We start from the raw sequence: 72089 nt of genomic DNA, 5'->3' as shown, positions 1-72089 counted from the left end.
TATATCCCTCAAGGATTAATGTACACGGGAATAAAATCATTGACCTCCAAAAGATTTTACATATTAAAAGTGAGATATAATTGGTTTTCATTTTTAAAAAATGCTTCTTATAATAGTTCAAATCTGGGGCCAGACAGACACTTCGGTGGACAGGGTGATTCTTTTCCAGGCAGCTGTCCTATGTTCTGTCCCCAGAACCTCATATAGTCCTGAGCCCTGCCAGGATTGACCCGTACGCACAGAGATAGGAGTAAGTCATGAGTAAATCCTGGTGGGACCCAACATACACACACAAACATACACACACACAAGAACACACCATTTCATGTGCAATTCTACCAAGCAACTCAATCGGCTGCAGTCTTAGTGATGCCTGTAATCTCTGGAATTGGGAGATCCCCAGTTCCGGGAGTGCCAGGATTTGATACCTGTGGGATATACCATTGCTCCTACTCCTACTCTTAGGACCATGCCATTTAGAATGCTCCTTGTGCCTGCCAGCCAATGTGGGTATCTGACCTTTGATCTCTGTCGCTATCCCTGTTCTTTTCTTCCCTTTCCTCCCTCCTACTTAAGGACCTGTGTTCCTGTTTGGGCTTCTTCTTCTTTGGCTCCCTGTCTCTGCTCCGGCCTCTGTTCAGGAGTGGTAGGCTGTCCTGACCTCAAGGGAGGTGTGGTACTGCTTCAGCCCCTCCCTGAATTCTGACTTCTGAACCTTTTTTGAGTTCTTGTTGTTGAACTTTTTACAGTCGGGGGAATTGTTTTCCTGTAGCATCTTGCTTCTGGGTGATGAAGAGGAGACTGGTGCATCGTGCTGTACCTCCCGCTTTTCTTCATTTACTTTTTTTCCTTTTTGTCTGGAGATAAAAAAATGGATGAAAGCAACAAATAGGAAATGAAAAAATATACAACTCTCCCACAAAAGTTCCTATTTTCTAAATACACTAGATCAAATGCAGAACCAGGAGTAAGCCAAAGCACCATCAGGTGTGACTCCCACCCCCCAAAACTAACTTGAAGTTGGGGTGGTGATGCTTGGAGGACCATACAGTATGCAAGAGTTCAAACCCGGGTTGGCTGTGTATAAATCAAACATGCTACCCACTCGCTGTACTATTATCATCCAGTTTAATTATTTGAATTTTAATAGTATATTAATATTCATGGCAAGACTGCAAAAAAAGCAAAGTTTATAAGATGAAGAGTCAAAGTATCGTAATTGTCATCCTCTAATATAAAAATCATGAGCTTTGAAAATGTCTTAGAAGATTTTCTAGAAAGTGTGTATGCCCATCAGATATTCCTTAAATTTACTTTTCTCTAGGGAAGTCGGATGAAATAAAGAGTATTGGGGTGGAGCAATAACGAAGCAGGTAGGGCATTTGCCTTGCACACTCCCGGGTCGGGTTCGATACCCAGCATCCCATATGGTCCCCTGAGTACCACCATGTGTAATTCCTGAGTGCAGAGCGAGGAGTAACCCCTGTGTATCGCCAGGTAGGAGAAAAAAGAAAAATAATCAGTATCTATATTTGTATCTTGATATAAACTTAAGTTTACTAAGTCACTATTTCTTAAGAGTTTTGGTTATATGAACATTTTCTTTCTATTAGAAAATAAACTTACCTTTCTACCGTTAAATAAACAGCTTTATCCATCAAAAAAGTTAAGACCACCTGGAATCAGTTTTGGTCATAACACTTTACCTTTTTTGCGTTTTTTGTGGGCTTGTCATCCTCAGAGTCCTCATCTGAAAATTTTGGAGGCTTGTGTGCCCCACAACCCTTCTCCTGAAGTAATATGGTCACATCATCCAATTCATCTGAGTCCTTAGGAGCCCTATAGTTAGACACATGATCCATTCGAATAGTCCGTCCTTTGATCTCAGACAGAAAGACAACGCATCAGCAAAGATAGCCCTTCTATGAAACGAAGTGACCCACACAAACTTCGTGCTAATTCTATATCTGGGGAAATCTCCAAAACTGTTTGCCCAACAGGTGTGTTTGAGCACATTTCCCAGCCAGCAATTTTCTCTGCTCTCAGGGCAACCACAGGACTGAGGGCTACTGCGCCCCTGAGGCAAGTGCACTAGCATCTTCGGTCAGTTTACCCCTGTGTGCCATACAAATAGTTTTGTGCTCTATTGATGGCATGATATAAAAAAAACTCTGGGAATTTTTGTAACTAGCTCACACTGATACTTTTGCTGTGAAACACAAACTCTGGGCAAACAACAGAATATTAAAAACTCACATCAAACAAAGCCATTTCTTTTTTCAAGCATATACTTAAAAATTCTTTTTTGATGGTGGGGGATGTTGAACCACTACTGAATGTGCTCAGATCATATGGGCTGTCCAGGTCATAACCCTGGTCAGCCTGGTAAGGTCTGAGCCCTATCCACGGTAGGATCACTTCACTCTCTAATACATACTCAATTCTATATTCATTAGGCACTCAACATTCCCAAAGTCTAGCTTTTATTGTTCCAATACAAGGTCTGATTTTAGTTTTACTTTCAGTCTAATCTACCTTTTATCATCTATCACATTTCCCATTGAAAAACATTTTTGAGGACCTGGAGAGATAGCACAGAGGATAGGGCATTTGCCTTGCACACGGCGAATCACGGTTCAATTCCCAGCATCCCATATTGTCCCTCCAGCAAGGCAAGTAGTAATTCCTGACTGCAGAAGCAGGAGTCATTGTGCATCCCCAGGTGTCACCCAAAACACAAATTAAATAAATAAATAAATAAATGAAGACATTTTTGAGGGTCCAGAGTGATAGCACAGAGGGTAAGGCATTTGCCTTGCACGTGGCCGACACAGGTTCGATCCACAGCATCCCATATGGTTCCCCCAGCAAGGCCAGGAGTATTCCCTGAGTGCAGAGCCAGGAGTAACCCTGAGCATCGCTGTGTATGACCCAAAGAGGGAAAACATGTTTTGAAAACCATCCCTTCTTTGACTGACTTTGAATATAGGATCCATAAAATGAAAACCTATAACCCCATTCCATGCTGTCCTCGTAACTACTTATTACTGGTGCAATCAGTGACAAATTCTCTAAGAGTCACTCTCCTGGGCTGGAGAAATACAGTGGTGAGGAGAGAAAGGTAAGAAACAAAGGCTTCCCTGGGTGGGTGGGGGAATAGCTAATACTGAGGAAGAAAGAAATGCTGACTGGGGCACAGGCCCATGTAATTGCTTCCTAGAACAATTTACCCACACCCCTGAAACTCTTATAGTCTCATCCTGGTGGCCCCTGGGCCTCTCTGAATCAGGGGAAAAATAAAACCAAACCATTCCATCAGAAACATTCCGCCAAATCCTGCTTCATACTTTTACTCACCTTGATGCCATTAAAATTGTCAACAGCCAGAATTGTGCTCCGGTGGTCTTCATAGCAAAGGAAACAGAATCCCTTGGATTTCCCAGTCTTCTTATTGTGTACCAGACTTATGTTAACAATCTCACCATATCTATTTAACATAAAAAGACACTATTTGAAGAAAAATGTTCAGAATGGACGACAAACAAAACTTAAATATTGACTATAAAGACAAAGCTAGAACCAGATGACAAATGAAGGTTAACTATAAAAACTTATAGGGAGGGAGCTAAAGCACGACAGTGGGTAGAGCTCTTGCCTTGCATGCAGTCAACCGGGTTCAATCCCTAGCACCCCATATCATTCCTTGAGCCCCACCAGGAGTGATCCCTGAGCACCACTGGTGTAGCATCCCTAAATAAGACAAAAAAGTTCATGAGAAATGTCCCATTTAAACAGTGAGTGAAGACAAGAAAAGTGCCTGCCATAGATGAAGGCTGGGGAGTGGGGGGTGAAGGGTGATGGGAGGGGAAACTGGGGACACCGGTGCTGGGAAATATACACTGGTAGAGAGATGGGTGTTGGAACACCAACTGAAACTTAATCTCAAACAGCTTTTTAAGGGTCTATCTCACAGTGATTCAATTAAAAAGGTAAAAGGTTTAAATATACAGATAATAATTAAGATTCAAAATCCATGCCTCCCACCTAAATTAACATACTCAATCACTCCCAGGAGAGATCCCAGAGCACAAAGCCAGGAGTAATCCCTGAGCAGAGCTCGGTGTCACTGGGACAACGGTATAGCTAGTAAGGTACTTTCCTTGCACACGGCCGGCCCAGGGTCAATCCCCGGCATCTCATACATTCTTCACGCACCACAAAGTATGATTCCTGAGCCCAAACCCATGAGTATTGCCAGGTGAGGCACAAAAACAAAAACCTAATATTTTTAATAGAGTCAGAAAAAGAAAACAGCAAGCAGAAAACTAAGTGGTGTGTTCAGTATATGCTTTGCAGGTGGGACACCTAGGCTCAATTCCTGGTACCAAATGCTTCCCCAGGTACCACCAGAAGTACTCCCCCTGCACCAAGCTGGAAAAAGTTCCCAAGCATCAGTGGCTAGGGCCAAATACAAAAAAAAATTGATGAATACATTATAAACATAATCATAGACACATATTTCTGCCAAAACCTAGAATCTTTAATAAAAAGTACAAAAAATAGCTCAAGTGTTGCCAAGAACATTTACCTACTTAATTGATGAAGCTATAGCACAGCGGGTAGAGCATCTGCCTTGCATATAGCCGACCCGGGTTTGATTCCTCGATCTCTCTTGGAGAGCCTGGCAAGCTACCAAGAGTATCCCGTCCGCAAAGCAGATCCTGGCAAGCTCCTCGTGGCTTATTTGTTATGGCAAAAACAGTCACAATAAGTCCCACGATGGAGACGTTACTGGTGCCCGCTGGAGCAAAACGATGCACAACGGGAGGACAGTGTTACAGTGTACTGTTATCTGCCAATGCAATTAGGAGAAAACATATAAATCAGAAATAAAAGGTGAAACCGTATCCGTTTGAAGACTAGATGTGATTGTACTATAGAAAACCCAAAATACTCCTAATTAAGAGTCCAAAATTTACTTAAAATCACAATGCCTAATTAAATTTTTTTCTTAAAACTGGGATATAGTTACAAATAAACCACTTTCTTTTTTTATATTTTTTTTATTAGTGAAACACCATGAGGTACAGTTATAGACTTATAAATTTTTGTGCTTGGGATAAACAACTTTCTTGAATTCAAACAGTGATTGGTTAGAAATATATAATGGAGAAGGAACCACATTTATAATTAGCAAGAAAAATAAAATTTAAAAAAATCTTCAGGGGCCAGAACAATAGTACAGTGGGGAAGGTACTTGCCTTACAAGTGTCAGACACAAATTCGATCCACGATATCCCAAATGGTCCCCTAAGCACCGCCAGGAAAAATTTCTGAGGGCAGAGCCAGGAGTAACACCTGAGCACTGCCGTGTATGGACCAAAAACAAAAATAAATAAATACATAAACTTGAGGGATTGGAGAAAGAGTACAGTGGGTAGGGCACATGCCTTACACATATCCCACCTGGGTTCTATTCTCTCTATGAGGTCCCCCAAGCACTGTCAGGTCTAATTCCTGAATGCAGAGTCAGGAATAAACCCGGAGTACGCAGAATATGGCCAAAACAAAAAAATATAAATAAATAAATAATGAAAATGGACTTGAACAGGGCTGGAGATACAGAACAGGGTCAAAGCGCTTGCCTTAAATGTGACAGACTTGGCCTAATCCTTGGTATGACATATGGGCCCTGGGCCCTGACACTAGGGGACACTGATAACAGAGCCAGGAATAAGCCATGAGCAACATCAGGTATCATACCAAAAGAAAAATAAAGTATAAATGGTACTTTCAGTAATACTTTTTATAACTCCTCAAAGAAACATAGATTTAAGTAAATATAAAAATATAAAAATATCCCTTGTTGGGCTTAATGGCTCTAAGGTGAGATACAAAAATCTTCACACATATACAAGTAAGAAAACATTTTTGGATCATTTTAATGCATTATTCATAACAAGCAATACAAAATGTATTATCTAGTACTTGGTTTGAGGGCAGGCTTAAGTTGTGGTCAGACAATCCGAAATAATGGGGGTGAGAAGGTGTAATGGTGGTGGAATTGGTGATGGAATACTGAATGTAATAAATTCTTCTGAACAATTTTATAAAAATAAAATTGGCAGAAAAATATCCTTTGTTGTTGGTTAGGATATGCAAACATAATCAAAACACTAAAAATCCTTCTCAAAATTAATATATAAACTTCATTCCAGTTTTAAAATGCACACCTTTTTTCCCTGAAGTAGAGTAAGTTGTTTCCAACATTCTTGTGGGAAAATGAACATAAGAATAACTAGGAATGGGGTTGGAGTGATAGCACAGCAGATAGGGCATTAGCCTTGCATGTGGCCAACCTGGGTTCAATTCCCAGCATTCCACATGGTCCCCTGAGCACCACCAGGTGTAACTCCTGAATGCAAATCCAGGAGAAACCCCTGTGCATTGCCGGGTGTGACCCAAAAAGGAAGAAAAAAGAAATACCCAGTGGTGCTCAGGTGTTACTCCTAGCTCTATGCTCAGGGGTCATTCTAGACACTCTAGGGGACCATCTGTGATGCTGGGGATTAGCACAGAGGTAGGGTGGGATAGGGGGGTGGGGGTGGTAGGGATACTGGGACTGTTGGTGGTGGATAATGTGAACTGGTGGAGGGATGGGTATTCAATCATTGTATAACTGAAACCCTAACACAAAAATTTGTAAGTCTACAACTGTACCTCATGGTGTTTCACTAATAAAAATTTAAGAAAAAAAAAAAACAGAATCAACCACATGCAAGACAAGCACTTAACCCTGAAATTTCTGGCAAGATAAAAAAGAATAAGAGATTTTTATAATTTACATGACAGATCAAGGACTACAAAGCAATTTTTCTGCTACACTAAAGAGATTATCAGCAAGCTGGGGAGACGACTCAAAGGGCTGTTACCACTGCACTGCATTCTAGAAACACAGGGTTGATCACCAGCACCATATGGTCCCTTGAGCACCAGTGAGAACGACCCAGAGCAATGGACTGGGAGTAGCCCCTAAGCACCACTGGGTGTAAGGCCCAGAAACAACAAAGGGTTTTTTGAGACAGAAGGTGAAACTGAATAAAACAGAAAGTTTCGATAATACTTCTGTATGACAGTTGATTTCCTGATGGCATTATTCTTTTGAAAAAACAAGTTGAAGAATTTTGGTACTGGGCTGGAGGGCAGCACAAGGCACTTGCCTCGTGACTAGGGTTCACATAGCATCCCATGTGCTACCCCAAGCACCGCCACGAGTAATTCCTGAGTGCACAGCCAGGAGTAATCCCTGAGCATCGCCAGGTATGGTCCAAACACACAAATCATGCCTTGCAACGGACTCTAAGATAATTTAGTAAAATCAGAAAATGTGAAACAGGTAAAAATAGTAATAACAATTAGATACTATAGTAATAGACAGGGACTTGGCTAAGGGGATAGAGTGGCATTCCTTACATTTTATAATTTTTCTGTATTAGTTTTAAAATGAAAGTTTAAAATACATGAACATGAAATATAAGCAGTATTTCAAGATAAAAATCAAAGAAACAGTAGAGGAACTGGTTTTAAAAGGCCTCTCTAGACCTCAAACTAAATACTTCTCAACATGAAAGAATAATGGCACAGTACTAGCACACATCAAATTGGAGAGTAAGACTGAGCACCACTGTGCCCAAAATACAAAAAAAATTGTTAAGTTATCTGCTCATTATCCACCATAGCTACCTTCAAAATCAAATGTTTTCAAGGCGGCCTTACAAACAGAACCCAGGGACCATTCTGTGGATATTGGGTCAGACAACTCAGTGGAAGGGCTCAAGGATGTGGTGCTGCACTGACACTGCAGATTGGGGAACCTCCAGTGCCACCTGGCAGTGCTCTGGGCCCACCAAGGATATACCTCTTGAAGCATTGAGCAGTGCTTTTAGTGCTGTGGGACATCAGACCTAGTTTAATAATCTAAGGTCCTAACCCGCTATCTCCTTGCCCCGCAAAATCAGTTTGAATATATAAATATTAACCCTACCTCACACAGATTAAGGATTATAAAGAAAACTTTTAAGCATTTCACAAATGTAAATCCTCATTCAAACATGTCCTACCTCCATAAATGCGTTTATTAGTATGACTTATGAGATTTTTCAAAGCAGCTAGGAATGTGTCCCAGAGAAAGCAATGAGAGGATGGGGAAAGTGAAAAGGGGCAGGGGGAAGAAGAGAGGAGTGAGGGGTAGAGGAGGAGAAAGGAAAGAGCAAGAAGTGGTGGAAGAGAGAAGGGGAAAGGGAGAAGTGGAAAGGGAAGAGGAAGGTAAGAAAAAAGAAAAGAGGGAGGGCATGGGGAAGTGAAAGTGGGAGAGGTGGGAGGGGCGGAGGAAGGCAAAAAAGAGGAAGAGGGAAGGGTAAAGGGAGAGGGAATAAGTCAGAAGTGAAGAGAGGCATGGGGAAGGCTAGGGAGAGAGTAAATCAGTGAAGGGAAGGGGAAGAGGAGGGGAGAGAAGGGGTAGAGGATAGGGAAAGAGGATGATAGGGACAAGGGAAAAGGAAGAAGGAACAAGGGAGAGGATTATAAGAGGATGAGAAGGGTAAGGGGAGGACAGGGACTGGAGCATAGCACAGCGAGTACGGTGTTTGCTTTGCACGTGGCCAACCCGGGTTCGATTCCCAGCATCGTATATGGCCCCAGGAGTAATTCCCGAGTGCATAAGCCAGGAGTAACCCTGTGCAAGGCCGGGTGTGACCCAAAAAGAAGCACTGAAGTGTACTTTCCCACCGTTGTTCATAGATATATGCTCTAGTGTGCCCAGTAACGTCTCCATCGTGAGACTTGTTGTTACTGTGTTTGGCATATTGAAAATGTCAAGGGGAGCGTGCCAGGCTTTGCCGAGCCAGCGAGATACTCTGGGTAGCTTGCTGGGCTCTCTGACAGGTGTGGAGGAATCTAACTCGTGTCGGCCATATTGGCCACTTGCAAGGCAAACAACCTACCCGTTGTGCTATCGAAATTAAAAATTAAAAATAAATAAAACTGTACAACATTAAAAAATAGAGGAGGAAAGGGAATGGCGAGAGCAGGGGCCGTGAGAAGAAGAGGGGGAGAGCACGGGGGAGGGGGAAGGAGAGGACAAGGGGAGGGGGAGAGGAAAATAAGGAGATAAGGAGAGGCGTAGAGGAGGACAGGGGAAAGGAAAATGGACATGAAGGGTCGGGGAGAAGAGGGGAGAGGGGGTGACAAAGGAAATGGAGAGGGGGAAGAGAAAGAGGTAATTGTGGGGGGGAGGAAATGAGGGAAAAATAAAAACCTGGAAAAAGAACAGAAATAAGGGTGCTGGAGAAATAGTACCGTGGGTACGGCGCTTGCCCTGCCCGTGGCCAATGTCGGGGGTCCCATCTCTGGCATACCATATATTCCCCAGACACCGCCAGTTGTGATCCTGGTGCATTGAGCCAGGAGAAACCCAGGAGAACTGCCAGGTGTGGCCCCCAAGAAAAGAAGCAGAAATACATGCCGGCAGGGCTGGAGCGCTCGTGTAGTACGTAGCGCAGTCGTCTTGCATGAGGCTGACCCAGGTTCAATCCCTGGCACCATCCCTGGACCATCCCATAGGTTCGGTGAGCATCGTCTGAAGTAACTGCTGAATTCAGAGCCCCGAGTGACGTCTGAACATCGCTGGGTGTCACCTAAACTGTGTGTGTGGGGGGGGGGAGGGCGGGGGCAGCGCGAGAGCCAGGGAGAGGAGTGAAATAACGGCAGAAGAGAGGCGGAAGGCTGAAACACTCCCTCGAAAGCCAGGCGGCGGGGAACCCGAGGCGCACGGCGGCACAACTCACCCAGGAAGATCCAGGAGCTGCTGTCCTTGTACTCGGTGTGCCAGGACACCTTCTCCGCCACCCCCAGCTGGTCCCCTCGCTCCTTGAGGTCGTTGATTAACTTCAATTTCGTCAACGGGCTGCGGAAGTTGCCAGCGAGTAAAGAAACGGCCCGGCGACCGAGAGCGCCCAACTAGGGGTCCCCTGGAAGAGTGAGTCTCGGCGCCGTCCGGACTTCGCGACCCCCGCCCCCTCGGACGCTTCGCCCCCCGCCCCGCCACTACCCTCAGCTCCTCCCGCCCCGCATCCCAATCCCCCAGCCCCGACCTCCCACACTCTAAGTAGGACAACTGGAGCCTTACTTCATCTTCCACAGGTTTCCGCTCCAAGATGCGGATGTAACGACCTCTGGAAAAAGCCGTTTAACGGTCGCCCGGCTTCAGCGCGCAATCCCATTGGACTAGAGCTGCCCCGGAAGAGATCATTCAAACCGGAAGAGATTAGGCACGTCGGGACATAAGGCGAGGAATGCATGCGCACTAGAACCGGGACGTGTCTCACGGCAACTTTGACTTTGCCACACTTTTTTCCCTCCTAGTCCCTACCTTCTGCCTGTGAACCTGAAGTGCGAAATGCGTCTGTTGCCGTCGACCATATTCTTTACGCCTGGGATGCTGATTACGTGCGCCACTAGTATTTGCTGATTGAAAGCTGGGACAAGATGACTGATTCGGCACTTTTGATCCCATCCTTTACTTCCAGTACTAAAAACCCTGTTTAGGTGACACTCAGATACATATTGAGATGGACTCGTATCTAAAACATCCCTTGTCAGGGTTGGAGCGATAGCACAAGGGCTAGAGGGTTTGCTTTGCAGGCGACCGCCCGGGGTTCGATTCCCAGCATCACATATGGTCCCCCTGGGTGCTGCCTGGAGTAATTTCTGAGTATATGAGTCTAGAGTGACTCCTGTGCATCGCAGGGTGTGACCCAAAAAGCAAAAAACAGTTAAAAAAACAATAAAAAATAAATAAAACATCCCTTGTCACTTGGACCTTTTATTGATGGCTGCCTTTGATTCTATTCTCTTAAGAAGGCCCTCGAGGCCATCCCGTTGTTCATCGATTTGCTCGAGCGGGCCCAGTAACATCTGCATTGGAGATTTTGTTGTTACTGTGTTTGGCATATCGAATACATCACGGGTGGCTTGTCAGGCTCTGCCGTACGGGCGAGATACTCTCGGTAGCTTGCCGGGCTCTCCCAGAGGTGCAGAGGAATCGAACTCGGGTCGGCCATGTTGGCCGCTTGTAAGGCAAATGCCCTACCGCTGTGCTATCGCTCCAGCCAAAAAAGTTGTTAAACTATACTCCCTGAAATTCTGTAATCTTGTAAACTAATTCATTGATTTTTTTAAAGAAATGAAAGTCCTCACACAAAAATCCGGTACGGAACATTCAGAAATGTAAAAAATTTGTTTACCTGTATAGCAGCTTTTGGAAAAATCAATACTGGGCATTATAGTACAACCAAACTATGAAATGCTACAACCTATGAAAAATAACTATGCAAGCCTGAATGTATGTTTTGCGTCTCTCTTCCTGGAACCAGTTATGTTCCTCTTGCATCAAACCCAGAATAGACCCAGAGTACTGACAAATGTGATCCACCAAATAAAGCCATTTTCTAGGCTGAGGGTGCTAACTCAGTAGTAGAGTGTTTGCCTGATAGTTGTGAGGTCCCAAAGGACAAGAGGGAAAAAATTGCAAATACATTGCTTATAATATGGTCCTTAAAAAAAAAGAAACTTAACAGAGAAAACTAATAGAAACTCACAGACAATAATAGCACATTTGTGATTGGAAGGTGCCCCGCCTCCACCACTCCACCCCCCTCCAGGGCTGATTAAAAGAAAAAAAGAACAGGAGTTTCAGTAGAAAAGGAAAATTTGAGAAGGAAAATTCTTTGTTGTCCCTCAAATCCATCTCATAGGCAACTGACTAGTGTGACCCTCTATGCAGAATTAAATGCTCAGATTTATAGGAAAATTACTACTCAAGTGATAGCACAGCGGTAGGGCATACGCCTTACAAGCGGCCAACATGGCCGACCCGAGTTCAATTCCTCCGCCCCTCTCGGAGAGCCCGGCAAGCTACCGAGAGTCTTTGATATGCCAAACACAGTAACAACAAAGTCTCCAATGGAGACGTTACTGGGCCCTCTTGAGCAAATCGACGATCAACTGGAGGGCCTTTACCTTTTACCTTTACCATCTCTTTCCATGGTGACTCTTACTCAAGTGAGGAGCATAAATAAAAATTATAATTACATGTATTAATAGTAATTTCTATTAAGCTGATAATATGACAAGTAATAAGAGACTATGGAATAAGAAATTTACACATATTGGCCCTCCAGCAACTGAGGTTCAAAGAAGTTAGTTTTCAAGGTACTCTGACTCAGCCTGTGAGATCAGTTTGATTTCATCAGAATTTGCAAACAGGCATTTGAGCATCAGTTCTCAGTGAATTAGGTACATTTCACTCTAGAAATAACCAGCAACGAGTAGAAGAGAAGGAAGCATATGTGATCTAAATCATATTGAGTATTTGAATTCGACTGGAATATATTTATGTCCATAACTCAAATCATAATGTCCTAAAAATGAGGGCCGAGTCTTGTGAAGGTCCTGCTCAGAGATGCAGAAATGAAGTCCTTCCGGAAGGTACTTTGAGGGGCTGGAGCGATATAGTGGGCAGGATGCTTGCACAAGGCCGACTGGGTTCGATGCCTGGCATCTCATATGGTCCCCCAAGCACTGCCAGGAGTAATTCCTGAGTGTAGAGCCAGTAGTAACCCCTGAGCATCACCGGGTGTGCCCAAAAAGCAATCAATCAAGCAAGCAAGTAAGTAAATATATTATCAAAGGCACTTTGATAATGAGGGTCATAAGGAAAACCATACCCTGAAGAGGTTCAGTGCCCTTCCAAGGAGCAAAACAGAGGCTGCCCACGAAATACAGTTTCTCTTAATTCATTCTATCTTTGCCTCTCACCCACCCCATCCCAGCTATTCATTAACTTTATAAAATTATCTTGGCCATGCAAACTAAACAGTGACAGATTGCGTATGGGTTTTATCTGCTCCTAGGAATCTTAGGTTGCTTAGTTGTAGGGTTAAAGTCACCACTGAAAAATTGTTAACTAGCATCCAGCACTATCTCACTGGTTTCTTTGAGTGACTAAGAAATGAGAGTTGGGTTTACAACCAGGGCCATGGTCATAACGTTCAGAGGAAAAACGAAGAAAAAGTTAAGCATAAATTAGGTTGAAGAGAACAAAAGAAAACTGCTATGAACCTGTTGGTGGGTTTAGCAGAAATACATTCTGAAGGCAGGAAAACTGAAAGGCTCCTGGATTTGCCTAGGCCATTTCAATGGATGTCTGCAATGGATAGGAAAATATAGATAAGAAAACACCTAGATTTCAGAAAGTCCAAGTAGAAAAAGCATGGGAATTCAGAACATAGCCTTATCTTAAAAGTCTGAAATGATAATTTGTATATGTCATACCCTGTAACCATCATTGATCTCCCCCAATAATATGGATTTAGTACCTATTCTATACAAAGTTCTCTCCTGTGGGCAATAAGGAAGCTGAATCCAATCCCGACATTTAAGGAAAGGCCAAACTACTTGTTCAGCCAAGTCATCTCTCCACTTCTCACCACCATACCACACCCCCAGACAGCTTTCCCTCTTGCCATCAGTATTTTGACCCTTCTCCTGATAGGCCAGACTCACAAACATGCATTACCTATTCGTCACTCAAAAATATTTAACCAATTATCAGTTTCTATTAATTATGCCATTGCATTATCTGTAAAATGAATTGCATCTGGTTACAGTCCTATTCCAAGTCATTATTGTATGACTCCTAGTTCCTCTGGCACTCGTATCTGCAGCAGGCCCTATACTTCAGCCTTGTCTCCCACTGCCCTCAACATGAAACCTCAATTCTGGCTAAGCTCCACTCCTATCCATTCCCTCTAGGGTCCCTTTCAGTATCCACCTAGACTCCTGTGTTAAGAGAGTCCCATAAATCTATACCATTCTTCTCTCAGGTACTTTAGCCTTCCAAATTTCCATCACGGGAGAATACCCTTTCAGAAAGATTTTCCGTAAAGATGAACAAGTTGTGGAACACACCAGGCTGTGTTTAGAGGTTAATCCTGAGTGCACTCAAGGATTACTCCTGGAGGGTTGTGGGAGACTATATACGGTGCCAGGGGTTCAAATGCAGGTCAGACAAGGACTCTTTTTCCAGCCCTGAATATATATTTTCTTTCCTCAACCAATCTTTGTCCCAAGCTGTGCAAATTAACCTGATGTTTACCTCTGCAGAGGTGGAGAGGACTCAGTGTACTGTACCAATAAGTAACAGCAAGATCCTCAGCCTTAAGCATCAAGTGAAAATATCATTCTTCTCAGCATGAAACTCTAGCCAGTAAGAAGTGCAGCTAAACTGCAACCTAACCAAAGCAACCAGCATTGCCGAGAAAGCTTTGATTTTAGAGCCCTTTCCTGTATATATGACTACAGAGGAGCAAATTTTAGGATATCTTCTCCCCGCTCCTGCTCTGGAAAGTTCTTGCCCTCTACTGGGCTTTCAACTCATTTTGATGCCAAACAATTTTGGCATCTAAGGTTGGCAATATCTTCTTTCCTGGTTTAGTAGGAACTCTCAAAGCATTTCAAGCGAATATCTCTAGGGAAGTAAACCCTAACAAGCAGCATTATGAGGAAACATTTTTTATGTTTTCCTCTAATTAACCCCTTAGCACATTATTGTTTTCCTATTGCTACTAAAACAAGTTATCATAAATTTCTTGACTTAGAACAGCACAAATTTATTATTGTACAGGTTCCAAGCTCAGAATTCTGAAATCAGTTTCGCTGGGATAGAATCAAAATGTGGAAAGACCAATGCCCAATGCAAAGAGCAACACTACTTAGCAGCTTTAGCAAGACGGGAAAAGGCTTTACTGAAGTCCTGAGAATGGTTGGAGCAATGCTTAAATCTACATCTTGTCCTTTTGTTTCAAGTAATCTTTATACTAATAGAAAAAAGGCTTCACCGTTTTTTTCTATTTCTTACAGTTTTCTGGACAAACAACAGTGGGGGGATTGAGGTCATCTACCTTCCTGAATAACAGTGTAAAATATGTTTTGTTCTATTCTCTCCAAATCATAATAATTTGTAGCAGCTCTTAAAATCCTCTGGCTGGTTCAAAGATAAAATGAAGAAAAACAAAGGATGGTCTGAGTGAGTTTCTGCATATTCGTTCTCTACAAAATGATTGTAATATATTTTTAAAATCTGGAAAAGAGCTGCTTCAAGCCAAGAATGTAAAAGTTATTTTTGTCTAACCAAATTTATCAAGGTTGTGTAGCCATGTCCCTTTAGAGCCTTGTCAGATCGGTCTCTTTAGTTTTACAGTTTCAGTGTCTGTTGGTCTAGTTCCTCCTAAAGGCTTCAGGGAAGAAATTGTCATCTTGCCTTTACTGGCTTCCAGAAACACTGTGCAGTGCTTGGCTGATAATTCCTTCCTTGCATCTCTTCAACCCCTTGCTTCCACTGACACATCCCTTCAAACAACCAAACAACTCACTCTAATCTCCTGTTTCTCTTATAATTATCTCTGTAATAACAACATTGAGCCCACCTGGAAAGTCCAGGCAACTCTTCCCATCACAAGAATCTTAATCACATCTGCAAAGTTCCTTTTGCCAACATAATGACAGGTTCCAGGGATTAGGATATGTTTACATTTGTTTTATTCTGGTTTTGGTTTGAGATCACACCTGACGGTACACAGGACTAACTTATGTCTCTGTGCTCAGGGATCACCTGCAGGAGTCTTGGAGATGGATGCCAGGGATAAAACCCAAGAAGTAAGTAAGTCTGCTTCCCGCTCAATTATCTCTCCAGATCCTGGACATGCATATATTTAGCATACTGACATTCACCTTATCATCACCAAGCTTCTGCTATGTTGATAGCAAATAATTCATTGGAGAAAGAGTGACAACTAGATTATTTTCAGGAAGGGTAAGGTTGGGCCATACCCGGTAGTGTTCAGCACTTTCTACCGGCTCTGCACTCATGGTTCATCCCTGGTGGTGCTCTGGGGACCATCAGAAGTGCCATGGGTTAACCTGAGTTAGCCCCTTGCAAGGCAAGCACCCTACACACTTCAGTATCACCCCAGCCCCAATAATTTAATTCTATATCAACCTTTGCCATTCCTTTCTATTTGGTTGACCTTAGATAACTCCTTTCATTTCTTCAAGGATCAGTTTCTTCACATGTAATCTGTGATAACAATAGCACCTAGCTCAGATGGTGTGACTTGAACCTAGAAAGTTCTTTGTAAGCACAGTAATCACCACAGTGCAGGTGTAAGGCTTTGAAAAGTGCATAGGCTTTTCTCCCACTACACACTCCCACTACGCACACTAAGGTTAGCCCTTTGGCCTAAAAGAGGCTATGTGCCTGAAGGCATGTTTGGGAGCCTAAGATGGGAATTAATTCTTTGTTTTCGGCAAAACAGTGGGGCCTTAAACACCCGAACCCATGACTGTTTGAATGCTTGTAGGAAAAAAAGCTTTGGAACAGAGCCAACTTTATCCTATTTCTCTACAAAAGAGAATTCCCCAACATCTGAGGAGTAAAACGCGACCAGAATTCCAGTCACCTGGTTCAAATTCTGCCTCAGGCAACATAACACCTAGCACTAAGCAGGATTACAATGAGTCTATGATCAGTGCAAGGCACACACACACACTTGCCACTTGCCTTACACAAAATGACAGATGATGATATGATTAAGTTAAATAATCTTAAAACTGGGGCGATTTCATGGATTATACAGGAAGTCCCATTGTAATCACAGGGGTTCTTGAAAGAGAGAGACAAGAAACGGATTAAGATAAAGGCATGAAATATGGAAGCAATAGTTATAGGAGTGAGCTAAGGAGTGCACACATTCTCTAAAATTAAATAACAATCCAAAGAAACTTGAGAATCTAACTAATAATCGTGAAGGATTTTTTTTTTTTTGCTGTTAATAGTTAACACCTTTCTCATAGAAAAGCATCATCAGGAGGCTGGAGCTATAGTACCACAAGTAAGGCGTTTACGTTGCATGGGGCCAACCCAAGCTTGGTCCCTAGCATCCCATATGATCCCTTGAGCAGCACCAGGAGTAATCCTGAAGGCACAGCCATGAGTAACCCCTGTGCATCCCGGCTGTGATTGAAAAAGCAAAATTCATTAAATAAATAAATAAATAGAACCATAATCAGAGTCATTACTAACATCTCTTCAAAAGCCAATTCTAAGCCTAACCTAAGGGGAATGGGATGGGATGGTATTATCTGTTTTTCACGAGCATGAGAGCAAAGCATTATTTGAGACTGAATGGTTTCTTTAAAGAACCTACATGTCTTCAATCATTCCCAAAATTCTGTTCTCCACTCTAAATGGAAAACACAACATTTTGACTCATGCTCATTATAGAGAGAAAAGTAATGCAATATTGTGGGGGTTTGGGTTTTGTTATTGTTTGTTTACAGGCCATACCTGGTTGTTCTCAGGACTTACTAACACAAAAGGCTACCTTGCCTTACAGGAAATGCTCTGTATCACATCTTCCTTTAAAGGTAAATACAAGGAGAGACCAAGAAATCAGGTAGTGCTAAGATGAGTTTCTCGCATGCTTCAGTCAATGTCCGTTGGACAAAAAAGGCACTATGCTCAGGGGCCAGAGAGATAAAAGAGGGGTTAAGTTGCCTTCCTGGAGTGTGCTGCCACATTTTCGGCCATGCAACCTCATATACTCTATCTCACTTACTTATCAAAAGTATCACACAGTTGTTTGTTTTCTAATATACTTGATTGTATTCTCTTATATTCGGGCTTAAGTGGCTCCAGAATAAAAGACAACAACCCTTACACACTTCCCACTTTATTGAAGTGGAAGGTGCTCAGCGGTGCAATTGGTATTTGCATATTATCTGTAATGAACTATTTTTGTAAAGAACTATTGTGAACTACGTTTAAGAAAATTATATATATGTATATAATGAAAGGGCTGGAGCGATAGCACAGCGATAAGGCGTTTGCCTTACAAGCGGCCAACATGGCCGACCCGAGTTCGATTCCTCCGCCCCTCTCAGAGAGCCCGGCAAGCTACCCAGAGTATCTCGCCCGCACAGCAGAGCCTGGCAGGCTACCTGTGACGTATTCAATATGCCAAACACCGTAACAACAAGTCTCATGATGGAGACGTTACTGGGCCCGATCGAGCAAATCGATGAACAACAGGAGGACCATGACCATATAATGAAAAAATAGTTGTGTTTCTTGTACATAGCCAACCCCACATTCAATCCTGGCACTGCATATGGTCTTCTCGGCACTCTGAACACCATAACCATAGAGCCAAGATTAAGCACTGAGCACAGCAGAGCTGAGTGTGACCCCCAAACCAACCCCCACCCCAAACCAAACAAACTATATTTTAAGACACCACACTGTCAGGTGGGGATCAAGGGGCCTAAGATAGCTTGCTCAGTATGTCTTTGGAGATAACCTGGGAAAAAGAGGTTGGTCCAGCAGTTAAGCTGATTCCACTTTGAAAAACTATGGGAGGAATGAGGCCTACACTACAAAGATGATGATAATTGCACTAATGCTCTCTATCAGGGTGATGGCAAATGGATGACAGTTCAGGATTATAAAAAGACTAAGAGAGCGTTTTTGCAGAATGTACAAATTGACCCTCATTTCCAAAAGTGGAGGAATGGACACAGTTAGAACTACCAGAGAAGTGCAAATAGAGCCACAGAACTCCGAGATGAAATGCTCCATATTTAATACATCGTGGGTCTGCTATGTCAAAGCCAAGGTCATCTGGTTGGTAAACCCTGAAACATGGCATGGTGCGGGGGTCTCCTAAGACCAGGCCTGAGGATGTCTGCTCTACATGCACCCTGCTCAGCCTCAATTTGTTGTGCCCTAGTAAGAACCAGTACTTGCCTCACTGCGGAAGATACTGGGGGTGCTTTTCTCCCCACAATCAAAAGCCCCCTTTCAGGAATAGAAAAATAAGAATTCATACACCGTGGCACTTTCTCAGCATGCAGGAATCTCTGTTATTTAAACCATTGTCATAGAAGGATGTATGAGAATACTGCCTACACTTTTCTTGCAAACAAAACCTTCAATTTCAATGACTGTCGCCATTTGTTGTTCCCTGTTTCTTTATAACCTCAAGATCTTATTTTATTATAAAGACAGTGATACCAACACACAGCTGAAATTCTTTGAATTGCATATTTTACACCAGTCACTTGTCACTTGTCATCTTGATGATCATCGATTTGCTTGAGCGGGCACCAGTAATGACTCCATTAATCCCTGTCATGTGCTAGAATAGCCCAATGGCGTATTGGAGGCTCTTTCAGGGTACGGGGAATGAGGTTCGTTATTGTTACTGCTTTTGGCATATTGGATATGCCACGGTGATCTTGACAGTCTGCCGTGCGTGCGGAATACTCTCGCTAGCATGCTGGCTCTCCGAGAAGGACGGAGGCTTCTGGGGCGGCATTTAATCACTCTTACAGTTGCCCCCAATCTAGCGAATTCAAGCTTTTTGTTGACTGATTGGCCACACTGTCCAGGAAAAAACTGCGTTGCTCTATTGGGGGAGATTTATTTTATACTCTCTGTTTCTTGGCTGGCTGTATATGAGATTACATGGTGCTGAGGGTGAATTGTGGGTGTGGCCACCAAGCTACTGGAAACCGGGGGATCTGGATAGAGGAGTATGCAGGCCTCTGTTTTGGGCGGGGAGGGAAACTCAAGTGCCCGCTCCAAGGAGGTCCAGGCTGAAGACAGCCTGTAGCAGGGGACAAGAGGTTTACATGAGTAAGTTGTTAAAACTTTTTTCCAGAACTATGTAACATGATGCAGGATTTAATCCCCAGGGAAACTGTCACTATCACTGTCCTCCCATTGTTCATTGATTTGCTCGATTGTATTCATTGTAATTGAACTGAAATTGTGAGATAGTTATAAACCTTTCGTGATCAGGTTTCAGACATACAATGTTCCAACATCCATCATTTCACCAAATACACTTCCCACCACGAATGTCCTGAGTTTCCCTCCTACCAGCTCCACACATTCTGGGCCACCAAGCATGCCTGTAGACAGGCATATTTCATCTTGTCTTTCTCTCTTCTTTTTGGCTTTAGGTCTTCCAATACTGATACGGAGAGGCCATCATGTTTGCTCCATGACCCAATTTCAGAACACAACTCCATCCTGAGCAATCCCTTCCAATCATCATTGTCAAAAAGGTACCTATTCTGACCCCACTGCTCTGCACTCAAGAAATGATCTGCTCTGCGGGGAATCAAACTCAGTTGGCCCCAAGGATGGAAAGCATCTAATCTTCTGTACTATTGTTGCAGCTATGTAAATTTTTAAGTATAAGTGACTAACCTCAAAAATCTGGTGGATCTTACCAAATCAGATCAAGCCTCACCAGATGAAGCTAACTTCTTATCTTTCAAGTTGTTTTCTTGCTAGTATCTGACAGAGAAATATATCTTGTATTATGTCCCAGGCAAGAAAAAGATAAGGAAAATGCAAGTCAAAACCACAAGAGTCTTATCACTTGGTATCTGCCAGGAAGGAATTAAAAAAATATCAAACAATTATCACTGGGTATCTGTCAGCAAAATACCAAACATCAAATGCTGAGATAGAATACTGGGATGCCAGGGATCAACCTGATGTGCTGCATGCAAGGCAAGTAAGCATGTAGGAAATCTTTCCCACTAAAATCGCATCTAATTCAACAAGATCGAAGTCACTCTGAAGATAAACCTTCCAAATGTAAAGCAGGTAGCAAAACTTTCGCATGAAAGTCATGCAGAATTCAGCAATATCAAATTCATACAATATGAAATTCTAGGGGTGTAAAGCATGTAGGAAATTTTTTCCACTACAATCATATCTAATTCAACAATGTGGAAGTCACTCTGATGAAAAACCTTATCAATGTAAAGCAGGTAGTAAAACTTTTTCACGAAAGTCATGTAGAATTCAGCAATATCAAATTCATACAGTAAGAAATCCAAGAGGTGTAAAGCATGTAGGAAATATTTTTCAGAGAATCATATCTAATTCAACAATATGGAAGTCAGTCAGGTGAGAAACCTTTGTCACAAAAGCCATATCCAAGTCAACAACATTAAAGTGGTACAGGTAAGTAAGGTAAGGTAAAGGTAAAGGCCCTCCCGTTGATCGTCGATTTGCTCGAGCGGGCCCAGTAACGTCTCCATTGGAGACTTTGTTGTTACTGTGTCTGGCATATCGAATACTCTCGGTAGCTTGCCGGGCTCTCCGAGAGGGGCGGAGGAATCGAACTCGGGTCGGCCGTGTTGGCCGCGTGTAAGTCGAACGCCCTACCCGCTGTGCTATTGCTCCAGCCCTACAGGTAAGTAACCCCATGAATTTTCAAGGAGAAGGTAGGAAAATGCTCTCACAAAAATTATATCTAATTCAATTTAAAAAAAAGAGGGAAATGATGGAATCCCCCAGACCTTGAGGCTGGCTTCCAACCATGGATCAATCCTCCTGGTCTTCTTTCCACTGATCTTAGGTGGTACCTTGTTTCCTCACACCTCACAGCGGTGAGACTGCCCGAGGAACCCTTTCTTCTTTCTGATTCTCTTCTCTTACCAGAACTCCATCCAATCCCGTGCAAGTTACAGCACATTCTCTTCTGCATTTGGATCAATCCGACCCTGGTCCAGCCCACACTGTCCTCAGGGCTTACTCTTGGCTCTGAACTCAGGCAATTATACAAATGCCAGAGATCAAACCCAGTCGACCACATACATCTTACCTGATGCACAATCGCTCCAGCCCTAGAAATACTCTTTCAGAAGTGAGTAACTTAAAAATTCTAGTATTACCTATCCGATCAAGCCACTCCAGAAGAAGCTAAATTTTTGACTTCCGAGTTGTTTTCTTGCTAGAATCTGACAGACACATATATTGGGAAAATAGTATATACCAGGCAAGTGAAAGATCAGAAAAATGCAAGTCAAAACCTCAAGAGGCTTATCACTTGGTATCTTACAGCAAAGGTATTAACAAAATACCAAAAACTTATCACTTCTTATCTCTCAGAAAAATACCAAACATCAAATCCTGAGACAGAGTACTGGGATGTCAAGGATCAAACTGATGGTCTGCATGCAAGGCAAGGAAGCATGTAAGAAACCTTTCCCACTGAAATCACATCTAATTCAACAATATCAAAGTCACTCTGAAGATAAATATTTCAAATGTAAAGCAGGTATCAAAACCTTCGCACGAAAGTCATGCAGAATTCAGCAATATCAAATTCGTAATATGAAATCCTAGGGGCGTAAAGGACACAGAAAATCTTTCCCACTAGAATATCTAATTCAACAATATGGAAGTCACTGTGACTAAAAAACCTTATCAATGTAAAGAACGTAGTAAAACTTTCTCATGAAAGTCATGTAGAATACAGCAATATCAAATTCATCACTGTCACTGTCACTGTCCTCCCGCTGTTCAACGATTTGCTCGAGCAGGCCCAGTAACATTGTGAGATTTTTTACTGTGTTTGGCATATCAAGTATGTCATAGGTTGCTTGCCAGGCTTTGCTGTGTGGGCGAGATACTCTTGGTAGCTTGCCGGGCTCTCGAGATGTGCAGAGGAATCGAACTCGAGTTCGCCATGTTGGCTGCGTGCAAGGCAAATGCCCTACCCGTTTGCTATCAAAATCGAGGGGTATAAGGCATGTAGGAAATCTAACCCACTGAAATCATATCGAATTCAACAATATTGAAGTCACTCTGAAGATAAAACTTTCCAAAATAAAGCAGGTAGCAAAACTTTCATGCATAATACAGCAATATCAAATTCATACAGTATGAAATCCTAGGGGTGTAAAGCATGTCGGAAATCTTTCCACTAGAATCATATCTAATTCAACAATATGGAAATCACTCTGATGAAAAACCTTATAAATGTAAAGCAGGTAGTAAAACTTTCTAACGACAGTCATGTAGAATTCAAAAATACCACATTCATACAGTAAGAAATCAAATCCGGTTGACCACGTACAAGGTAAGCATCTTACCTGCTGATAATCGTTCCAGCACTAGAAATATTAAGTTTAAGTGTCTAACCTCAAAAACCTGGTGGGTCTTACTGAATCAGATCAAGCCTCTCCAGATGAAGCAAACTCCTTGCTTATGAGTTGTTAAATGGCTAGAATGTTACAGACACATATATTGGGAAAATAGTATATCCCAGGTAAGGAACCTAATCTTACAGACACATATATTGGGAAAATAGTATATCCCAGGTAAGGAACCTATCAGAAAAATGGAAGTCAAAACCACAAGGAGCTTGGTATTTTTCAGCAAGGTATCTGTTACCAAGAATATTAAAGTGACATGGATCTAATCTGGTGGGCAGAATGCAGGGCAAGCAAACATCTTAAACTGCTGTAATATGGCCCCAACCTTAACAGTATTTACATTTAGATTACTTACTTCCATACGTATAAGTGACTACCTCAATTATCTGTTGGGTCTTACCAAACAGATCAAGCCTTTACAGATGAAACTTACTCCCTGTCTTTAGAGTTGTTTTCTTTCTAGAATCTGACAGGCACATGTATGGAAAAGTTGTATATTCCAGGCAAGGAAGATTCAATTTACAATTTCCTATATCAGGAAAATGCAAATCAAAACAACAATGAGCTTATCTGTAATAAACTCTATTAACAAAATAACAAACAGCAAATGCTGAAAGAGATCGATTCCTAGGAGAGGACTCAGAATGCTCTAGGAGGGCCTACTTTGAGGAAGGCCCAACTGTCCCGCACATATAATGCTCCTTCTGCCCTCATGTAATCATTCTGAATGAAGTTGTATATTGACCCAAGGTTTCACTGAAATCGTTTCTAATTCAACAATATTACAACAAGGTTACAAGCCCTATGAAGGAATGCAGGAAATCTTTCTCACTAAAATGACATAGAATTCAGTAATAGCGTATTCATACAGGTGAGAAAACCTAAGAATTGTAAAGAATGTTGGAGGACTTTCTCAATCAAATCCTACCTCACTCAACACAAAGAATTCATGCAGGAGAGAAATCTTTTGAAGGAAAAAGTTATTTTGCAAAAAAGTTCTCCTGAGTAAATCTCATACAGGAAATCACTTGAACACTTGATCACTTGACTTCCCGTTATTCGTTGATTTGCCCTGATCTGCGTGGGACGGGAACCAAGCCCCACCTCCCAGCAACAAAGCTGAAGGTACAGCCTGCCTACAAGGCCTGGGATTCTTCTCTGGGCATGCGCAGCTAGCTCGTTCTCATAGGACAGCCGTTTTTTCCCCCTGATCTGCGCGGGACGGGAACCAAGCCCCACCTCCCAGTAACAAAGCTGAAGGTCCCTGCGAACTCTCTCCCCTTCCATTCAGGTACAGCCTGCCCCCAAGGCCTGGGACTCTTCTCTGGGCATGCGCAGCTAGCTCGATCTCATAGGACAGCCATTTTTTTCCCCTGATCTGTGCGGGACCAGCGCAGGGACCCGTTCCAGAGCCGCGGCCGCTAACAAAGCCACGAAATATTCTCCAACTACATATGCCCTAGTAACCATAAGCTACCTTCTTACATGGAATCTTCTCTATTTTAGCTCAACCATTAGAAACTCAGTAGCCAATAACTCATAAGCCTATCTCAAGTCACACTGCATATCAAGCAGAATAGTAACAGTGAATGTGAAGGACTAAACCACACTTGTCACAATGGTAAAGCAACGCAAAAGCCTACCAAGCTTTCTTATTGAAGAGGCTAGCCCAGAAGACATCAACAGTACTGTAGTGTTAGACAACCTCTCTGGCATGGAATTCAGAAGGGAGCTACTTAGGATGCTTGGGGAACTAAAAGAAACAATGGAAAGCAATGCCAATAAAAGACAAGAGGATTTCAAGGCAGAAAGGAGGAAAATGCAATCGGAAATGTTAGACCTGAAAAACCTGGTAGGCGAATTGAAAACCTCAGTGGAGGGCCTCAGCGGCAGAGTAACAGCCGCTGAGAACAGAGTCAGTGAGCTCGAAGATGAAGTTCAGAGACTCTCCAGGAAAGAGCAGAAAATGGAAAAGAGACTCACTATTCGGGAACAGATGGCAAGAGAAGATCGTGATGAAGCCAAGAGGGCTAACATAAGAAATATTGGAGTCCCAGAGGGACAGGAAGAAAACCTTGATGAAGAAGAAACCGTCAAAGACATCATTGCTACAACGTTTCCAGAACTGAAGAAAACTTGTGACCACATTCAGGAGGCCCGAAGGGTACCAGCTAGAAGAAATCTGAATAAAAATACCCCAAGACACATTCTGATCAAAATGACCAAAACCTTAGACAGAGACAAAATTCTGAAAGCAGCAAGATCGAAGAAAGAAATCTCTTACAAAGGAGCATCCTTAAAATTCACAGCTGATTTTTCTGATGAAACCCTCATGGCCCGAAAACAGTGGTGGGACATAGTGAAAAAACTCAGTGAAATAAATGCCTCTCCAAAAATACTTTACCCAGCGAGACTCTCATTCATAATAGAAGGAACAACACACAGTTTCACAGACAAACAACAGCTCAGGAACTTCACAGACTCAAAACCATGGTTACAAGAACAACTAAATGGGCTACTTTAAGGCAAAACAGGCCCCTCAAATACACCAAATTTCAACAGAACAATGGGACAAAATCCCATAACAATAATCTCTCTCAATGTCAATGGTTTAAACGCACCAATTAAAAGACATAGAGTGGCAGGATGGACTAGAAAATTGAACCCAACATTCTGCTGCCTGCAAGAAACACATCTCAATAGTCAAAGCAAACACAGACTCAGAGTCAAAGGCTGGAAAACAATCCTACAGGCAAACAGCTCCCATAAAAAAGCTGGGGTAGCCATCGTAATATCAGACTACATCGATTTCAGAGTGAAGAAGGTCATAAGAGACAGTGAAGGCCATTTCTTATTGATCAAAGGATCTGTACAACAGGAAGAACTTACAATAATACATGCATATGCACCTAATGAGAGACCAGCAAAGTACTTAAAACAACTACTCATAGATTTGGAAAAAGACATCAATAGCAACACAATACTAGTGGGAAACTTCAACACCCGTTTGTCACCTCTTGATAGATCAAACAGACCCAAGCTTAGCAAGGACATACTTCATCTGAGGGAAACAATGGAAGAAAGGGACTTAGTAGATATATACAGGACACTTCATCCACAAAAAGCTGAATACACATTCTTCTCAAGCGTACATGGAACATTCTCCAAGATAGACCACATGCTGAGCCACAAAACATGCCTACATAAAATTAAGAAGATAGAGATTGTATCAACAATCTTCTCAGACCACAATGCGCTGAAATTAGAAGTTAATCACACACAAAAACATAAAACTAAATCAAACACCTGAAAATTAAACAGTGCGCTATTGAACAACGAGTGGCTTAGACAGGAAATCAAAGAGGAAATCAAAAGATTCCTAGAAATGAATGAAAATGAGAACATGAGGTACCAAAACTTATGGGACACAGCAAAAGCTGTGTTAAGAGGAAAGTTTATAGCTCTACAAGCATTCCTCAGGAAGGAGGAGCGAGCACAGAAAAGTAACCTAACCTCACAGCTTAAGAGCTTGGAGAAGGACCAACAAAAGGAGCACAACCCGAACAGGAGAAAGGAAATAATAAAACTCAGAGCAGAGATTAACGAGATGGAAACCCAAAAAACAATCCGAAAGATCAATGAAACCAAGAGCTGGTTCTTCAAGAAAATTAACAAGATCGATAAGCCTCTAGCAAAACTCACAAAGAAAGGGAGAGAGAAAACCCTAATAAACCGAATCAGAAACGAAAAGGGGGTCATTACAACAGAAACTACAGAAATTTAAAGGATCCTCAGGGAATACTTTGAGAAGCTCTATTCCATGGAACATCAAAACCTCGAGGAAATGTGTAAATTCCTAGAATCCTACAGACTCCCAAGGCTGAACCAAGAAGACCTGGAATACCTGAACAGACCTATCACCATCAAGGAAATTGAACTGGTAATAAAAATAAAAAGTCTCCCCAAGCACAAAAGTCCTGGCCCGGATGGACTCACTAGTGAATTCTTTCAAATCTTTAAAGAAGACTTACTCCCAATCCTCTTTAAGCTTTTCCACGAAATTGAAATATCAAAAACACGTCCGAACAGTTTCTATGAAGCAAATATCACACTGATACCAAAAGCAGACAGAGATACCACAAAGAAAGAGAATCACAGACCGATATCCCTGATGAACACAGATGCAAAGATCCTCAACAAACTATTAGCAAATAGAATCCAACTACTCATCAAAAAGATCATACCATGACCAAGTAGGATTCACCCCAGGGATGCAAGGATGGTTTAACATTCGGAAATCAATTAACATAATCCATCATATCAACAAAAGAAAAGATAAAAAGCATATGATTATAACAATAGATGTAGAGAAAGCATTTGACAAGATCCAGCACCCCTTTATGATGAAAACCCTAGCCAAAATGGGTATAGAGGGGACTTTCCTCAACATAATTAAAGCCATCTACCACAAGCCTACAGCAAGCATCGTCCTCAATGGGGAAAAACTGAGAGCCTTCCCTCTAAGATTAGGGACGAGACAAGGATGCCCACTATCTCCACTGCTGTTCAATATAGTACTGGAAGTACTTGCAATAGCGATTAGGCAAGTAAAAGATATTAAGGGCATTCAGGTAGGAAAGGAAGAAATCAAGCTCTCACTATTCGCAGATGATATGATACTCTACTTAGAGAACCCAATAACCTCCACCAAAAAACTCCTAGAAACAATAGACTTGTATAGTAAAGTTGCCGGCTATAAAATCAATACCCAAAAGTCCATGGCTTTCCTATACGCAAACAGTGAGAGAGAAGAAAGCATCATGAAAAAAAACAATCCCGTTCACAATTGTGCCCCAGAAAATCAAATACCTAGGAATCAGCTTAACTAAGATAGTAAAGGACCTGTACAAAGAAAACTATAAAACGCTACTTCAGGAAATAAAAGAGGACATGAGGAAATGGAAAAATATCCCCTGCTCATGGGTTGGGAGACTTAACATTGTGAAAATGGCAATACTACCAAAAGCATTGTATAAATTCAATGCAATCCCTATAAGGATATCCATGACATTCTTCAAAGAAATGGAGCAAACACTTCTGAAATTTATACAGAACAATAAGCCCCCACGAATAGCTAAAGCAATTCTTGGGAAAAAGAAAATGGGAGGAATCAACCTCCCTAACTTCAAACTATACTACAAAGCAGTAATAATCAAAACAGCATGGTACTGGAACAAAGGCAGAACTGCAGACCAATGGAATAGGGTTGAATACACTGACATCTCCCCTCAATCATATGATCATCTAATCTTTGATAAAGGTGCAAGTAATGTGAAATGGAGTAAGGAAAGCCTCTGTAACAGATTGTGCTGGCAGAACTGGCCGACTACGTGCAAAAAAGTGGGTTCAGAACTCTGCCTAACACCATGTACAAAAGTAAGATCAAATTGGATTAAAGACCTCAACATCAGACCAGAAACCATAAGGTACATTGAAGATAAAGTTGGCAAAACCCTCCATGGCATTGAAGCTAATGGTATCTTCAAAGATGCCCCGCTACTGGCCGAGCAAGTGAAAACAGAGATAGATAAATGGGACTATCTTAAACTAAAGATGTTTCTGCACCTCCAAAGAAACAGTGACCAAAATACAAAGACAGTCTACAGAATGGGAAAGGATATTCGCCGAATACACATCTGACAAGGGGTTGATATCAAGGATATACAAAATACTGGTTGAAGTCCACAAGAAGAAAACATCCAACCCCATCAAAAAATGGGGCAATGAAATGAACAGAAACTTTCTCAAAGAAGAAATCCAAATGGCAAAAAAGCACATGAGAAAATGCTCTACATCATTAATTATCAGGGAGATGCAGATCAAAACCACAATGAGATACCATCTCACACCTCAGAGACTGAACCACATCCAAAAGAACAAAAGCAACCGATGCTGACGCGGATGTGGCGAGAAAGGGACACTCCTTCACTGCTGGTGAGAATGGCGACTGGTTCAGCCGTTCTGGAAAACAGTATGGATGATGCTCAAAAAATTAGAAATTGAGCTCGCATTTTACCCAGCAATACCACTCCTGGAAATATATCCCAGAGAGGGCAAAAATGTATAGTCGAAGTGACATCTGCACTTGTTTGTTCATTGAAGCACTCTTTACAATAGCCAGAAACTGGAAGAAACCTGAATGCCCAAGAACAGATGACTGGTTAAAGAAACTTTGGTACATCTACACAATGGAGTACTATGTAGCTCTTAGAAAAGATGAAGTCATGAAATTTATGTACAAGTGTTACAACATGGAAAGTATCATGCTAAGCGAAATGAGTCAGAAAGAGAGGGATAGACATAGAAAGACTGCATTTATCTGGGGAATATAAAGTAACAAAATATGAGATTAATACCCAAGAATAGCTGAAATCAGCACCAGGAGGATTACTCCATAACTTAGAGGCCAGCCAGGCATTCTAGGGGAAAGGGCAGCTCAGATAGAGAAGGGAGCACCAAATAAAGGATGTTTGGAGGATCCTCCTAGGAGGGAAGATACATGTTGAAAGTAGACTACGGACTGAACACGTTTGCCACTCAAAGCCTCTTTTGCAGACCACAACACCCAAAAGGAGAGAGAGAACACAAGGGAACGCCCTGCCACAGAGGCAGGGTGGGATGGGTGGGATGGGGGTGGGAGGGATATTATCCATGATGGTGGAAAATGGGCACTGGTGGAGGGATGGGTATTTGATCATTGTATAATCTAAACCCAAGCACAAAAAATGGTAACTCTACAACTGTACCTCATGGTGTTTCACTAATATTAATAATAACAATAATAAAGAAATTATTTACATTAAGAAAAGAAGAAAAAGAGTAAATAAAAATAAGACATTTAAAAAAATCATCGATTTGCTCGAGCGGGCGCCAGTAACGTCTCCATTTTTTCCCTGTCATGTGCTAGTGTAGCCCAATGGCGTCTGTTCACTCTAGGAACATGAAGAGCCTCAAACCGATTGTTCATAACGGGACTATCTTAAACTAAGAAGCTTCTGCACCTCAAAAGAAACATTGACCAAAATACAAAGACAGCCTACAGAATGGGAAAGGATATTCACCAAGTACACATCCGACAAGGGGTTGATATCAAGGATATACAAGGTACTGGTTAAACTCCACAAGAAGAAATCACCCAACCCCATCAAAAAATGGGGTGAGGATATGAACAGAAACTTTCGCAAAGAAGAAATTTGAATGGCAAAAAGGCACATGAGAAAATGCTCTACATCACTAATCATCAGAGAGATGCAGATCAAAACCACAATGAGATATCATTTCACACCACAGAGACTGGCCCACATCCACAAGAACAAAAGCAACCGGTGCTGGCGCGGATGTGGCGAGAAAGGGACCCTCCTTCACTGCTGGTTTGGAATGCCGGCTGTCTAACCCTTTTGGAAAACAGTATGGACGACTCTCAAAAAATTAGAATTTGATCTGCCATTTGACCCAGCTATAGCACTCCTGGGAATATATCCCAGAGAGGCAAAAAGGTATAGTCAAAGTGACATCTGCAATTGTTTGTTCATTGCAGCACTCTTTACAATAGCCAGAATCTGGAAAAAACCTGAGTGCCCAAGAACAGATGACTGGTTAAAGAAACTTTGGTGCATTTACACAATGGAGTACTATGTAGCTGTTAGAAAAGATGAAGTTATGAAATTTACATACAAGTAGTACTACATGGAAAGTATCATGTTAAGCGAAATGAGTCAGAAAGTGCGGGATAGACACAGAAAGATTGCAATCATCTGGGGAACATAAAGCAAAAAAAAGGGAGATTAACACCCAGGAATGGTTGAGATTAGTACCAGGAATTTTGCTCCATGAATGGAAGGCCAGCCACAGGCTCTAGGTGAAAAGGAAGCTCAGCTAGAAAAGAGAGTTCCAAATGAAGGGTGTTGTGAGGGCCCTCCCAGGGTGGGAGAAGCATGCTAAAAGTAGTCGATAGACCAAACATGATTGCCACTCAAAGCCTCTCTTGCAAAACACAGTACCCAAAAGAAGAGAGAGAGAACAAGGGGGAATACCCTGCCACAGAGGCAGGATGGGACGGGGGGGGATGAGGGTTGAGGGGTGGGATGCTGGGACGCGTGGGGATGGATGACGGGCACTGGTGGAGGGATGGGCACTTGATCATTGTATAACTGAAACCCAAGCACAAAATTTGTAAGCCTATAAGTGTACCTCATGGTTTTTCACTAATAAAAAAAAGAAAAAAAACCCGATTGTTCATGATCTTTTTTTCTTAATATTTTTAATTAGTGAAACACCATGAGGTACAGTTGTAGATTTACAATTTTTTGTGCTTGGGTTTGATTATACAATGATCAGATACCCATCCCTCCACCAGTGCCCATTTTCCACCACCATGGATAATATCCCCCCACCCCCATCCCCCCCATCCCCCCTGCCTGTGTGGCAGGGCAATCCCCTGTGTTCTCTCTCTCCTTTTGGGTGTTGTGGTCTGCAAAAGAGGCATTTAGTGGCAAACATGTTCAGTCCATAGTCCACTTTCGACATGCATCTCCCCTCCTGGGAGGATCCTCCAAACACCCTTTATTTGGTGTTCCCTTCTCTATCTGAGCTGCCCTTTCCTCTAGAATGCCCGACTGGCCTCTAAGCTATGGAGTAATCCTCCTGGTGCTGATCTCAGCTATTCTTGGGTATTAATTTCATATTTTGTTACTTTATATCCCCCAGATAAATGCAATCTTCCTATGTCTATCCCTCTCTTTCTGACTCATTTCGCTTAGCATGATACTTTCCATGTTGTGCCACTTGTATATAAATTTCATGACTTCATCTTTTCTAAGAGCTACATAGTACTCCATTGTGTAGATGTACCAAAGTTTCTTTAACCAGTCATCTGTTCTTGGGCATTCAGGTTTCTTCCAGTTTCTGGCGATTGTAAAGAGTGCTGCAATGAACAAACAAGTGCAGATTTCACTTCGACTATACATTTTTGCCTCTCTGGGATATATTCCCAGGAGTGGTATTGCTGGGTCAAATGGGAGCTCAATTTCTAATTTTTTGAGAATCTTCCATACTGTTTTCCAGAAGGGCTGAACCAGTCGACATTCCGATTGTTCATGATCTTGATGAAAAAGTCTGACCATCTGGTAGGTGGGCGGACACGCGGTCTTTTGACATCCCGTGGAATTCAGTCGGTAACAGCTCTAGTCCAGTGGTCGTCTCTAAATCTCATTATGTGACCAGCCCATCTGATTTTTGACACCTTGGCAAATGAGACAGCGTCTCTGATTCTTGTTTGTTGATGGAGGTCGGAACTCCGTATTCTTTCTCTCATTTGAGTGAAACGTGATATTCCAAGCATAGCTCTTTCAATTTCTCTTTGGGAGACCTGAATAGCATTCTCATCCTGTTTGCGTAGGGCCCAGGTCTCTGAGGCGTATGTTAATGCAGGAAGAACAATGGAATCAAAGAGATGTGCCTGGAGTCAGAGGTTCTTCGTCCTCTTAGCTATTTCTTCCATGCACTTGAAGGTGTTCCAAGCCGCTCTCTTTCTCCTGCGCAGCTCGGTTGCCAGGTCATTTGTCATGTTGACTTCTCGACCTAGGTACACATAGCTGTTGCATTAGGAGATGGTCATTCCATTGAGAGCGAATGGGGCATCAGGAATGAGGCTGTTTCTCATAAACATTGTCTTCATAAGATTCAGTTGTACGTCCACCTTTCCACACTCACAGTCGAAGTCGGCCAGCATTTGTGCTGCTTGGCTAATGTTTGGTGTTATTAAAACAATGTTATCAGCAAAGTGGAGATGGTGTAGTTGCCGACCATCTATCTTCACTCCCATTCCTTCCCATTCTAGTCGTCGCATGATGTTCTCGAGGGTGGCACTGAAGAGTTTCGGTGAAATGGTATCACCCTGCCGAAACCCTCTCTTGATATCAATGATTACTTCTTTGCAGAATAGTGAGATCCTGATAGTGAATCCGTAATACAGTTCACGGAGGATCTTGATGTATTTAGTTTGAATGCCCAGATTGGCTGGGGCTTCAATGACTGCTTCCGTCTCAACAGAATCAAAGGTCTTCTTTAAATGAATGAACGTTAGACAGAGTGGCATCTTGAACTCCCGAGAAACCTCAATGAGCTTGGTTATCATGTGGGTATGGTCGATGGTGCTGAATCCTTTATGGAACCCGGCTTGCTCGCATGGTTGTCCTTCATCTAGTATTCTGCTAATCGTATTCAGGATGACTCGAGTGAACAACTTGTAGATGACAGACATTAGGCAGATCGGGCGATATTTGCCAATGTCATGGATGTCTCTTTTCTTGTTCAGTAGTACAGTCCTGCTGGTTTTCCATTGGGACGGAACCTTGCATTCAGACAGGTAGCGTGTGAAGAGCTGAGCCAGCATATTGATGAGTACTGACGGCAGGTTCTTCTGGTGTTCACGTCTGACCTTGTCTGGGCCGGGTGCTGTTCGTATCTTTACTGACGAAATGGCGTGTCAGATTTAGGAAGAGATTGGGAACGACATATCCATCCTGTGGGATTTGGTATGTTGGCAAGTGGACATGGCTATAGAAGAGATCTGAGTAGAACTCATGGATAATCTTCTCCATTGCTCTTCTAGAAGATGTGACAGATCCATCAGGACTTCGGACGGCAGTCATCTTGGTCTTGGAGTTGGCAAAGGACAGGCGGGCGTTACGAATACTTTTTCTGGCTTCTGCCGCATCTACCAGCACTTCTGCTCTTCTCTCTTTGAGGTCTTCCTTGATCGCATCTCTGCACTGCTTTGCGAGCTCAGACGTTCACTTGCGGTTGCCTGAGGGATGCGCCAAACCACGTTGGCGAATAAGCTCAAGAGTTTTCAAAGACAGACATATTTTTGTGTCTCTCTCTCTCTCTTGGCGTTCCTCCCACAATCATGGAGGTGCTGAATCAGTCGATCGTATTCCTCGTCAATGTTGTCAATAATGGCATCTTCCCATGTTGCCGCAATAGTGCCAAAGAGCTCCAGTTGGTGGTCGTTCTGGGAGTTCTCTTTTTAAACTTTGCAGCCCTTTCTCCCCACTCTGAGAAGTAGAATTTTGCATGAAGGAGATGATGGTCCGATCCCATTTGGAATTTTGGGACAACAGCGACATCTGCAGGCAAAACCATTGATTGAATATGATGTGGTCTATTTCGTTGTGAAATTGTCCACTGGGAGACTCTCATGTCCAACGTTTAGATTCGGCCTTTTGGAATCTTGAGTTACCATGTATGGTCTTGGTCGACATGATGAACTCAGACAGCCTCTCACCCCATTTGTTCCATTCTAGGCCATGGGTCCCGATGTGAAGTTCTTTGGCTGATCTTCTCGGTCCTAACTTGGCATTAAAATCACCCACAATGATCTTGTAGAAGGTGTGGTCTTCTTTATAGAACTTCTCCAGCTCCATGTAGAACTTCTCAATTTCTCCTTCATCATAATTGGATGTTGGTGTGTAGACAACGAAGATAGAAACTACCGGCAGTGAGCCACATATATTCAAATGTAAAAGTCCGATTCGGGTTGTTAGGCATTCGAATGAATCAATGCTCATGGCCAAGTTTGTGTTGACAAGGATACCGACGCCTCCGACACCTCTTTTATTGCAGGTTCCGAGTTACAATTCTTCTCCGGTGTCAAAAACGGAGTGATGAGATTGGTGCCTTCTTGTCTCAGTCAGACCACTGATGTCGTACTTGATATTTCGCGCTTGTACCATCAGGTCCTTGATGGATGCATCTGATGATAGCGTACGTGCATTGAAAGTACAGACAGTCATTTTTGTCTTCCTTCGTTGTGGCAGCCTAGTTCGGCCTTCAGATTTTATCGGCCTCTCCTTTCTCATCCTTCTCAATGCTGCAATATTGGTGACGCCTTCAAGGTCAGGGGAATGAGACCCATTGTAGTTATTGGTTTTGGCATATCGAATACACAATGGATAGCTTTTGGGGCTCTGCCGTGTGGGCGGAATACTCTTGGTAGCTTGCCAGGCTTTCCGAGAGGGATAGAGACTTTTGGGGAGACCTCTAATCACCCTTGTAGGTGTTATCATATTTTAACCCTATCAAATATGGTACAGCAATTCTGGAAGATGGGTATTTAGTGTCTTACAATGACAAAGCGGCCACGCGAGTCCGGAAAGCATCCTCGAATGTGGCAGTGGCTGGGTAGTGGAAGCAGTGGAGGAAATATACAAGAAATAAACCTTATAAATGTAAAGAATGGATGAAAACTTTTTACTGGAAATCAGACCTTCCAGTCTGCAGTGATACTACAGCAGGTAGGGCGTTTGCCTTGCATGCAGCCGACCCGGGTTCGATTCCCAGTATCTCAATATGGTCCCCTGAGCACCGGTTGGGTCGATTCCTAAGTACAGAGTCAGGAGTAACCCCTGTGCATTGCCGGGTGTGACCCAGAAAAGAAAAATGAAAGAATATAGGAGTAGAGTTTCTGTGAAATTAAACTTCACTGAACATGAAGAAATCTGACAAAGGAGATAAAGCCTCTGAATATGGAATGTACATAAAGATTCAATGTGAAATAAAATTTCACTGAACATGAAAAGGATTCACAAAGCAAAAAATCCAATGACTGTACACAATATAAATCTCGGAGGGATGGGGGTCAGCCTAGGGACAGCCCAAATCCTGCAAAACCGTCACCATGCCATTGGCAGGACCTCATTGCCTTGGTACCAAGCCTCTCCTGCAAATTAACCTGCTGAATATTCAGGTATATGTGTCTTTGTGATTGGAATCCCAAGGCTTTCTTAGAGTCAGTATGGGCTACCTGCACTCTCCTTACTGTATTTCCAGAAATCCTGGTAATCAGGCCTATGATCCACCTCTGCCACATGTAAGCTCATCGAATTACAGTACTCTACTTTATGAACCCTTGAAAAAGTCTCATAAATAGATCTCAAGAGAGTAAAACCAGCCACCAAACATCCTTCGGACACCCAAGCATGCCTGAGACATCAGGGTCACGTGAAAGATGTGGGGCCAGCTCGGGGAACTCCCAAACAGAACCCCAGTAGCGCCTTGCTCCCAATCTGCGAGAACATCAAATAGCATTTGCAAGATCTTAAAGGGAACTTCGACACCCAGACCCTCCATAAAAAAACACTTAAGAATTGTCCAGGGGAAAAAAACAGCCAAGAGTGTGATTCAAGGGCCTGGATAAACAGGTAACTGATGCCTTCCAAGGCCTCAATCCAAAAGCCTTGTGGTAAAACATAACTCATACTACGGACAGGGCTGGAGTGGTGTAATAGTTTGATCTGTCATGTTATTTTTAGGATTCTGCCTCCTGTAGTGATGAATAGTCTACTCAGAGGACTCCTGTTTATAAGCCCATTTTAGCCTACTTCGATGAAAAATAAAATCCAAAAGTAGGAGATTTTGAGGTTCTTTTTGGCTCAGCTACCAAGACATCTGGATTGGATAGCCTGTGAGAATGCTCTGCGTTCTGAGGCAATGGTCTCAATACGCTGGTCCAGATAATGACTCATGTCATAGGACCTGATATTGCCAAGATGAGTACATATTGACGGTTTTGCAGTGTCTGGGCTTGAAAAATGGGGTACTGTCACTGTATTGAAGCGATAAGACACCTCTGTTTTTGCTAGGAGAGCTTAGAGAGCCCATACAGCACGCATTTCCTGTAACTGCATGTAGATCGTGAAACCATCAACTTCCCCTTTTTGTGTCCCTCTTACCACATGCTCTCATCCTGCATGTACTGATTTCCTTCTGCCCCTATATAATCTCTGCTTACCATGAATAAAGTTGTATACTGACCACCAGATATTAGTCTGTGTCTTTTAACCACCCGTCAATAGTCTACTTTGCTTACCAGCTCCATGAACCAGGTAACCATACAGCCTGAAAGTTCACCTGGGGTTCAACCCAGGGCGGCTATGTGCAAGGCAAACAATCTATCCACTGAACTTTTGCTTCAAAGAAGCCTTGTTTTAATACTTATCTTCATGATTTCCTAAGATATCTCGTGAAATATGCTGCAGTTCTTCCCAGTGCCAGAGATTAGTACACACCATAGGCACACCACCAGAGCGTGGTATACAGCAGAAGTCCTATTTTTCCTCAGTATATTTTTACCACTTTCTGGAAAACAATCTCTTAGGAATCTCCAGACTACTGTTCTGGTCTTTACTTTATCAAACCTTAACAAATTTAACATGGACCGAAAACAGACATCCTCTCACCAGAGAAGATGGAGTGGAGGGCGAGCAAAATAGGGTAAGGGGCTTAAGGGAAACACTTTCCCTTCAGAGGACACCAGGATAGAGAATCCCTATTAACTGTGCAGCTCAATTCTCCCCTTTAGGTACTAAGATACTACCCAAAACATTCTACAGATGTTCTCTGTGGTCATTAAAACTCCGTGACATTCCTCAGAGACCCAGAACAAAGTTTAAGGACATCTGTTAAGGAACCATCAGAACAAATTCTGAATACACACTAAGAGTTCTAAGGAAAGAGAATATGCAAGCATGTCCAGCTCCTGACTCTGAACTGGACAAAACCCAGAGCAATTAAAAGAGTATGGCCCTTAATTGTAAACATCTAGTCAGAAACGGCCAATTTGGTGAAGATAGCTTTTAAAAAATTTTTATTAGTGACAAACCATGAGGTACAGTTGTAGACAAAGATAGCTTTGACAGGGAGGAAAGGGTAACAACAGCTGGTTCCATCAGACCTCACAGGCAGTGTGGGTGGCAGTGGGGATGGCACAAAAGTGAATTGAAAGACGCACTCTCAAGGAGCAAAACTCAAAATGGGGAAATAGACCAGATCCCTGCCACACCAAGGAAAGATGACAGCCTTAGAGATTCAACCACTAATAGTCAGGTATATAAACACAGATAAGTGCTTGAGAGGAAATTCTGAGGGTGTGCTTGTAAAGTGGCAGTCAAAAAACCCACGACTTTTGTATAAATAAATAATGAAATAAAAGAGGGAGATATTGAAAAAAATAATCCAATTACCTACTAGCTTAACAAAAAGAGGTGAATGCCCAATACAAGGAAAGCTACAAAACATTATTTAAATGAAGGATACCAGGTTTACAAAACACATTCATTGCTTATAAACCAGGACGAGGAATACTGTCAAAATGGCAATACTCTCCAAAGCACTATACAATTTAATGCAATCCCAAAACATGTAAGAGTTAAACATCCATGAAATTCATTTGGAAAACTCCCCCAAAGTAGTCAAAGCAACCCTAGTGGAAGAACATGGGAAGCATCGCATTCTAACCTCAAACTCTACTACAAATCTGTAGTAATTAAAATCATGTGGGACTGGAATAAATTAAACTCTCAGATCAACTGAAAAGAATTGAAAATTCAGAGAGATATAAGAAAAAAAAAGGAAGAGGACCACAAATGTCCCCAAAACAATAGAAATGGTATCTGCCTATATGGCCCCAGGAGTAATTCCTGAATGCATAAGCCAGGAGTAATCGCTGTGCAATGCTTGGTGTGACCCAAAAAGTTAAAAAAAAAAAAATAAAAGCTAAAAATAAATGAAAATCTACAACATTTAAAAAAAAGAAAAGGAAAGGGAAAGGGAAGTGGACATGAAGTGGAGAGGGAGAAGAGGGGAGAGGGGACTGAGAAAGTAAATGGGGAGGGTGAAGAGAAAGAGGGAATGGGAGCGGGAAATGGAGGGGGAAAAATGTCGGGAGGAGACACGTGCCGGTTGTAGTGCGCATGCGTCCCCCTTGTTACGTCCCGACGTGCCTAATCTCTTCCGGTTTGAATGATCTCCTCCGGGGGAGCTCTAGTCCAGTGGGATTGCGCGCTGAAGCCGGGCGACCTTTAAACGGCTTTTTCCAGAGGTTGTTACATCCGCATCTTGAAGCGGGAACCGGTGGAAGATGAAGTAAGGCTTCGGCTGTCCTCCGTGGAGTGTGGGAGTTCGGGGCTGGAGGATTGGGATGCGGGGCGGGAGGAGCTGAGGGAAGGGGCGGGGGCGAAGCGTCCGAGGGCGCTGGGGTCGCGAAGCCTGGAAGGCGCCGAAACTCTTCCAGGGGAGGCCTAGTTCGGTGCTCTCGGTCGCCGGGCCGTTTCTTTACTCTGCGGCAACTTCCGCAGCCCGTTGACGAAAGTGAAGTTAATCAACGAGCTCAACGAGCGAGGGGTCCAGCTGGGGGTGGCGGAGAAGGTGTCCTGGCTCTCCGAGTACAAGGACAGCGCCTGGATCTTCTTGGGTGAGTTCTGCCGCGGTGCGCCTCGGGTTCCCTCCACCCCCCCCGGCTTTCGAGGGAGGGTTTCAGCCTTCCGCCTCTCTTCTCCCGTTATTCCTCTCCTCTCCCTGGCTCTCGCCCCCACCCACCCCGTTTAGGTGACACCCAGCGATGGTCCGGCGTCACTCGGGGCTCTGCATTCAGCAGTTCCTTCTGGCGGTGCTCACAGAACCTATGGGATGGTTCAGGGATGGTGCCAGGGATCGAACCTGGGTCAGCCTCGTGCAAGACGATTGCCCTACCCGCTACACGAGCGCTCCAGCCCTGCCGGCATGTATTTCTGCTTCTTATTTGGAAGGCCACACCAGGCGGTGCTCCTGGGTTTCTCCTGGCTCAGTGCACCGGCATCACGACTGGTGGTGTCTGGGAAATATATGGTATGCCAGAGATGGGAACCCGACATTGGCGACGGTCACGGCAAGTGCCATACCCACGGTACTATTTCTCCGGCACCCTTATTTCTATTCTTTTTCCAGGTTTTCATTTTTTCCCTCCCGTTTCCCACCCCCACCCATTCCCTCTTTCTCTTCATCCTCCCCATTTCCGTTGTCAATCCCCTCTACCGTCTTCCCCCCCTCCCCTTCATGTCTACTTCCCTTTCCCCTGTCCTCCTCTAACGCCTCTCCTTGCTCTCTTCTCCCCTTCCCCTTGCCCTCTCCTTCCCACTCCCCTTGCTCTCCCCATCCTCTGTCCTCCTCTAATTTTTAATGTTGTACAGTTTTATTTTTAATTTTTTTACTTTTTGGGTCACATCCGGCATTACACAGGGGTTACTCCTGGCTTATGCACTCTGGAATTACTCCTGGGGCCATATAGGATGCTGGGAATCGAACCCGGGTTGGCCACGTGAAAGGCAAACGCCTTACCCAGTGTTCTATCGCTCCAGTCCCTGTCTTCCTCTTACCCTTCTCATTCTCTTATAATCCTCTCCCTTGTTCCTTCTTCCCTTCCCCCCATCATCCTCTTTCCCTCTCCTCTTCTCCTTCTCTCCCCTCCTCCTTTTCCCCTCCATTTCCCCAATTTTCTCTCTCCCCCTTGCCTTTCTCATGCCTCTCTTCCCCCCACTTCTTCCCTTTCCCCTTATCCCTCCCCTTCCTCTTTTTTTGCCTTCATCCACCTCTCCCACCTCTCCCCCTTTCCTCTTCCCCATGCCCTCCTGCCCTCCCTCTTTTCTTTTTCCTTACCTTTCTCTTTCCTTTCCCCTTCCCCCCTTTCCCCTTATCTCTTCCACCACTTCCCCCTCTTTCCTTTCCCCTCTGCTACCCCAACACTCCTCTCTTCTCCTTCCCCCTGCCCCTCTTAACTTTCCCCTTCCTCTCCTTGCTTTGCATGGGACACATTCCTGGCTGCTTTGAACAATCTCATAAGTCATACTAATAAACGCATTTATAGCGGTAGGGCATGTTTGAACAAGGATTTATTTTTGTGAAATGCCTAAAAGTTTTCTTTATAATCCTTAGTGTGTGTGAGGTAGGGTTAGTATTTGCATATTCAAACTGATTTTGGGGGGCAAGGAGATAGCGGGTTAGGAGCGTAGATTATTAAACTAGGTCTGATGTCCCGCAGCACTGAAAGCCCTTCTCATAGCATCAACAGTTGTAGCCTTGGTGGCTCCAGAGCACTGCCAGGTGGCACAGGATGTTGCACAGTCTGCAATGTCAGTGCAGCACCACATCCTTGGGCCCTTCCACTGAGTTGTGTGACCCAATATCCCGAAATGGTCCCTGGGCTCTGTTTGTAAGGACCCCTTGCAAGCATTTGATTTTGAAGGTAGCTATGGTGGATAAAGAGCAGATGACTTCAATATTTTTTTCTAATTTTGGGCCACAGTGATGCTCAGGCTTACTCCTGGTTCTGAGCTCAGGGCTTCTTTCTAGTGGGGCTTGGGGACCATCTGTGGTGCAGGGAATTGAACCTGGGCAAGCTGCACAGAAGACAGACTCTCTACCTGCTCTAGTATGACTCTGGTTAACTTTGTACATATGTATATAAACACACACATATATTTGTATGCATACACACATATGTATACACACATATATGCATATACAATCATAATCAAAACATTTATTTTGGTTTTGGGGCCACACCTGCTGTGGTCTGGAGTTACTCCTGGCTCTTCATTCAGAGATCACTCTGGGTTTGGAGGAATCATATTGGGTGCTGTGGATCAAGGTTGGGTGGCTACATGTAAGGCAAGCATCTGCTATACTCTCTCTTTAACTGCTGACAATATATTTTAAGATATATTTGTCGTGTTGGAAACTAACTCCTTTGTCTACAAAGTTTGGTTCTGAAGGCCCACAAGAATATTCGGGTAAGGCCTTGAACTTGGCTAAAATTAGTTGCATACCACTTTACCACTTGCCATTTATAGTCCCCTGAATACCTCTAGGAATGATCCTTTCGCATAGTTGGATGTTGCAACATAATTGAAACCGAGCCTTTCAAAAATTAAAAAATTGTTACTCCTGGCTCTGCACTCTGGAATTACCATTGGCGTTGCTCAGGGGACCATATGGCATGCTGGGAATTGAACCAGGATCGGCCACATGCAAGGCAAACGCCGTATTCACTGTGCTATCGCTCCAGCCCCAGGGTTGCAGATTATTAAAGTAGGTGTCGTGTCCCCCAGCACTAAAGTCCTGCTCACAGCATCAACCCGTGTGGCCTTGGTGGCCCCAGCGCACTTCCATGTGGCACTGGAGGTTCCCCAAGCTGTAGTGCCAGTGCATCACCACATCCTTGGGGCCTTCAAGTGAGTTGTCTGACCCAGTATCCAGGGAATGATCCCTGGGCTCTGTTTGGAAGGCCCCTTTGAAAACATTTTTTGAGCTACCGAGAGTATTCGATATGCCAAACACAGTAACAACAAAGTCTCCAATGGAGACGTTACTGGGCCCGCTCGAGCAAATCAACGATCAAAGGGAGGGCCTTTACATTCTACCTTTTATGGTGTATAAAGAGTGAATGACTTTAAATTTTTCTTTGTATTTTTGAGCCACATTCATTATTGCTCAGGCTTACTGCTGGTTCTGAGCTCAGGGCTTCCTTCTGGTGGGGCTTGGGGACCATATGTGGTGCAGGGGATTGAACCTGGGCCAACGACATATAAGGCAAGCTCTCTTCCTGCTGTAGTATGACTCTGGTCAAAAATATATATGTATATATATTTATATATGTATGTATGTACGTATACACAGATACATGCATGCATACGTACATATATGTATACACACTTATATATGTATATATAATCATATATCCATACACATATATTTTGGTTTGGGAGCCATACCTGCTGTGCGATGGGGTTACTACTGCCCATACATATAGAGATCACTGCTGGGCTTCGGGGAATGATATTGGGTGCTTGGGGTCAAAGTTGGGTTGGTCCATGTAAGGTGAGCATCTGCTATACTATCTCTTGAACTGCTGATAATATATTTTAAGATATATTTGTGTTGTTGGAAACTAACTCCTTTGCCTACAAGTTTTGGTTCTGAGGGCCAGCAAGTGTATTCAGGTAAAGCCTTGAACTTGGCTAACCTTAGTTGCATACCACTTTACCACTTGCCACTTATGGTCCCCTGAATACCTCTAGGAGTGATCATTTTGCATAGCTGGATGTGGCAAGATAATTGAAAAAAAAAACATTTCAAAAACAAAAAAGATTGGGGGGGTTTGAGGAAAGTTTTTTTGGGTCCATTACTGGTTTTCTTTTTGTTGTTGTTGTTGTATTTTGATTTTGGAACATTTCTTATTAACTTTTTTGTCTTATTTAGGGGTGCTACACCAGTGGTGCTCAGGGATCACTCCTGGTGGGGCTGAAGGAATGATATGGGGTGCTAGGGATTGAACCTGATTGACTGCATGCAAGGCAAGAGCTCTACCCACTGTCGTGCTTTAGCTCCCTCCCTATAAGTTTTTATAGTTAACCTTCATTTGTTATCTGGTTCTAGCTTTGTCTTCATAGTCAATATTTAAGTTTTGTTTGTCATCCATTCTGAACATTTTACTTCAAATAGTGTCTTTTTTTGTTAAATAGATATGGTGAGATTGTTAACATAAGTCTGGTACACAATAAGAAGACTGGGAAATCCAAGGGATTCTGTTTCCTTTGCTATGAAGACCACCGGAGCACAATTCTGGCTGTTGACAATTTTAATGGCATCAAGGTGAGTAAAAGTATGAAGCAGGATTTGGCGGAATGTTTCTGATGGAATGGTTGAGTTTCCCTCCCTGCCCAAAACAGAGGTCTGCATACTCCTCTATCCAGATCTCCCGGTTTCCAGTAGCTTGGTGGCCACACCCACAATTCACCCTCAGCACCATGTAATCTCATATACAGCCAGCCAAGAAACAGAGAGTATAAAATAAATCTCCCCCAATAGAGCAACGCAGTTTTTTCCTGGACAGTGTGGCCAATCAGTCAACAAAAAGCTTGAATTCGCTAGATTGGGGGCAACTGTAAGAGTGATTAAATGCCGCCCCAGAAGCCTCCGTCCTTCTCGGAGAGCCAGCATACTAGCGAGAGTATTCCGTATGCACGGCAGACTGTCAAGATCCCCGTGGCATATCCAATATGCCAAAAGCAGTAACAATAACGAACCTCATTCCCCGTACCCTGAAAGAGCCTCCAATACGCCATTGGGCTATTCTAGCACATGACAGGGTTAATGGAGTCATTACTGGTGCCCGCTCAAGCAAATCGATGATCATCAAGATGACAAGTGACAAGTGACTGGTGTAAAATATGCAATTCAAAGAATTTCAGCTGTGTGTTGGTATCACTGTCTTTATAATAAAATAAGATCTTGAGGTTATAAAGAAACAGGGAACAACAAATGGCGACAGTCATTGAAATTGAAGGTTTTGTTTGCAAGAAAAGTGTAGGCAGTATTCTCATAAATCCTTCTATCACAATGGTTTAAATAACAGAGATTCCTGCATGCTGAGAAAGTGCCACGGTGTATGAATTCTTATTTTTCTATTCCTGAAAGGGGGCTTTTGATTGTGGGGAGAAAAGCACCCCCAGTATCTTCCGCAGTGAGGCAAGTACTGGTTCTTACTAGGGCACAACAAATTGAGGCTGAGCAGGGTGCATGTAGAGCAGACATCCTCAGGCCTGGTCTTAGGAGGCCCCCCCCCACCATGCCATGTTTCAGGGTTTACCAACCAGATGATCTTGGCTTTGACATAGCAGACCCACGATGTATTAAATATGGAGCATTTATTCTCGGAGTTCTGTGGCTCTATTTGCACTTCTCTGGTAGTTCTAACTGTGTCCATTTCTCCACTTTTGGAAATGAGGGTCAATTTGTACGTTCTGCAAAAACGCTCTCTTAGTCTTTTTATAATCCTGAACTGTCATCCATTTGCCATCACCCTGATAGAGAGCATTAGTGCAATTATCATCATCTTTGTAGTGTAGGCCTTATTCCTCCCATAGTTTTTCAAAGTGGAATCAGCTTAACTGCTGGACCAACCTCTTTTTCCCAGGTTATCTCCAAAGACATACTGAGCAAGCTATCTTAGGCCCCTTGATCCCCACCTGACAGTGTGGTGTCTTAAAATATAGTTTATTTGGTTTGGGGTGGGGGTTGGTTTGGGGGTCACACTCAGCTCTGCTGTGCTCAGTGCTTAATCTTGGCTCTATGGCTATGGTGTTCAGAGTGCCGAGAAGACCATATGCAGTGCCAGGATTGAATGTGGGGTTGGCTATGTACAAGAAACGCAACTATTTTTTTCATTATATGGTCATGGTCCTCCTGTTGTTCATCGATTTGCTCGATCGGGCCCAGTAACGTCTCCATCATGAGACTTGTTGTTACAGTGTTTGGCATATTGAATATGTCACAGGTAGCCTGCCAGGCTCTGTTGTGCGGGCGAGATACTCTCGGTAGCTTGCCGGGCTCTCTGAGAGGGGCGGAGGAGTCGAACTCGGATCGGCCATGTTGGCCGCTTGTAAGGCAAATGCCTTATCGCTGTGCTATCGCTCCAGCCCTTTCATTATATATATATATATATATATATATATATATAATTTTCTTAAACGTAGTTCATAATAGTTCTTTACAAAAATAGTTCATTACAGATAATATTCAAATACCAATTGCACCGCTGAGCACCTTCCACTTCAATAAAGTGGGAAGTGTGTAAGGGTTGTTGTCTTATTCTGGAGCCACTTAAGCCCGAATATAAGAGAATACAATCAAGTATATTAGAAAACAAACAACTGTGTGATACTTTTGATAAGTAAGTGAGATAGAGTATATGAGGTTGCTTGGCCGAAAATGTGGCAGCACACTCCAGGAAGGCAACTTAACCCCTCTTTTATCTCTCTGGCCCCTGAGCATAGTGCCTTTTTTGTCCAACGGACATTGACTGAAGCATGCGAGAAACTCATCTTAGCACTACCTGTTTTCTTGGTCTCTCCTTGTATTTACCTTTAAAGGAAGATGTGATACAGAGCAGTTCCTGTAAGGCAAGGTAGCCTTTTGTGTTAGTAAGTCCTGAGAACAACCAGGTATGGCCTGTAAACAAACAATAACAAAACCCAAACCCCCACAATATTGCATTACTTTTCTCTCTATAATGAGCATGAGTCAAAATGTTGTGTTTTCCATTTAGAGTGGAGAACAGAATTTTGGGAATGATTGAAGACATGTAGGTTCTTTAAAGAAACCATTCAGTCTCAACTAATGCTTTGCTCTCATGCTCGTGAAAAACAGATAATACCATCCCATCCCATTCCCCTTAGGTTAGGGTTAGAATTGGCTTTTGAAGAGATGTTAGTAATGACTCTGATTATGGTTCTATTTATTTATTTATTTAATGAATTTTGCTTTTTCAATCACAGCCGGGATGCACAGGGGTTACTCATGGCTGTGCCTTCAGGATTACTCCTGGTGGTGCTCAAGGGATCATGTGGGATGCTAGGGATCAAACTTGGGTTGGCCCCATGCAACGTAAACGCCTTACTTGTGGTACTATAGCTCCAGCCTCCTGATGATGCTTTTCTATGAGAAAGGTGTTAACTATTAACAGCAAAAAAAAAAAAATCCTTCACGATTATTAGTTAGATTCTCAAGTTTCTTTGGATTGTTATTTAATTTTAGAGAATGCGTGCACTCCTTAGCTCACTCCTATAACTATTGCTTCCATATTTCATGCCTTTATCTTAATCCGTTTCTTGTCTCTCTCTTTCAAGAACCCCTGTGATTACAATGGGACTTCCTGTATAATCCATGAAATCGCCCCAGTTTTAAGATTATTTAACTTAATCATATCATCATCTGTCATTTTGTGTAAGGCAAGTGTGTGTGTGCCTTGCACTGATCATAGACTCATTGTAATCCTGCTTAGTGCTAGGTGTTATGTTGCCTGAGGCAGAATTTGAACCAGGTGACTGGAATTCTGGTCGCGTTTTACTCCTCAGATGTTGGGGAATTCTCTTTTGTAGAGAAATAGGATAAAGTTGGCTCTGTTCCAAAGCTTTTTTTCCTACAAGCATTCAAACAGTCATGGGTTCGGGTGTTTAAGGCCCCACTGTTTTGCCGAAAACAAAGAATTCCCATCTTAGGCTCCCAAACATGCCTTCAGGCACATAGCCTCTTTTAGGCCAAAGGGCTAACCTTAGTGTGCGTAGTGGGAGTGTGTAGTGGGAGAAAAGCCTATGCACTTTTCAAAGCCTTACACCTGCACTGTGATGATTACTGTGCTTACAAAGAACTTTCTAGGTTCAAGTCACACCATCCGAGCTAGGTGCTATTGTTATCACAGATTACATGTGAAGAAACTGATCCTTGAAGAAATGAAAGGAGTTATCTAAGGTCAACCAAATAGAAAGGAATGGCAAAGGTTGGTATAGAATTAAATTATTGGGGCTGGGGTGATACTGAAGTGTGTAGGGTGCTTGCCTTGCAAGGGGCTAACTCAGGTTAACCCCTGGCACTTCTGATGGTCCCCAGAGCACCACCAGGGATGAACCATGAGTGCAGAGCCGGTAGAAAGTGCTGAACACTACCGGGTATGGCCCAACCTCACCCTTTCTGAAAATAATCTAGTTGTCACTCTTTCTCCAATGAATTATTTGCTATCAACATAGCAGAAGCTTGGTGATGATAAGGTGAATGTCAGTATGCTAAATATATGCATGTCCAGGATCTGGAGAGATAATTGAGTGGGAAGCAGACTTACTTACTTCTTGGGTTTTATCCCTGGCATCCATCTCCAAGACTCCTGCAAGTGATCCCTGAGCACAGAGACATAAGTTAGTCCTGTGTACCGTCAGGTGTGATCTCAAACCAAAACCAGAATAAAACAAATGTAAAGATATCCTAATCCCTGGAACCTGTCATTATGTTGGCAAAAGGAACTTTGCAGATGTGATTAAGATTCTTGTGATGGGAAGAGTTGCCTGGACTTTCCAGGTGGGCTCAATGTTGTTATTACAGAGATAATTATAAGAGAAACAGGAGATTAGAGTGAGTTGTTTGGTTGTTTGAAGGGATGTGTCAGTGGAAGCAAGGGGTTGAAGAGATGCAAGGAAGGAATTATCAGCCAAGCACTGCACAGTGTTTCTGGAAGCCAGTAAAGGCAAGATGACAATTTCTGCCCTGAAGCCTTTAGGAGGAACTAGACCAACAGACACTGAAACTGTAAACCTAAAGAGACCGATCTGACAAGGCTCTAAAGGGACATGGCTACACAACCTTGATAAATTTGGTTAGACAAAAATAACTTTTACATTCTTGGCTTGAAGCAGCTCTTTTCCAGATTTTTAAAATATATTACAATTATTTTGTAGAGAACGAATATTCAGAAACTCACTCAGACCATCCTTTGTTTTTCTTCATTTTTTTCCCCTTTATTTTATTTTATTTTTTTTAAAGTTGTAGATTTACAATTTTTTGTGCCTTGGTTTCAATTATACAATGATCAGATACCCATCCCTCCACCAGTGCCCATTTTCCACCACCATGGATAATATCCCTCCCACCCCCATCCCCCCATCCCCCCTGTCTCTGTGGCAGGGCAATCCCCTGTGTTCTCTCTCTCCTTTTGGGTGTTGTGGTCTGCAAAAGAGGCATTGAGTGGCAAACATGTTCAGTCCATAGTCTACTTTCGACATGCATCTCCCCTCCTGGGAGGATCCTCCAAACATCCTTTATTTGGTGCTCCCTTCTCTATCTGGACAGCCCTTTCCTCTAGGATACCCGGCTGGCCTCTAAGTTATGGAGTAATCCTCCTGGTGCTGATCTCAGCTATTCTTGGGTATTAATCTCATACTTTGTTACTTTATATCCCCCAGATGAATGCAATCTTTCTATGTCTATCCCTCTCTTTCTGACTCATTTCGCTTAGCATGATACTTTCCATATTGTACCACTTGTATGTAAATTTCATGACTTCATCTTTTCTAAGAGCTACATAGTACTCCATTGTGTAGATGTACCAAAGTTTCTTTAACCAGTCATCTGTTCTTGGGCATTCAGGTTTCTTCCAGTTTCTGGCTATTGTAAAGAGTGCTGCAATGAACAACAAAGTGCAGATGTCACTTCGACTATACATTTTTGCCTCTCTGGGATATATTCCCAGGAGTGGTATTGCTGGGTCAAATGGGAGCTCAATTTCTAATTTTTTGAGAATCGTCCATACTGTTTTCCAGAAGGGCTGAACCAGTGGACATTCCCACCAACAGTGAAGGAGTGTCCCTTTCTCGCCACATCCACGCCAGCATCGGTTGCTTTTGTTCTTTTGAATGTGGGCCAGTCTCTGAGGTGTGAGATGGTATCTCATTGTGGTTTTGATCTGCATCTCCCTGATGATTAATGATGTAGAGCATTTTCTCATGTGCTTTTTTGCCATTCGGATTTCTTCTTTGAGAAAGTTTCTGTTCATTTCATTGCCCCATTTTTGGATGGGGTTGGATGTTTTCTTCTTGTGGAGTTTAACCAGTATTTTGTATATCCTGGATATCAACCCCTTGTCAGATGTGTATTCAGTGAATATCCTTTCCCATTCTGTAGACTGTCTTTGTATTTTGGTCACTGTTTCTTTGGAGGTGCAGAAGCTTCTTAGTTTAAGATAGTCCCATTTATCTATCTCTGTTTTCACTTGCTCGGCCAGTGGCGTGGCATCTTTGAAGATACCATTAGCTTCAATGTCATGGAGGGTTTTGCCAACTTTATCTTCAATGTACCTTATGGTTTCTGGTCTGATGTTGAGGTCTTTAATCCATTTTGATCTTACTTTTGTACATGGTGTTAGGCAGAGTTCTGAGCCTATTTTTTTGCATGTAGCCGTCCAGTGATGCCAACACAATTTATTAAAGAGGCTTTCCTTACTCCACTTCACATTACTTGCACCTTTATCAAAGATTAGATGAGCATATGATTGAGGAGAGATGTCAGTGTATTCAACCCTGTTCCATTGGTCTGCAGTTCTGCCTTTGTTCCAGTACCATGCTGTTTTAATTATTACTGCTTTGTAGTACAGTTTGAAGTTCGGGAGGTTGATTCCTCCCATTTTCTTTTTCCCAAGAATTGCTTTAGCTATTCGTGGGGGCTTATTGTTCCATATAAATTTCAAGAGTGTTTGCTCCATTTCTTTGAAGAATGTCATGGGTATCCTTATAGGGATTGCATTGAATTTATACAATGCTTTCGGTAGTATTGCCATTTTGACAATGTTAAGTCTCCCGACCCATGAGCAGGGGATATCTTTCCATTTCCTCATGTCCTCTTTTATTTCCTGAAGTAGCGTTTTGTAGTTTTCTTTGTACAGGTCCTTTACTTCCTTAGTTAAGCTGATTCCTAGGTACTTGATTTTCTGGGGCACAATTGTGAATGGGATTGTTTTTTTCATGTTGCTTTCTTCCCTCTCACTGTTTGCGTATAGGAAAGCCATGGACTTTTGGGTATTGATTTTATAACCTGCAACTTTACTATACGAGTCTATTGTTTCTAGGAGTTTTTTGGTGGAAGTTATTGGGTTCTCTAAGTAGAGTATCATATCATCTGCGAATAGTGAGAGCTTGATTTCTTCCTTTCCTACCTGAATGCCCTTAATATCTTTTTCCTGCCTAATCGCTATTGCAAGTACTTCCAGTACTATATTGAACAGCAGTGGAGAGAGTGGGCATCCCTGTCTCGTCCCTGATCTTAGAGGGAAGGCTCTCAGTTTTTCCCCATTGAGGATGATGCTTGCTGTAGGCTTGTGGTAGATGGCTTTAATTATGTTGAGGAAGGTCCCCTCTATACCCATTTTGGCTAGGGTTTTCATCATAAAGGGGTGCTGGATCTTATCAAATGCTTTCTCTGCATCTATTGATATGATCATATGCTTTTTATCTTTTCTTTTGTTGATATGGTGGATTATGTTGATTGATTTCCGAATGTTAAACCATCCTTGCATCCCTGGGATGAATCCTACTTGGTCATGGTGTATGATCTTTTTAATGAGTAGTTGGATTCTATTTGCTAGTAGTTTGTTGAGGATCTTTGCATCTGTGTTCATCAGGGATATCGGCCTGTAATTCTCTTTCTTTGTGGTATCTCTGTCTGCTTTTGGTATCAGTGTGATATTTGCTTCGTAGAAACTGTTCGGAAGTGTTTTTGATATTTCAATTTCGTGGAAAAGCTTAAAGAGCATTGGGAGTAAGTCCTCTTTAAAGATTTGGAAGAATTCACTAGTGAATCCATCCGGGTCAGGACTTTTGTGCTTGGGGAGACTTTTTATTACCATTTCAATTTCCTTGATGGTGATAGGTCTGTTCAGGTATTCCAGGTCTTCTTGGTTCAGCCTTGGGAGTCTGTAGGAGTCTAGGAATTTATCCATTTCCTCGAGGTTTTGATGTTCCGTGGCATAAAGCTTCTCAAAGTACTCCCTGAGGATCCTCTGAATTTCTGTGGTTTCTGTTGTAATGACCCCCTTTTCATTTCTGATTCGGTTTATTAGGGTTTTCTCTCTCCCTTTCTTTGTGAGTTTTGCTAGAGGCTTATCGATCTTGTTAATTTTCTCGAAGAACCAGCTCTTGGTTTCATTGATCTTTCGGATTGTTTTTTGGGTTTCCATCTCGTTAATCTCTGCTCTGAGTTTTATTATTTCCTTTCTCCTGTTCGGGTTGTGCTCCTTTTTTTGGTCCTTCTCCAAGCTCTTAAGCTGTGAGGTTAGGTTACTTATGTGTGCTCGCTCCTCCTTCCTGAGGAATGCTTGTAGAGCTATAAACTTTCCTCTTAACACAGCCTTTGCTGTGTCCCATAAGTTTTGGTAACTCGTGTTCTCATTTTCATTCGTTTCTAGGAATCTTTTGATTTCCTCTTTGATTTCCTGTCTAATCCACTCGTTGTTCAATAGTGCACTGTTTAATTTCCAGGTGTTTGATTTAGTTTTCTGTTTTTGTGTGTGATTTACTTCTAATTTCAGCGCATTATGGTCTGAGAAGATTGTTGATACAATCTCTACCTTCTTAATTTTATGGAGGCATGTTTTGTGGCTCAGCATGTGGTCTATCTTGGAGAATGTTCCATGTACGCTTGAGAAGAATGTGTATTCAGCTTTTTGTGGATGAAGTGTCCTGTATATATCTACTAAGTCCCTTTCTTCCATTGTTTCCCTCAAATGAAGTATGTCCTTGCTAAGCTTGAGTCTGGTTGATCTATCAAGAGGTGACAAAGCAGTGTTGAAGTCTCCCACTAGTATTGTGTTGCTATTGATGTCTTTTTCCAAATCTATGAGTAGTTGTTTTAAGTACTTTGCTGGTCTCTCATTAGGTGCATATACATTTATTATTGTAAGTTCTTCCTGTTGTACAGATCCTCTGATCAATAAGAAATGGCCTTCACTGTCTCTTATGACCTTCTTCACTCTGAAATCGATGTGGTCTGATATAAGGATGGCTACCCCAGCTTTTTTATGGGAGCTGTTTGCCTGTAGGATTGTTTTCCAGCCTTTGACTCTGAGTCTGTGTTTGCTTTGACTATTGAGATGCGTTTCTTGCAGGCAGCAGAATGTTGGGTTCAATTTTCTAATCCATCCTGCCACTCTATGTCTTTTAATTGGTGCATTTAGCCCATTGACATTGAGAGAGATTATTGTTATGGGATTTTGTCCCATTGTTCTGTTAAAATTTGGTGTATTTGAGGGGCCTTTCTTGCCTTAAAGTAGCCCATTTAGTTGTTCTTGTAACCATGGTTTTGAGTCTATGAAGTTCCTGAGCTGTTGTTTGTCTGTGAAACTGTGTGTTGTTCCTTCTATTATGAATGAGAGTCTTGCTGGGAAAAGTATTTTGGGGGAGGCATTTATTTCATTGAGTTTTTTTACTATGTCCCACCACTGTTTTCGGGCCATGAGGGTTTCATCAGAAAAATCAGCTGTGAATTTTAAGGATGCTCCTTTGTAAGAGATCTCTCTCTTCGATCTTGCTGCTTTCAGAATTTTGTCTCTGTCTAAGGTTTTGGTCATTTTGATCAGAATGTGTCTTGGGGTATTTTTATTCGGATTTCTTCTAGCTGGTACCCTTCGGGCCTCCTGAATGTGGTCACAAGTTTTCTTCAGCTCTGGAAATGTTGTAGCAATGATGTCTTTGACAGTTTCTTCTTCATCGAGGTTTTCTTCCTGTCCCTCTGGGACTCCAATAATTCTTATGTTACCCCTCTTGGCTTCATCACGATCTTCTCTTGCCATCTGTTCCCGAATTGTGAGTCTCTTTTCCATTTTCTGCTCTTTTCTGGAGAGTCTCTGAACTTCATCTTCGAGCTCACTGATTCTGTTCTCAGCCGCTCTTACTCTGCTGCTGAGGCCTTCCACTGAGCTTTTCAATTCGCCTACGAGATTTTTCAGGTCTGACATTTCTGATTGCATTTTCCTCATTTCTGCCTTCAGATCCTCTTGTCTTCTATTGGCATTGCTTTCCATTGTTTCTTTTAATTCCCTAAGCATCCTAAGTAGCTCCCTTCTGAATTCCTTGTCAGAGAGGTTGTCTAACACTACAGTACTGTTGGTGTCATCTGGGCTAGACTCTTCAATATGAATGTTTGGTGGGCTTTTGCGTTGCTTTACCATTGTGAGAGGTGTGGTTTAGTCCTTCACGTTCAGTGTTCCTATTCTGTTTGATATGCTCAGCCACTAGAAACACAGTTGCCAATAACTCATAAGCCTATCTTAACTCACACTGTTTTTCTTCATTTTAACTTTGAACCAGCCAGAGGATTTTAAGAGCTGCTACAAATTATTATGATTTGGAGAGAATAGAACAAAACACATTTTACACTGTTATTCAGGAAGGTAGATGACCTCAATTCCCCCCTGTTGTTTGTCCAGAAAACTATAAGGAATAGAAACAAACGGTGAAGCCTTTTTTCTATTAGTATAAAGATTACTTGAAACAAAAGGACAAGATGTAGATTTAAGCATTGCTCCAACCATTCTCAGGACTTCAGTGAAGCCTTTTTCCGTCTTGCTAAAGCTGCTAAGTAGTGCTGCTCTTTGCATTGGGCATTGGTCTTTCCACATTTTGACTCTATCCCAGCGAAACTGATTTCAGAATTCTGAGCTTGGAACCTGTACAATAATAAATTTGTGCTGTTCTAAGTCAATATATTTATGATAACTTGTTTTAGTAGCAATAGGAAAACAATAATGTGCTAAGGGGTTAATTAGAGGAAAATATAAAAAATGTTTCCTCATAATGCTGCTTGTTAGGGTTTACTTCCCTAGAGATATTCGCTTGAAATACTTTGAGAGCTCCTACTAAACCAGGAAAGACGATATTGCCAACCTTAGATGCCAAAATTGTTTGGCATCAAAATGAGTAGTAAGCCCAGTAGAGGGCAAGAACTTTCCAGAGCAGGAGCGGAGAGAAGATATCCTAAAAGTTTGCTCCTCTGTAGTCATATATACAGGAAAGGGCTCTAAAATCAAAGCTTTCTCGGCAATGCTGGTTGCTTTGGTTAGGTTGCAGTTTAGCTGCACTTCTTACTGGCTAGAGTTTCATGCTGAGAAGAATGATATTTTCACTTGATGCTTAAGGCTGAGGATATTGCTGTTACTTATTGGTACAGTACACTGAGTCCTCTCCACCTCTGCAGAGGTAAACATCAGGTTAAGTTGCACAGCTTGGGACAAAGATTGGTTGAGGAAAGAAAATATATATTCAGGGCTGGAAAAAGCGTCCTTGTCTGACCTGCATTTGAACCCCTGGCACCGTATATAGTCTCCCACAACCCTCCAGGAGTAATCCCTGAGTGCACTCAGGATTAACCTCTAAACACAGCCTGGTGTGTTCCACAACTTGTTCATGTTTACGGAAAATCTTTCTGAAAGGGTATTCTCCCGTGATGGAAATTTGGAAGGCTAAAGTACCTGAGAGAAGAATGGTATAGATTTATGGGACTCTCTTAACACAGGAGTCTAGGTGGATACTGAAAGGGACCCTAGAGGGAATGGATAGGAGTGGAGCTTAGCCAGAATTGAGGTTTCATGTTGAGGGCAGTGGGAGACAAGGCTGAAGTATAGGGCCTGCTGCAGATACGAGTGCCAGAGGAACTAGGAGTCATACAATAATGACTTGGAATAGGACTGTAACCAGATGCAATTCATTTTACAGATAATGCAATGGCATAATTAATAGAAACTGATAATTGGTTAAATATTTTTGAGTGACGAATAGGTAATGCATGTTTGTGAGTCTGGCCTATCAGGAGAAGGGTCAAAATACTGATGGCAAGAGGGAAGGCTGTCTGGGGGTGTGGTATGGTGGTGAGAAGTGAAGAGATGACTTGGCTGAACAAGTAGTTTGGCCTTTCCTTAAATGTCGGGATTGGATTCAGCTTCCTTATTGCCCACAGGAGAGAACTTTGTATAGAATAGGTACTAAATCCATATTATTGGGGGAGATCAATGATGGTTACAGGGTATGACATATACAAATTATCATTTCAGACTTTTAAGATAAGGCTATCTTCTGAATTGCCATGCTTTTTCTACTTGGACTTTCTGAAATCTAGGTGTTTTCTTATCTATATTTTCCTATCCATTGCAGACATCCATTGAAATGGCCCAGGCAAATCCAGGTGCCTTTCAGTTTTCCTGCCTTCAGAATGTATTTCTGCTAAACCCACAAACAGGTTCATAGCAGTTTTTTTTTCTCTTCAACGTAATTTATGCTTAACTTTTTCTTCGTTTTTCCTCTGAACGTTATGACCATGGCCCTGGTTGTAAACCCAATTCTCATTTCTTAGTCACTCAAAGAAACCAGTGAGATAGTGCTGGATGCTAGTTAACAATTTTTCAGTGGTGACTTTAACCCTACAACTAAGCAACCTAAGATTCCTAGGAGCAGATAAAACCCATACGCAATCTGTCACTGTTTAGTTTGCATGGCCAAGATAATTTTATAAAGTTAATGAATAGCTGGGATGGGGTGGGTGAGAGGCAAAGATAGAATGAATTAAGAGAAACTGTAGTTCGGTGGGAAGCCTCTGTTTTGCTCCTTGGAAGGGCACTGAACCTCTTCAGGGTATGGTTTTCCTTATGACCCTCAGTATCAAAGTGCCTTTGATAATATATTTACTTACTTGCTTGCTTGCTTGATTGATTGCTTTTTGGGCACACCCAGTGATGCTCAGGAGTTACTACTGGCTCTACACTCAGGAATTACTCCTGGCAGTGCTTGGGGGACCATATGAGATGCCAGGCATCGAACCCAGTCGGCCTTGTGCAAGCATCCTGCCCACTATATCGCTCCAGCCCCTCAAAGTACCTTCCGGAAGGACTTCATTTCTGCATCTCTGAGCTGGACCTTCACAAGTCTCGGCCCTCATTTTTAGGACATTATGATTTGAGTTATGGACATAAATATATTCCAGTCGAATTCAAATATTCAATATGATTTAGATCACATATGCTTCCTTCTCTTCTACTCGTTCCTGGTTATTTCTAGAGTGAAATGTACCTAATTCACTGAGAACTGATGCTCAAATGCCTGTTTGCAGATTCTGATGAAATCAACCTGATCTCACAGGCTGAGTCAGAGTACCTTGCAAACTAACTTCTTTGAACCTCAGTTGCTGGAGGGCCAATATGTGTAAATTTCTTATTCCATAGTCTCTTATTACTTGTCATATTATCAGCTTAATAGAAATTACTATTAATACATGTAATTATAATTTTTATTTATGCTCCTCACTTGAGTAAGAGTCACCATGGAAAGAGATGGTAAAGGTAAAAGGTAAAGGCCCTCCAGTTGATCGTCGATTTGCTCGAGAGGGCCCGGTAACATCTCCATTGGAGACTTTGTTGTTACTGTGTTTGGCATATCAAAGACTCTCGGTAGCTTGCCGGGCTCTCCGAGAGGGGCGGAGGAATTGAACTCGGGTCGGCCATGTTGGCCGCTTGTAAGGCGTATGCCCTACCGCTGTGCTATCACTTGAGTAGTAATTTTCCTATAAATCTGAGCATTTAATTCTGCATAGAGGGTCACACTAGTCAGTTGCCTATGAGATGGATTTGAGGGACAACAAAGAATTTTCCTTCTCAAATTTTCCTTTTCTACTGAAACTCCTGTTCTTTTTTTCTTTTAATCAGCCCTGGAGGGGGGTGGAGTGGTGGAGGCGGGGCACCTTCCAATCACAAATGTGCTATTATTGTCTGTGAGTTTCTTTTAGTTTTCTCTGTTAAGTTTCTTTTTTTTTAAGGACCATATTATAAGCAATGTATTTGCAATTTTTTCCCTCTTGTCCTTTGGGACCTCACAACTATCAGGCAAACACTCTACTACTGAGTTAGCACCCTCAGCCTAGAAAATGGCTTTATTTGGTGGATCACATTTGTCAGTACTCTGGGTCTATTCTGGGTTTGATGCAAGAGGAACGTAACTGGTTCCAGGAAGAGAGACGCAAAACATACATTCAGGCTTGCATAGTTATTTTTCATAGGTTGTAGCATTTCATAGTTTGGTTGTACTATAATGCCCAGTATTGATTTTTCCAAAAGCTGCTATACAGGTATACAATTTTTTTACATTTCTGAATGTTCCGTACTGGATTTTTGTGTGAGGACTTTCATTTCTTTAAAAAAATCAATGAATTAGTTTACAAGATTACAGAATTTCAGGGAGTATAGTTTAACAACTTTTTGGGCTGGAGCGATAGCACAGCGGTAGGGCATTTGCCTTACAAGCGGCCAACATGGCCGACCCGAGTTCGATTCCTCTGCACCTCTGGGAGAGCCCGGCAAGCTACCGAGAGTATCTCGCCCATACGGCAGAGCCTCACAAGCCACCCGTGATGTATTCGATATGCCAAACACAGTAACAACAAAATCTCCAATGGAGATGTTACTGGGCCCACTCGAGCAAATCGATGAACAACGGGACGGCCTCGAGGGCCTTCTTAAGAGAATAGAATAAAAGGCAGCCATCAATAAAAGGTCCAAGTGACAAGGGATGTTTTATTTATTTTTTATTGTTTTTTTAACTGTTTTTTGCTTTTTGGGTCACACCCCGCGATGCACAGGAGTCACTCTAGACTCATATACTCAGAAATTACTCCAGGCAGCACCCAGGGGGACCATATGTGATGCTGGGAATCGAACCCCGGGCGGTCGCCTGCAAAGCAAACCCTCTAGCCCCTGTGCTATCGCTCCAACCCTGACAAGGGATATTTTAGATACGAGTCCATCTCAATATGTATCTGAGTGTCACCTAAACAGGGTTTTTAGTACTGGAAGTAAAGGATGGGATCAAAAGCACCGAATCAGTCATCTTGTCCCAGCTTTCAATCAGCAAATACTAGTGGCGCACGTAATCAGCATCCCAGGCGTAAAGAATATGGTCGACGGCAACAGACGCATTTCGCACTTCAGGTTCACAGGCAGAAGGTAGGGACTAGGAGGGAAAAAAAGTGTGGCAAAGTCAAAGTTGCCGTGAGACACGGCCCGGTTCTAGTGCGCATGCGTTCCTCGCCTTATGTCCCAACATGCCTAATCTCTTCCGGTTTGAATTATCTCTTCCGGGGCAGCTCTAGTCCAATGGGATTGCGCGCTGAAGCCGGGCGACCGTTAAACGGCTTTTCCCAGAGGTCGTTACATCCGCATCTTGGAGCGAAACCTGTGGAAGATGAAGTAAGGCTCCGGTTGTCCTCCGTGGAGTGTGGGAGGTCGGGGCTGGGGGATTGGGATGCGGGGCGGGAGGAGCTGAGGGAAGTGGCGGGGTGGGGGGCGAAGCGTTCGAGGGGGCGGGGGTCGCGAAGTCCGGACGGCGCCGAGACTCACTCTTCCAGGGGACCCCTAGTTGGGCGCTCTCGGTCGCCGGGCCGTTTCTTTACTCGGTGGCAACTTCTGCAGCCCGTTGACGAAATTGAAGTTAATCAACGACCTCAAGGAGCGAGGGGACCAGCTGGGGGTGGCGGAGAAGGTGTCCTGGCACACCGAGTACAAGGACAGCAGCTCCTGGATCTTCCTGGGTGAGTTGTGCCGCCGTGCGCCTCGGGTTCCCCGCCGCCTGGCTTTCGAGGGAGTGTTTCAGCCTTCCGCCTCTCTTCTGCCGTTATTCCACTCCTCTCCCTGGCTCTCGCGCCGCCCCCGCCCCCCCCCCCCCCCCCCACAGTTCAGGTGACACCCAGCGATGGTCAGACGTCACTCGGGGCTCTGCATTCAGCGGTTACTTCTGGCGGTGCTCACAGAACCTATGGGATGGTCCAGGGATGGTGCCAGGGATCGAACCTGGGTCAGCCTCATGCAAGACGACTGCCCTACGTACTACACGAGCGCTCCAGCCCTGCCGGCATGTATTTCTGCTTCTTTTCTTGGGGGCCACACCCGGCAGTTCTCCTGGGTTTCTCCTGGCTCAATGCACCAGGATCACAACTGGCAGTGTCTGGGGAATATATGGTATGCCAGAGATGGGACCCCCGACATTGGCCACGGGCAGGGCAAGCGCCGTACCCACGGTACTATTTCTCCAGCACCCTTATTTCTGTTCTTTTTCCAGGTTTTTATTTTTCCCTCATTTCCTCCCCCCCACAATTACCTCTTTCTCTTCCCCCTCTCCATTTCCTTTGTCACCCCCTCTCCCCTCTTCTCCCCGACCCTTCATGTCCATTTTCCTTTCCCCTGTCCTCCTCTACGCCTCTCCTTATCTCCTTATTTTCCTCTCCCCCTCCCCTTGTCCTCTCCTTCCCCCTCCCCCATGCTCTCCCCCTCTTCTTCCCACGCCCCCTGCTCTCCCCATTCCCTTTCCTCCTCTATTTTTTTAATGTTGTACAGTTTTATTTATTTTTAATTTTTAATTTCGATAGCACAGCGGGTAGGGTGTTTGCCTTGCAAGTGCCCAATATGGCCGACTCGAGTTCGATTCCTCCGCCCCTGTCAGAGAGCCCAGCAAGCTACCCAGAGTATCTGGCTGGCTCGGCAAAGCCTGGCATGCTCCCCTTGACATTTTCAATATGCCAAACACAGTAACAACAAGTCTCACGATGGAGACGTTACTGGGCACACTAGAGCATATATCTATGAACAACGGTGGGACAGTACACTTCAGTGCTTCTTTTTGGGTCACACCCGGCCTTGCACAGGGTTACTCCTGGCTTATGCACTCGGGAATTACTCCTGGGACTATATAGAATGCTGAGATTTGAACCCGGGTTGGCCATGTGCAAGGCAAACACCCTACCTGCTGTGCTATGCTCCAGTTCCTGTCCTCCCCTTACCCTTCTCATCCTCTTATAATCCTCTCCCTTGTTCCTTCTTCGTTTTCCCTTCTCCCTATCATCCTCTTTCCCTCTCCTCTTCCCCTTCTCTCCCCTCCTCTTCCCCTTCCCTTCACTGATTTACTCTCTCTCTAGCCTTCCCCCATGCCTCTCTTCACTTCTGACTTATTCCCTCTCCCTTTACCCTTCCATCTTCCTCTTTTTTGCCTTCCACCACCCCTCCCACCTCTGCCGCTTTCACTTCCCCATGCCCTCCCTCTTTTCTTTTTCCTTACCTTCCTCTTCCCTTTCCACTTCCCCCTTTCCCCTTATCTCTTCCGCCACTTCTTGCTCTTTCCTTTCTCCTCCCATACCCCTCACTCCTATCTTCTTCCCCCTGCCCCTTTTCACTTTCCCCATCCTCTCATTGCTTTGTCTGGGACACATTCCTAGCTGCTTTGAAAAATCTCATAAGTTATACTAATAAACGCATTTATAGAGGTAGGACATGTTTGAATGAGGATTTACATTTGTGAAATGCTTAAAAGTTTTCTTTATAATCCTTAATCTGTGTGAGGTAGGGTTAATATTTATATATTCAAACTGATTTTGCGGGGCAAGGAGATAGCGGGTTAGGACCTTAGATTATTAAACTAGGTCTGATGTCCCACAGCACTAAAAGCACTGCTCAATGCTTCAAGAGGTATATCCTTGGTGGGCCCAGAGCACTGCCAGGTGGCACTGGAGGTTCCCCAATCTGTAGTGTCAGTGCAGCACCACATCCTTGAGCCCTTCCACTGAGTTGTCTGACCCAATATCCACGGAATTGTCCCTGGGTTCTGTTTGTAAGGCCCCCTTGCAGACATTTGATTTTGAAGGTAGCTATGGTGGATAATGAGCAGATAACTTGAACAATTTTTTTTTGTATTTTGGGCACAGTGGTGCTCAGTCTTACTCTCCAATTTGATGTGTGCTAGTACTGTGCCATTATTCTTTCATGTTGAGAAGTTTTTAGTTTGAGGTCTAGAGAGGCCTTTTAAAACCAGTTCCTCTACTGTTTCTTTGATTTTTATCTTGAAATACTGCTTATATTTCATGTTCATGTATTTTAAACTTTCATTTCAAAACTAATACAGAAAAATTATAAAATGTAAGGAATGCCACTCTATCCCCTTAGCCAAGTCCCTGTCTATTACTATAGTATCTAATTGTTATTACTATTTTTACCTGTTTCACATTTTCTGATTTTACTAAATTATCTTAGAGTCCATTGCAAGACATGATTTGTGTGTTTGGACCATACCTGGCGATGCTCAGGGATTACTCCTGGCTGTGCACTCAGGAATTACTCGTGGCGGTGCTTGGGGTAGCACATGGGATGCTATGTGAACCCTAGTCACGAGGCAAGTGCCTTGTGCTGCCCTCCAGCCTAGTACCAAAATTCTTCAATTTGTTTTTTCAAAAGAACAATGCCATCAGGAAATCAACTGTCATACAGAAGTATTATCGAACCTTTCTGTTTTATTCAGTTTCACCTTCTGTCTCAAAAAGCCCTTTGTTGTTTCTGGGCCTTACCCAGTGGTGCTTAGGGGCTACTCCCAGTCCATTGCTCGGGGTCATTCTCACTGGTGCTCAAGGGACCATATGTTGCTGGTGATCAACCCTGGGTTTCTAGAATGCAGTGCAGTGGTAACAGCCCTTTGAGTCGTCTCCCCAGCTTGCTGATAATCTCTTTAGTGTAGCAGAAAAATTGCTTTGTAGTCCTTGATCTGTCATGTAAATTATAAAAATCTCTTATTCTTTTTTATCTTGCCAGAAATTTCAGGGTTAAGTGCTTGTCTTGCATGTGGTTGATTCTGTTTTTTTTTTTTCTTAAATTTTTATTAGTGAAACACCATGAGGTACAGTTGTAGACTTACAAATTTTTGTGTTAGGGTTTCAGTTATACAATGATTGAATACCCATCCCTCCACCAGTTCACATTATCCACCACCAACAGTCCCAGTATCCCTACCACCCCCACCCCCCTATCCCACCCTACCTCTGTGCTAATCCCCAGCATCACAGATGGTCCCCTAGAGTGTCTAGAATGACCCCTGAGCATAGAGCTAGGAGTAACACCCGAGCACCACTGGGTATTTCTTTTTTCTTCCTTTTTGGGTCACACCCGGCAATGCACAGGGGTTTCTCCTGGATTTGCATTCAGGAGTTACACCTGGTGGTGCTCAGGGGACCATGTGAAATGCTGGGAATTGAACCCAGGTTGGCCACATGCAAGGCTAATGCCCTATCTGCTGTGCCATCACTCCAGCCCCATTCCTAGTTATTCTTATGTTAATTTTCCCACAAGAATGTTGGAAACAACTTACTCTACTTCAGGGAAAAAAGGTGTGCATTTTAAAACTGGAATGAAGTTTATATATTAATTTTGAGAAGGATTTTTAGTGTTTTGATTATGTTTGCATATCCTAACCAAAAACAAAGGATATTTTTCTGCCAATTTTATTTTTATAGAATTGTTCAGAAGAATTTATTACATTCAGTATTCCATCACCAATTCCACCACCATTACACCTTCTCACCCCCATTATTTCGGATTGTCTGACCACAACTTAAGCCTGCCCTCAAACCAAGTACTGGATAATACATTTTGTATTGCTTGTTATGAATAATGCATTAAAATGATCCAAAAATGTTTTCTTATTTGTATATGTGTGAAGATTTTTGTATCTCACCTTAGAGCCATTAAGCCCAACAAGGGATATTTTTATATTTTTATATTTACTTTGTTGTTATTTACTTAAATCTATGTTTCTTTGAGGAGTTATAAAAAGTATTACTGAAAGTACCATTTATATTTTATTTTTCTTTTGGTGTGATACCTGATGTTGCTCATGGCTTATTCCTGGCTCTGTTATCAGTGTCCCCTAGTGTCAGGGCCCAGAGCCCATATGTCATACCAAGGATTAGGCCAAGTCTGTCACATTTAAGGCAAGCGCTTTGACCCTGTACTGTATCTCCAGCCCTGTTCAAGTCCATTTTCATTATTTATTTATTTACATTTTTTTGTTTTGGCCATATTCTGCGTGCTCCGGGTTTATTCCTGACTCTGCATTCAGGAATTAGACCTGATAGTGCTTGGGGGACCTCATAGAGAGGATAGAACCCAGGTGGGATATGTGTAAGGCATGTGCCCTACCCACTGTACTCTTTCTCCAATCCCTCAAGTTTATGTATTTATTTATTTTTGTTTTTGGTCCATACACGGCAGTGCTCAGGTGTTACTCCTGGCTCTGCCCTCAGAAATTTTTCCTGGCGGTGCTTAGGGGACCATTTGGGATATCGTGGATCGAATTTGTGTCTGACACTTGTAAGGCAAGTACCTTCCCCACTGTACTATTGTTCTGGCCCCTGAAGATTTTTTTAAATTTTATTTTTATTGCTAATTATAAATGTGGTTCCTTCTCCATTATATATTTCTAACCAATCACTGTTTGAATTCAAGAAAGTGGTTTATCCAAGCACAAAAATTTATAAGTCTATAACTATACCTCATGGTGTTTCACTAATAAAAAAATTATAAAAAAAGAAAGTGGTTTATTTGTAACTATATCCTAGTTTAAAAAAATTTAATTAGGCATTGTGATTTTAAGTAAATTTTGGACTCTTAATTAGGAGTATTTTGGGTTTTCTATAGTACAATCACATATAGTCTTCAAACGGATACGGTTTCACCTTTTATTTCTGATTTATATGTTTTCTCCTAATTGCATTGGCAGATAACAGTACACTGTAACACCGTCCTCCCGTTGTTCATTGCTTTGCTACAGCGGGCACCAGTAACGTCTCCATTGTGGGACTTATTGTGACTGTTTTTGCCATAACAAATACGCCACGAGGAGCTTGCCAGGATCTGGTTTGCGGACGGGATACTCTTGGTAGCTTGCCAGGCTCTCCAAGAGAGATCGAGGAATCAAACCCGGGTCGGCTATATGCAAGGCAGATGCTCTACCCGCTGTGCTATAGCTTCATCAATTAAGTAGGTAAATGTTCTTGGCAACACTTGAGCTGTTTTTTGTACTTTTTATTAAAGATTCTAGGTTTTGGCAGAAATATGTGTCTATGATTATGTTTATAATGTATTCATCATTTTTTTTTGTATTTGGCCCTATCCACTGATGCTTGGGAACTTTTTCCAGCTTGGTGCAGGGGGAGTACTTCTGGTGGTACCTGGGGAAGCATTTGGTACCAGGAATTGAGCCTAGGTGTCCCACCTGCAAAGCATATACTGAACTCACCACTGAGTTTTCTGCTTGCTGTTTTCTTTTTCTGACTCTATTAAAAATATTAGGTTTTTGTTTTTGTGCCTCACCTGGCAATACTCATGGCTTTGGGCTCAGGAATCATACTTTGTGGTGCTTGAAGAATGTATGAGATGCCGGGGATTGACCCTGGGCCGGCCTTGTGCAAGGAAAGTACCTTACTAGCTGTACCGTTGTCCCAGTGACACCGAGATCTGCTCAGGGATTACTCCTGGCTTTGTGCTCTGGGATCTCTCCTGGGAGTGATTGAGTATGTTAATTTAGGTGGGAGGCATGAATTTTGAATCTTAATTACTATCTGTATATTTAAACCTTTTACCTTTTTAATTGAATCACTGTCAGATAGACCCTTAAAAAGCTGTTTGAGATTAAGTTTCAGTCGGTGTTCCAACACCCATCTCTCTACCAGTGTATATTTCCCAGCACCGGTGTCCCCAGTTTCCCCTCCCATCACCCTTCAGCCCCCACTCCCCAGCCTTCATCTATGGCAGGCACTTTTCTTCTCTTCACTCACTGTTTCAATGGGACATTTCTTATTAACTTTTTTGTCTTATTTAGGAATGCTACACCAGTGGTGCTCAGGGATCACTCCTGGTGGGGCTCAAGGAATGATATGGGGTACTAGGGATTGAACCTGGTTGACTGCATGCAAAGCAAGAGCTCTACCCACTGTCGTGCTTTAGCTCCCTCCCTATAAGTTTTTATAGTTAACCTTCATTTGTCATCTGGTTCTAGCTTTGTCTTTATAGTCAATATTTAAGTTTTGTTTGCCATCCATTCTGAACATTTTACTTCAAATAGTGTCTTTTTTGTTAAATAGATATGGTGAGATTGTTAACATAAGTCTGGTACACAATAAGAAGACTGGGAAATCCAAGGGATTCTGTTTCCTTTGCTATGAAGACCACCGGAGCACAATTCTGGCTGTTGACAATTTTAATGGCATCAAGGTAAGTAAAAGTATGAAGCAGGATTTGGCGGAATGTTTCTGATGGAATGGTTTGGTTTTATTTTTCCCCTGATTCAGAGAGGCCCAGGGGCCACCAGGATGAGACTATAAGAGTTTCAGGGGTGTGGGGAAATTGTTCTAGGAAGCAATTACATGGGCCTGTGCCCCAGTCAGCATTTCTTTCTTCCTCAGTATTAGCTATTCCCCCACCCACCCAGGGAGGCCTTTGTTTCTTACCTTTCCCTCCTCACCACTGTATTTCTCCAGCCCAGGAGAGTGACTCTTAGAGAATTTGTCACTGATTGCACCAGTAATAAGTAGTTACGAGGACAGCATGGAATGGGGTTATAGGTTTTCATTTTATGGATCCTATATTCAAAGTCAGTCAAAGAAGGGATGGTTTTCAAAACATGTTTTCCCTCTTTGGGTCATACACAGCGATGCTCAGGGTTACTCCTGGCTCTACACTCAGGGAATACTCCTGGCCTTGCTGGGGGAACCATATGGGATGCTGTGGATCGAACCTGTGTCGGCCACGTGCAAGGCAAATGCCTTACCCTCTGTGCTGTCACTCTGGACCCTCAAAAATGTCTTTATTTATTTATTTATTTAATTTGTGTTTTGGGTGACACCTGGGGATGCACAATGACTCCTGCTTCTGCACTCAGGAATTACTACTTGCCTTGCTGGGGGGACCATATGGGATGCTGGGAATTGAACCGTGATTCGCCGTGTGCAAGGAAAATGCCCTATCCTCTGTGCTATCTCTCCAGGTCCTCAAAAATGTTTTTCAATGGGAAATGTGATAGATGATAAAAGGTGGATTAGACTGAAAGTAAAACTAAAATCAGACCTTGTATTGGAACAATAAAAGCTAGACTTTGGGAATGTTGAGTGCCTAATGAATATAGAATTGAGTATGTATCAGAGAGTGAAGTGATCCTACTGTGGGTAGGGCTCAGACCTTACCAGGCTGACCAGGGTTATGACCTGGACAGCCCATATGATCTGAGCACATTCAGTAGTGGTTCAACATCCCCCACCATCAAAAAAGAATTTTTAAGTATGTGCTTCAAAAAGAAATGGTTTTGTTTGATGTGAGTTTTTAATATTCTGTTGTTTGCCCAGAGTTTGTGTTTCACAGCAAAAGTATCAGTGTGAGCTAGTTACAAAAATTCCCAGAGTTTTTATATCATGCCATCAATAGAGCACAAAACTATTTGTATGGCACACAGGGGTAAACTGACCGAAGATGCTAGTGCACTTGCCTCAGGGGCGTAGTAGCCCTCAGTCCTGTGGTTGCCCTGAGAGCAGAGAAAATTGCTGGCTGGGAAATGTGCTCAAACACACCTGTTGGGCAAACAGTTTTGGAGATTTCCCCAGATATAGAATGAGCACGAAGTTTGTGTGGGTCACTTCGTTTCGTAGAAGGGCTATCTTTGCTGATGTGTTGTCTTTCTGTCTGAGATCAAAGGACGGACTATTCGAATGGATCATGTGTCTAACTATAGGGCTCCTAAGGACTCAGATGAATTGGATGATGTGACCAGATTGCTTCAGGAGAAGGGTTGTGGGGCACACAAGCCTCCAAAATTTTCAGATGAGGACTCTGAGGATGACAGGCCCACAAAAAAAAAAACGCAAAAAAGGTAAAGTGTTATGACCAAAACTGATTCCAGGTGGTCTTAACTTTTTTGATGGATAAAGCTGTTTATTTAACGGTAGAAAGGTAAGTTTATTTTCTAATAGAAAGAAAATGTTCATATAACCAAAACTCTTAAGAAATAGTGACTTAGTAAACTTAAGTTTATGTCAAGATACAAATATAGATACTGATTATTTTTCTTTTTTCTCCTACCTGGCGATACACAGGGGTTACTCCTCGCTCTGCACTCAGGAATTACACATGGTGGTACTCGGGACCATATGGGATGCTGGGTATCGAACCCGACCCGGGAGTGTGCAAGGCAAATGCCCTACCTGCTTCGTTATTGCTTCACCCCAATACTATTTTTATTTCATCCGACTTCCCTAGAGAAAAGTAAATTTAAGGAATATCTGATGGGCATACACACTTTCTAGAAAATCTTCTAAGACATTTTCAAAGCTCATGATTTTTATATTAGAGGATGACAATTACGATACTTTGACTCTTCATCTTATAAACTTTGCTTTTTTTGCAATCTTGCCATGAATATTAATATACTATTAAAATTCAAATAATTTAACTGGATGATAATAGTGCAGCGAGTGAGTAGCGTGTTTGATTTATACACAGCCAACCCGGGTTTGAACTCTTGCATACTGTATGGTCCTCCAAGCATCACCACCCCAACTTCAAGTTAGTTTTGGGGGGTGGGAGTCACACCTGATGGTGCTTTGGCTTACTCCTGGTTCTGCATTTGATCTCGTGTATTTAGAAAATAGGAACTTTTGTGGGAGAGTTGTATATTTTTTCATTTCCTATTTGTTGCTTTCGTCCATTTTTTTTTATCTCCAGACAAAAAGGAAAAAAAGTAAATGAAGAAAAGCGGGAGGTACAGCACGATGCACCAGTCTCCTCTTCATCACCCAGAAGCAAGATGCTAAAGGAAAACAATTCCCCCGACTGTAAAAAGTTCAACAACAAGAACTCAAAAAAGGTTCAGAAGTCAGAATTCAGGGAGGGGCTGAAGCAGTACCACACCTCCCTTGAGGTCAGGACAGCCTACCACTCCTGAACAGAGGCCGGAGCAGAGACAGGGAGCCAAAGAAGAAGAAGCCCAAACAGGAACACAGGTCCTTAAGTAGGAGAGAGGAAAGGGAAGAAAAGAACAGGGATAGGGACAGAGATCAAAGGTCAGATACCCAGATTGGCTGGCAGGCACAAGGAGCATTCTAAATGGCATGGTCCTAAGAGTAGGAGTAGGAGCAATGATATATCCCACAGGTATCAAATCCTGGCACTCTCGGAACTGGGGATCTCCCAATTCCAGAGATTACAGGCATCACTAAGACTGCAGCCGATTGAGTTGCTTGGTAGAATTGCACATGAAATGGTGTGTTCTTGTGTGTGTGTATGTTTCTGTGTGTATGTTGGGTCCCACCAGGATGTACTCATGACTTACTCCTAGCTCTGTGCGTACGGGTCAATCCTGGCAGGGCTCAGGACTATATGAGGTTCTGGGGACAGAACATAGGACAGCTGCCTGGAAAAGAATCACCCTGTCCACCGAAGTGTCTGTCTGGCCCCAGATTTGAACTATTATAAGAAGCATTTTTTAAAAATCAAAACCAATTATATCTCACTTTTGATATGTAAAATCTTTTGGAGGTCAATGATTTTATTCCCGTGTACATTAATCCTTGAGGGATATATACTCTCTAAAGTCTGATGCCCTTACTTCTTTTGGGCGCGGGTGGTCAGGTAACACCTGGCGATTCTTCTGGATTCCTCCTGGCTCTGCACTCAGTTATTACTATCGGCAGTGCTTGGAAGACGATATTGGATGCCAAGGAGATTGAACACAGGTTAGCTATGTGCAGTTCACACGCCTGACCTGCTTTTTCATCTCTCCATTGCCTCATGTTCTTAATTTTTAAGCGCAGTTTATTATCCTTGGGAATATATTTGATACCAATCAGATTACATGTGGTAAATTGGTTCATATATAGATCCAAGAACCTAACCCCCCCAAGAACGATGAGAAATATTTAAGAAATAGGAAAACATTAGTTCTTGAATTTTCATCTGTGTTGGATGACTTTCCATTTGGCAGATAAAACCGATAGAGATGTGTGACTTAATTCGGTTTAAGTAGCGTGACATAGATACAGTAATGAAGCTGTTAGTCTGTTCTGTTTATTTTGAGATGTGTCTTTTCCTGAACCATTTTTTTGGTTGATACTTTTCCACATATGTTCCTTGGCATTTATTTTTATCGAGAAATTGACACAACAAAATTCACCTCATACAGAAATGTACTTTTTCAAAATTGCCTTAAAATTGTTTTGAAGTATTGTGAAGGTTCTGCTGTTAACTTCAGACCTTTATATATGTATAATTGTCACAACATCCACCACCAAGCTTTGGTTGCTATCCCACCACCAAAAAGACCATGCTGGTTCCTTGCTCTACCAACTCCATCTCTCTGAGAGTCACCATTGTATTCCTTCGGTCTAGCAAGTTTGTTATTTTCTTTCACTTTTAATATTTTAGTGAAGCAGGAGAGTTAATATAATTGTTTTTTTGGGGGTGGAGGTGGGGTCAGACCCGGTAGAAACTCAGGGGTTGCTGCTAGCTCTACACTCAGTAATTACTCGTAGCTGTACTTGGGGGACCACATGGGATGCTGGGGATAGAATGCGGGTTGGCTCTGTGTAGGCACATGCTCTCCTCACTGTACTATTGTCCAAGCCCTTAAGCAAATTAGTTTGAAAACTTGAAAAGCTGTGACGGTAGAGAAAGGAAGAAATGTGTGTTCGGGAGAGAGCACTGGATACTCCAGAGTAGAAAAAGGTAAATAAAGAACATAGAGGCAAGTGATATGCATGTTTAAGTGAGTACATGGACTTAAAGAGCAAGCCCATTTTGTTAGTTCTTTCGGGTGTACTTTCTTTAGTAATGCATGCTCCAAATGAGTAAATAGTGATGATTGTCTTTCACTTCCAGACTTAGCTCATGGTCTATTTCAGTTTGTCCAGAATAACATTTCATCTTTAAAAATGGCAGAATAGTATTCTAGAGTCAGTATGCCCTTGCTTATTTAGCCAGTCATATGTGGATGGGCATTTAGGTGAATTCCTATGTTTCACCTATCACGAATCTGCTATGATCAAATCGGGTTATAAATGTCTCTAGATGGGTATTTTTCATGTCAGATAAATGCCCAGAAGCGTTTTTTTTTTCAGGAGTAGTTTTGTTGTGTCACAGTCTTTCCTTTTCTTGTATTTTAGGCCATATCTTGCTCTGCTCAGGGCTTACTTCTGGCTTTGTACACAGGAATCACTCCTGACAGGTTTCGGAGAAAATATGCATTGCTGGGGACCAAATCATGGTCGCCTGCATGCAAGGCACACACCTTAATTAAATACTCTGTAAATCCTTGAGAATTAACCATTTTGTCATAGACTCACAGACTCTGACTCTGAGGGTTGATATCTGTGCTCTGAATTCAGGATTCCATGTATCTGAAAGTTCCATCATTCCTTTAAGTTTGTAAGTTTATTTAAACACTTATTTACAAAGTAGCCTGTCCCAACACTGAGAAAGCCTGTAGATTTTAGTCACAAAGACCTGCAGACCTGAACTTTCAGCAGGTTAATTTCTGGGTGAGTCCTGTTCTGAGATAGTGGAGACTGACCAGATGCATGACTGCGATTTTGCAGTTGGGGAGTGACCAGCAGCCGGGGCTCTGTTTGGGCGGGCCCTGGGCTGGCCCCTGAGGTCTCAGCCATGCATGGGTGATAGAAGGAGTTTTGGCAGCTGTTTGTTCTCTTTCAAGATTTTGAGTCATTGAAGCAAGAGTGATAGAAGAGCCTTCGCGGTATGGTGGGTGATTCGTGGGTATGACTGCAGAGCTTCCAGAAGTACAGGGAGGTAAGGGGAGGTAGCCCATTCCAAGTCAAGTTATCAGTCACAAAAAATTGCATACTTGAATTTTCAGCAAGTTAATTTCTCAGTACAGGTCAATCCTGAAACAACGGGTTCCACCCAGAGAGAAGGCAGTGTGGGCTGGCTTTCCCACCGTGTAGAAAGTTTTCTTGCATTCACAGGGTTTCTCTCCTTTGTGAATCTTCTCAAGTTCAGTGAGGTTTCATTTCAATGGAAAATCTTTGCCTACATTTCATGCTCTAAGGGTCTGTCTCCTTTGTAAGGTATTTTGTGTATCGGGTGAACTTATTTGTTGTAAAAAGTTTTCATCCACACTTTACATTCATATCGTTTCTCTCCTGCACGAATTATGTTGAGTGAGGTACAATTCTATCAAAAAGGTTTTCTTACATTCTTTGCAATAAACAGTGTTTTTCACGTGTATGAATTCTATATTGTTTAATGAGATATGATTATAATGAGAACGTTTTCCTGTTTACTTTCCATTCACAGGTTTTCTCTCCATGAATTTCACTCCTATTCAGTGAGGTATGATGTTTTTTTTTTGCTACTTGAGTCACACCTGGCGATGCACAGGGGTTACTCCTGGCTCTGCACTCAGGAATTACGCCTGGCGGTGCTCAGGAGACCATATGGAATGCTGGGAATGCCTTATCTGTTGTGCTATTGCTCCAACCCAATGCGAGGTATGATTTAAAAGGAAAGTTTTCCTACTTGCGTAGGGTCTCCTCTCATGGTTAGTGAGGTTTGATTTCAATGAGAATGTTTCCCTACATTTACAGGGTTTCTCTCGTGTGAATCCTGTTATGTTCAGTCAGTAATGACTTAATGGAGAAAGATTTCTTCCTGCATTCACTGCATTGGTAGGGTTTATCGCATGTGAATTCTTATGTTTAATCAGACATGACTTACAAGAGAAAGATCTTGAGCATTCAGTACATGAATTAGGTTTCTCTCTTGTTTGAGTTCTCATGTTGAATGAGAGAGGATTTCACTGTGAATGTTTTCCTACATTGTATATGTACATAGGGTTTCTCTCCTGTGT

At 42.7% G+C, this 72089-nt stretch overlaps 2 protein-coding genes across 2 annotated transcripts in view; one reads left to right on the top strand and one right to left on the bottom strand.

The window, feature by feature from the left end:
- The window catches only part of LOC130018789 (RNA-binding motif protein, X-linked 2-like), a 25277-nt gene extending 13173 nt beyond the window's left edge, over positions 1-12104 (bottom strand). The window contains exons 1-7 of the mRNA XM_056109490.1: positions 12079-12104; positions 10109-10232; positions 9839-10017; positions 3358-3487; positions 1702-1883; positions 681-857; positions 520-633 (exon numbers count right to left, since the gene is read on the bottom strand). Coding sequence (XP_055965465.1) covers positions 520-633; positions 681-857; positions 1702-1883; positions 3358-3487; positions 9839-10017; positions 10109-10232; positions 12079-12104 — 932 coding nt within the window. The remainder of the gene's footprint in view (positions 1-519; positions 634-680; positions 858-1701; positions 1884-3357; positions 3488-9838; positions 10018-10108; positions 10233-12078) is intronic.
- Positions 12105-38902: 26798 nt separating this feature from the next.
- On the top strand, positions 38903-68445 carry LOC130018788 (uncharacterized). Its single transcript, XM_056109489.1, is given in 14 exon segments — positions 38903-38994; positions 39078-39281; positions 39336-39451; positions 41054-41144; positions 43536-43665; positions 58785-58971; positions 59151-59165; positions 61458-61470; positions 64876-64884; positions 65323-65452; positions 66919-67100; positions 67952-68128; positions 68176-68305; positions 68308-68445. Coding segments are annotated over 14 exon segments (1614 nt in total).
- The last annotated feature ends 3644 nt before the right edge of the window (positions 68446-72089 follow it).

This window comes from Sorex fumeus, unplaced genomic scaffold, assembly GCF_029834395.1.
Source record: "Sorex fumeus unplaced genomic scaffold, SorFum_2.1 ptg000268l, whole genome shotgun sequence".
Lineage (NCBI taxonomy): Eukaryota > Metazoa > Chordata > Mammalia > Eulipotyphla > Soricidae > Sorex > Sorex fumeus.
The sequence above is the reverse complement of the archived record's forward strand: the minus strand, read 5'-3'. Positions and strand labels throughout refer to the sequence as shown.